The 72089-nt window shown below is 45.9% G+C and overlaps 1 protein-coding gene across 1 annotated transcript; it reads right to left on the bottom strand.

Moving 5' to 3' along the window:
* Positions 1 to 55095: 55095 nt before the first annotated feature.
* On the bottom strand, positions 55096 to 55741 carry LOC142574380 (uncharacterized). Its single transcript, XM_075683477.1, has one exon. It carries the CDS (start codon positions 55711 to 55713, stop codon positions 55309 to 55311), a length of 405 nt encoding a protein of 134 aa, XP_075539592.1. The 5' UTR covers positions 55714 to 55741; the 3' UTR covers positions 55096 to 55308.
* Positions 55742 to 72089: the final 16348 nt, after the last annotated feature.

Here is a 72089-nt window from a genome sequence, read left to right as displayed (position 1 = left end):
CACGACTCCTCCTGCGAGTGCACATTATCCTCTCTGGACGTTGACACTATCGCTGCTGCACAGCGTAATGATCCCTGGACTGCATGTCTGCTCGACCTTCTCTCGGATGCGTCCAAGGTTCCGGCGTCACGTACGCTTCGGCGCCAAGTTCCTCATTTTGCGATTCGAGACCAGCCACTATATCGACGCAACTATACCCCAGAGGGACACATCTGGTTACTGCTCATTCCGAGAATCTTGCGATCAGAGCTCTGCTCCTCGTTCGACGTGGACCCTCAGTGTAGCCACGCAGGAGTTCTCAAGACCTACGAAAGACTTCCACACCGCTATTACTGGCGGGGAATGTACAATTTTGTACGAAAGTTCGTCCGATCTTGTCATGAGTGCCAATGCCGCAAAGCGCCACCGCAGAACTCCGCCGGTGAACTCCCGACTTTACAATGCCGATCCCGACCCTTTGATCGCGTGGGCACAGATCTCTACGGGCCACTTCCGTTGACTCCTACCGGCAACAGGTTGATAATAGTCGCGGTAGACCACTTAACCCGTTATGCGGAGACTGCTGCTCTACCAAATGCTACAGCGCAGGAGGTCGCAAGTTTCATACTTCGCCGTTTTCTCCTTCGTCATGGAGGTCCACGTGAACGTTTAAGCAACAGAGGCCGCGGCTTCTTGTCTGAAGTCATACAACAACTGCTTGCTGAATGCGCTATTGTTCATCGTAAATGCACTGCTTATCACCCACAGACTAAAGGTACCACGGAATGCTTTAATCGGACTCTTGGCGACATGCTCGCCATGTATGTCTCACCTGATCACTCTAATTGGGACCTAGTTCTTCCGTTTGTCATTTACGCCCACAACACCGCGACTCAGGCCACTACCGGATTCTCACTCTTTTACCTTCTTTACGGCCGGCATCCTTCTCACACAATTCACCCCGTTCTGACCTACCGGCCGGACCCACCCGAATGCCTGCCGATCTCGGAAGCTGCCAGACACGCCGAGGAATATCGCCAGCTGGCCCGCCGATTCACCTCGGATGACCAGAACCGTCGAAAAGCCGTTCACGATGCCCAGAACTCGACTCCCACTTTTCTCCCGGGCGCTCTCGTCTGGTTGTTGGTGGGGCAACGCACGCCTGGGCTCGCTTCAAAACTCCCTTCGAAGTACGACGGGCCATACCGCGTTCTCCAGCGAACATCACCCGTTAATTACCTGGTTTAGCCGCTAACTCCGCCATTCGACTTGCGACGTCGTAACCGCGAAGTCGTTCACGTTCAGCGTCTCAAGCCGTACCACCTTTCTACCGTCCTTCAAGAAATCTAAGTCGCCAGGATGGCTCCTTTATTTCCGCGGCGCCATTGTAAGGAAGATAACGAACCTGCGCACAATCAGCAGCATAGGCAGCATCAAGCGCGCAGCAGAGGCTCGAGCGCGGGAACTGCTCGGTGCATCTTAAAACCGGCGGTCGCTACGAACCCCAATAAATCCCCTTTATAATATATCAAAAGGTCACCAACCCAAGGATTGAGTAAGCCCAGTCGTCATTAATCTTAGAAGACAAGAGGTTGCAGGCACGTATGGACCCAAGAATAAATTCACCGACGATTATGATACTCTGGTTAGAGCTCATATTCCTCTAACGAAGTGTAAAACATGTTAAACGTTTAGAGAAACAGCGTGTTCATGATTACGCTCGTCCAAAGAATTTACACCAGCAGCAAAGCGGAACACACTTTGTTACTGCTATATTAGTTCTTCATTTCGTTGTGCTCTACCACCAAGTGGCTGCACGGTGCAAAGCGGTCACGTTTGCGACTCCGCGCATCCCGTAAAACGCCCAACCCCAGTCCGCTTCCGCTTGCGTTTGCTCGAATACCGGACGAGCGAAACACTGTAATAATAGTAACCCACCCACAGAAAATGGCGGCGGCAAACGCGCGAATCCTGGTGCCGATCGGATACCGAGAGTCCAGTGTAATGCAGGCACTCCGCTTGTCTGCGGCCTTGCAGAGCGATCCAATGTCTCAGCTGGACTAATTACTAGTCGCTACGTTTGCAGCCCACAATTGCACTACTCACTAAAAGTAAGATGAAGATCAACACTCTCCGCGGAGCTCTCGTTAACACAGAGCACGTTGTGACACAAGCAGACGACAGTTGCTGTATGCCGAAAACCTTAAGTGTAGCGATAAATTGTCCTTGTGCATTGTCTTTCTGTTACTTTCTTCTTATTGCGATGTCAATTATATGGACACTGAAGACGCATTTCCACCGTCACCGTTAGGTTCCGTATGAGTGAAAGCGTGTGAGGGCGAGCCGGCGAACTCTATTGAATCTCGTGTACGCGAAAGAAACGCGGCCTGGATGCGTGCCCTCTCTTGTGGCGCCCGAGGCAGAAGGGTGAGGCGAGGGAGGTGCGTTCTTATCTGGTGGCTGCGGCGGTGCCTCGATTTTCTCCTCGCCCGCCGCTCCGTACAGAGTGTATTCAAGCGCGGCGTCTTCTACGACGTTGGCCAGGAGATCACGGGCGCTGTAGTAGACGCCTTTGGCGGATGCCATAGGGAGGTACCGCTGGTGCTCGTGTGCCTTTAAAGCGGTCTGCGACGTGGCTAAAGTGCGCGGCAGCGCGGGCCTCATCTTGAAAGCGATTTGCAATGCTTTCAGAACACGCGTAGTGCCGGTAGCTTCGTATCCGCTGTGCTTTCGACGTTTCGTACTCGTTGAAGAGACAGATGCACGGAGATCAATTGGCTCGCGACTGCAGCTGCGATTCCTAGTTTCATCGTTGTCACACAGTTTCCCCTGTGGTCGAGTGACGTGTGTTCATGTTTACCTGTGCCCGCATTACAACGTGCTCGCTCATCATCATCATCATCATCATCATCATCATCATCATCATCATCATCATCATCATTATCATCATCCTGGTTACGCCCACTGCGGGGCAAAGGCCCCTCCAATACTTCTCCAACTACCACGATCATGTAATAATTGTGGCCATCTTGTCCCTGCCAACTTCCCAATCTCATCCGCCCACCAAACTTTCTGCCTTCCCCTGCTACGTTTTCCTTCCCTTGGAATACAGTCTGTAACCTTTAATGACCAACGGTAATCTTCCCTCCTGAATACACGTCCTGCGCATGCCCCACTTATTTTTATTGATTTCTACTAAGATATCAATAACTCGCGTTTGTTCCCTCACCCAATCTGCTCTTTCCTTATCCCTTAACGTTACACCTGTCATTCTTCTTTCCATAGCTCGTTGCGTCGTCCTCAATTTACGTAGAACCCTTTTACTAAGCCTCCAGGTTTCTGGCCCGTACGTGAGTACTGGTAAGACACAGCTGTTATAACACTTTTATCTTGAGGGATAATGTTAACTTACTGTTCATGGTCTGAGAATGCCGGCCAAACGCACCCCAGCCAATTGTTATTCTTCTGATTATTTCAGTCTCATGATTCGGATCCGCGGTGACTACCTGTCCTAAGTAGATGTATTCGCTTACCACTTCCAGTGCCTCGCTACCTATTGTAAACTGCTGTTCTCTTCCGAAACACGTTGAACACGTCGACTGGCTATTTGGTTTGAATCCATGATAGAATGTGTAAGCGCGACTGAAGAAGGGCGTAGAAAGAAGTAGACACACAAAGACAGCGCTGTCTCTGAATGTCTGTTTCCCTCTACGTTCTTGTTGAGTCACGCTTGCATATTCTATCATTGTTAATCTAATTAATAAGCGAACGTTTAAAAGTTTATACGACCGATAAAACTAGTATCCTTACTTCGTACAGCTATTTACTAGTTTGTTATTGCTATCGGGGCTTCACATTTCAGCCGGGACTGCGAATTTTTTATAGAAATAATTTAACTTCTCAAGTATAGCGAAGAACATTTGTTCGCGATAACTTTCAAAAAAGTTGTCGATGACGCGCTCTGGATTTCTTTTTTTAATAGCAGGTAATACAAAGACGTGCGAATTGTTGTGGTATTGAAATACCGCAAAAGCCGGTTCGCTACCGAACTGTCTGTGGTAAATAGTACACTCTTAAGAGGAACGAAGGTTCTGGTGAGAAGTCGCATGCACGTGTATAAAATAAAGTGGATTCACGCGGACAACTTCGACCTGTTGAAATACAAAACTACAGGAAGACAGTGTTTTGGCCAAACCTAAACTCTGGCATTGAAACGGTAGTCTAGAAGTGTGCAGCATGTCACGCACATGCGTACAAGCAAAACAACAGTCGAAATCCCTAATGTTGTGTCGAACACCAACACCAGCTTAGTGTAGTATTGGTGTCACTTGTTTCATGCGGCGGTAAACATTACCCGTCTGCGTATGAATCAATGCCGGGCTTCCCGGAAGTGGCACTGTTGACCGATACAACAGCCAGATGTGTTATGAAAACAACTGGGAGCCATAATCACCCGGTACGGCTTCTCTAAGGAAGTGTGCATCTCTGTCTGGTTTTCTGATGTTTCTGTTTGTTTTCTGTATACTTTCTTCTCAGTTGTCTGATTACACATTTGCAGCGTCTACTTGAGAAAAAAAACAACAGATATGTGAAAATGAGTGCTGGTAGTACCGTTGTTTGGGTCTGTGTTTTTTTTTCCCGCGCTGTAATGCGTTGTCATCGCATTATATTTAGGATAGTAACATGAGACATTGTTTTACGTAATTATTCTGCGGAAATCCGCATAGTCGAGAGAAGTAATTAATTAAGAAAAGATGAGATGTGCACCCAATCGTAGCAACCGCTATAAAGGAAAACCATACGGGTTCCTTGAAAGAAAAGCCTCGCAGTTGAAGAAAAATTCATCGTGGTCCAGGAATGGAACCCGGGACCTGCGCCTTCCCGGGGCAGCCGCTCTACCATCTGAGCAAACCAGGCGGCTAGCAGATAGGAGGGTGAAGTCGAGTTCATCAACAAATCGAAGCAAGGACAAGAGTTTGACGTAATAGTTCTGCTTAAGCCCACAAGATGGAGACCAGTAACTAATTCAAGGAAGATGAGACAGCTGCAGCACTCGAGGGAGTTGCTACTACTTGGTGCACGTATCATCTTCCATTTTCTGTTAAACAAACTAAGACGTAATAGCGAACAAAAAATTAAAAATAACGGAACCAGTACGCAAAGTCCATAAAAACACAAATAAAGCAACAACTGAATAAAAACACGTGAATTGATTCCTGCTTTTGTATATTAGTTTAGATAGTCGTTTTGCTCGTCTCACTCCAAAGCAAACGCACAGTGGTTGCTACTGTCCAACCTAATTTTCTACGTGCTCCGTACTGGAAATGCACGCACACGGCGGACACAAAGAGACAGGTGATCACACCGACAGCGCACACACAAGCTGAAACGAGCTCGCCGACAACGACGCCAGATCAGATAGCCCGATATGTACGGAGACTATTCGCCGAGTTTCCCACGCCCCGGCGACATGTAGAACTCCATTGCCTCAGTTCGCGCGGGAGTCCGCCAGCGCACGAGCCTAAGCCCAGCCGGCACGACAAGGGAACCAAAGGCTATGGAAGCAACCGACAGCGATGGTACCAACCATGGCTAAACGAGAAACATGTGTCCCGAAAGGTCTAGAGGTGTGGTAATGGAACTGCTTCACGCTTCGTACTATACACGCTAACTTCATACAATATGTACAGTCGGTGCCGATTCCTTCGTATATAATTTGTCTGCAGGAAATACGAAAGCACGCGAGAAAACTTGGACGGTACGACTTGTGCACCCATCCCGTTTACCCACAGGCTGCGACTTTTGCCAAAAAGGTTGTCGCGCTAAGTGTTGTATACATCCAAGGAGAGATTACTCAACATCAAATAATCACGATATGGCCACATAAGCGCGGCATGCCGGAAACAGTTATTGTAAACACATAGAGTCCTCCCAGAGAGAGAGCGGCGGACTTTGAGGGTGCGGTTTCCTCAGCGATGCGTTTAGGGTCTAGGCGGGACAGAATCTTGATTTTGCGGGACTTCAATGCGCATCATTCCGAATGGGGATACGCGGCCGACTCTCGGACAGGAAACTATTGCTCTATTTAACGGAGAGATATGATTTAACTCTGTTAACTCGTCTTGACGAACCCACTAGAGTCCGTAATAGCGTGTGGAAAGATATTTCGCCGGACTTGACCTTCGCGAACCAAGAGGATGAGTTAACTTTGACGAATCTCGGCCATACTCACGGACTCACAAACAGCCTGTCGCCTGGATCTCTCCGGGACAGTGACGCGCTTAGTAATAAAATTTATGGGGAATAAAATTGCCAGATTCCGCGACCTCAGTTGGTGTCCGCACACGAGGGCACGGAGTGTAAAACAAGGGCGGACCGGCTAGCTCGCCTACTAAGCATCCGAGCAGCGGACCAACCGGGTGACGTGCCCCCTCTACACCGCGCGACAGCCTCGAACGCCAAAGAGAGAAGCGGAGGCAATATGGACGCCCGCACCCGATGTCAAACCACCAAAAGGCGAGGATTTGCCGCCGACTTCAAACACGCACGTCCCCAAACCTGCAAACACTTTGCCGTATTCACCGCACGATACAATGACGAATGCCGTGGTGCGGTGACACCCCCGACGTTACCGCACATCACTTGTATGTGCCCAAACAGACCGACAAATGTAAACTCCACACTAAGCAAAACACAACACTTTAATAGGCCGTGGGAAGCGCGGCTTGCGGACGAGGATCAGCATAGCCAACTGGCTCTCCATGGACCATGCCCAGCGGGCCGCTCACGCCAGTGGAGCCGTGGACTAGGGGCCCCAAGCACAGGACCGCAAAGTTAGTTCACTCTATATAGCTTCTCTCTCACTCTCTCTCCGTACTGGAGATTTATACATTTTGTTGTGCCTCAATAAGTCAACCTGCAGCTTCGTTTTGACTTTTTTGAGCCATGATCAAGACGCGACGGCTGGAACCTAGCTCTTTCCTGCCGACGTTTTTCTCCCCCTTAACACAACAGAACTATGGCTGGAGTCCAACGCAGCACACATCAAGTATTATTAAATTAGTATTTCTCATTGCACGCTAGCACACGTTTTTTCAATCTTCGCGTCGTTTAGTGCCAGCTGATTGCCCTCTATTACGTTTCAGCAGCGATGACCTCTAACATTGGAGCCCTAACAAGAATACGATAATACGCTCGAGGCACTTTGTCAACGGAGATAAAGCACTTACCTCTCAATTCACCGAAACCTCTGCAATTGTGAGGTTCAAGGTACTCTCCAAGTGATCAGCTACAAATCACAGCTGAAAAATTTTTACTGCAATATTTGCGCACCCAAGTAGATTAAAATAATGATTTTTATTTAAAATTTACCTTGAGTTTAAATTTACCTTGCTCTGACAAACACTTCGCGACTTGCTGGGGTTGCTTAGTGACTAGGATGTTGGGCTGCTATGATGTTGGACTCTGTAAATTATTCATAAGTCCCCTACTACGGCGTGCCTCATAGTCACGTCTCGCTTTTGGCACGCAAAACCCCATAATTTAATTGATTTTAATGTAAGCACTTCTCTACGATGTCCATGCTGTTTACTTCTTTGACACGATATAAATGGTTGCAGTCGTAAAGCAGGCGTCCTTTCTCAAGCGTTGGTGGTCGAAATTGGCCTCGATGTTTTCGAGTACCTTAAAACCACAATTTAGAAAGACCGACATATTTCAAAAGAGCGCCACAAAAGCATGCGTTCGTAGAAGCGGCCGCTCTGGTGTTTCGCGGACCTGACACAGTGACGCTGACGGCTGAGCCGATCCCTGCGCCACCTGACCATTGAAGGTAACCTATACTAACACTCTATCGAATGGCGTCCTGCAAAGCTTTCCCGTGCGGAGCAAGCTAAGGCTAACGCAAGCATTTTACGCCACACTAAAGCGGTCTTATGGCTCTTTACTATTGTTCCGTAACGTAGATAAGTTTTCATCTAAATTTATCTACCTCTGCGGGCGTTTCGTTGTGCTGCAGATGATAATTCAGTACAAAAATGTCGATGTCTGTAAATATATTGGATCCATAAACGAAGTTTGTATTGTTCTAAATTAAAGAAGTTAAGCTCTCCTTTATTACTGGGAAATATTTGTTGCTTGAGCCAGACAGGTCCACCATTGCATTCTCTTTTTGTTTAAGGAGGTCGAACTACCATTTTCGTCACTGCGTACTTACCTCTGACAAAGAAGCGTCGTCCAGCGCTGTTAGCAGACCTAGAAAGAGAGAGCCACACTGCAGGATACTTATTTTGCAACAGGAGGCATGGGGTACTCATTCAGCAGGTGCAGCGGTGCCCTACGTAGTTTTACGCATCTGCTATTGATCATTCTGCATAGGTTGCACCACGCAGTACTGTGCATATGACGATGCTGATTTTCTGATCAGAGTTCAATGCTCCCTCGCAGGTGGCAGGGCTATTTTGGCTGCATGCCATGTGTGCGTATACCACGCAGAAAAAAAACAAGAACAAAGAACTGAATGCTCTAGTCTCGTAGGCGCTGTAGTTACAATCCGTAATTTTCACTGCACGATGGTGCATGTCTTTTGCCCGAGCAGATTAGTTGCGAAACGCTTTTCGGAAGGGACACGCGCTCGGCCGCGCGGCCTGATATAGGGGGAAAATATGCCTTGCCTCCCCTCCCCTTTCCTCAAAAAAAAAGGTAAAGAAGACGTGCGTGGACGCATACTGCAGCAAACACTCATGCCATGTATCGCGCTGGATATCCACTGATATGTTGCTCTATGTCGATGCGTTGCTGAACGCGACAACTCCATTTTAAAACAAAAACCTGCCAGAGCTTCGACGCACTATATACCAGGAGCCACGCAGTTGCCGCCTTGCTTTGATGGCGAGCAAATTTATCAATAAAACCCTGCCTTGCACTTCTGCGACTCTTCCAAACCATCACGTTGCTGATGAAGTCTTCTTCCAGCCTCGGCCCGCTGTTGGTGGTGGCAACGCGTGCCTGACCTCCCGTACTCGTATGAGGCTCTGCAGCACCAGGTCGATAGGAGACCAACACAACATAGACGCCAATAATTGGGCGTCTACTCAGCACAGTGTGTCGATGAGACTATTTTATCACAATATGCCGACAGCGACTCAATCAACGGGTACGAGTTGTCTTAGCGCGACGGGCTTTCCTGCCGGTGGCATCGACAAAATCACTGCGGCGGCCATGATCGCTCGACCGAATTCTGCGCGAACGGTCATCGAACCGGCAAGGCGATATCCGCAGCGCCTTCACTTCTGTGTATAATTATTCGCGCTTAAAATGCGTCGACATGCCTTTGAGGTTGAAATTAACAAGCTTCAGTTCTCTCAAACCGTGCACTTGAAGTTTGAGCTAATCGTGATCCTGTTTAGCGCAGCTTCGGTTAGGCCTGACCCCGTCGAGTTCGTGCACGTGCTAGGGGTGGCGTTGAACCTAATGATAAGCAGTTAGGACGAAGGAAACCGTTCTTGAAGTTTATTTGTGACCCTATGGCGATTTGATATCAAGTAATATTCACTTCGCCCGGAGCGAACACACTAAGCGGCAAACGGTGAGACAGTGGTGTGCCAGCGTCTATCGTCACCGTTCCCGAAGACCCACCCATTCGCCACGAGATTGGTGGGTCTGTGCGTGTTGTTATCTGAATGTATTCTTAATTCCAGAGCACACCTGTTTATCTTCGCGTCAAACAAGAAACAAGAGAGAGAAACGAGCTTCTAATGATATGCTGGAGACCTCATCCTGGCCATTAGCCTGACATGCTACTCCAGGAGCTGGGTGATGATTATGATATATACAGTGATAAACAATTTACAGCACCCACAGTCACACACACACACAAACAGATACAATGTAGAGATATTTACACAGTTTTGTTAAGGCTCCTAGCCCGTAACAACGTCAGCCGCACCTTTGTGGAGCTTAACGCACAGGTGGTACTTCCCGTGGACCTAGAATGCGTAGTTGTGCCAAGCTCGAGTTCCGATGAACGTGCAGTGATACCTTCAGAGACTCTCTGACGCGTAGCAGTAGCCCTGGCACTGAACATGTTGCGGGTCTTCAGGGACGTTGCATTCAGAGCACATTGGCGAATCCGTGAGTTGAATTTTACGCTTGAAGTACGCTCTAAGAAAAAAAAGAGTGACCCTCGCTCTATTAAGGGAGAAACGGCGATGTCCCCTATGTTCGTCTTTAAATGGAGGGAATTTCCTCCCTCATGCATGGGAGCAACGGTTTCTCCCTCTTCAAAATCAATGTGGCCGTCTGCAGGCAAACAAAGCGACGGATGCGACTAGGCCTACGAACTGTGCTAGTTCACAGCTGGAAAACAACGTACACGTCATAAGAATACTGTACGTTATGATATTTGCGAAAAAGAAAAAAAGAAACAATCTCGCTAAGCTTTCTTTGGAGCATACAAGGAACTCGGTCCAAGTATGACACGATTTTTTAACGATGCTTTCTGCTCGACTGCCACGCTTATCACCCACTGTTGACGGCCGCCTGATCACGTTAATAACGCTGGCGGAGCGACGCTCTAACCACTGTGGAAGCGCGAAGAGGAATGGCATCGCTAAACATCGTGGCTTTGAACTTACGAAAACGTAGTGATAATCATACATCAATGGGTCGGACACAAACACACACACACACACACACACACACACACACACACACGCACACACACACACACACACGCACGCACACGCACACGCACACGCACGCGCACACACACACACACACCTACACACGCACACCTACACACGCACACCTACACACACACACCTACACACGCACACCTACACACACACACACACACCTACACACACACCTACACAAACACACACACACACACACACACACACACACGCACGCAGGCACGCGCACACACACACACACACACACACCTACACACACACACCTACACACACACACACACCTACACACACACACCTACACACACACACACACCTACACACACACACACACACACACACACACACACACACACACACACACACACACACACACACACACACACACGCACGCACGCAGGCACGCGCTTACGTATTGATGGATAGATGGATGAATGTTATGAGCGTCCCGTTTAGAACGGGTTGGTGGGTTGCGCAGGCAAACTCTTGCTTTTATACTGCCTAATGTCCCACCTAGGTTAGAAAAGAAAAAGAACGCACGATGAATGTGCATAAACAAATTTTCTGACTCCATATTGCGAAGTTTTTTTAGTACGGCTCCGTTTTTAGCCGTTTCCCTATTTTCTTCCACCAATCTTCCGATTGCCTCTGACTAATCTCCATTGCGTTTACTTTCTCCCTGCTCTCGCTGAACCCAAGGGCCTCGAGGAGTCCAGTGGTGCCTATATAGACCGCTGGCAGATATCTTCACATTCTAATAAAACATGCTCCATCGTTTCCCTGGCTTTAAAGCAGAAAGCAATGTAAACGCGCTTAATGCAAACAATTTAAACAGTGCGCTTAGTGCTTCCTGGAGAGGCTTCAAATTACTAAGCCATTAGTTACAGCGCGGGCCGATAGATGGCGATAAGAGCTCACGAAAGGAAGATCAGTGAAAAAAAAGTAGAGAAACGACAAAAAACGGACACGTAGAAAAGTTCACAATAGGGGGTCAGAAATTTTGGTTATGGGAATGCCTTGGTTTTCTTTTTCTTTTTCCTTGTCTTCTTTAACCAAGGTAGGACATTAGGCAGTATAGTAGCAAGAGCTTGGTGGCGCAACCCACCGCCCCTTTCCAAAGGGGACGCTCGTAATAGCCATCCATCAAAAAAAAAAAAAAAGCAGTCGTTCCACTTTCCGCTCAGCAAAGTCACGCAGAGCATCACACAAAGCCAAAGTTAGATATTTCAATAAATCATGGCCTGACTTCTTCATCAAAAGCCCTGATAAATTCTGGCGATATGTAGAAGAGACAAATGGTGTACCCCGTGAAATATTCGTTGGCGGTTGCCTCGTGAATGATGCCCCCAAAATTGCTGAGCGGTTTAACCATTACTTCTGCTCTGTATTTACCACTTCCGACCACAAGGCAACGCACGATAACTCTCTTTCATTAATGTCTCCAGATTTTAAAACATATGAAGGTTAAGAAGGTATACTGTGTTTGCTACATAACAACGACATCCTAAGCTGGTCCAGAAAATATTCCGAACACATTTTTGCGTACGCATGCCAAACCGGTTGCACATATTTTACACATGTTTTCCGTCTTCGAAAATTCCTTAATTCCAGATGATTGGCGTACGGTACGTCTAGTGTCAGTGTTTAAAATAGGCGATCGTCTGAAGGTTGGCAACTACCGGCCTATATTTTTTTTTAACTTGCACGACATGTAAGCTATTATAATACGTAGTCGCACATTACATCTCCTCCTTTGTTGAAGAAAATATTTATATGTTGCCTTTCCAGCACGGCTTTCAAAAACAATTATCAATACGAACACAACTGGTCTCAACAATTCACGAGTTTTCCGCATCGCTTGATACGGGAAATCAAATTGATGCCATATTCTTGGATATTAGTAAGGCGTTCGACCTCGTCGCGCATAGCAAACTCATTTCGAAATTACAAGGCATAGGCCTACCCGTTTACCTGGTTAACTGGATTCGTTCCTACCTTTCGGATCGAAAATATGTACAAGTGAGGGACTGCGCGTCTGGCATTCTGTCTTTAAAATCTGGTGTCCCTCAAGGTAACGTTTTGAGACCAGTTGTTTTTTGGGTGTACATAAATCACATTGTTACCTCCGTAGATACCTCAAAAATAAGTATAAAGCTTTTTGCAGATGACTGCATATTTTTAAAACCGTTATCACTCCTAGTGATTAACAATGCCTACAATCTAACCTCTGTGCCGTTTCAAAGCGGTGTAAGGATTGGTCCACGAAACTATTAAAGTGGTATCCATATCTCAAGAAAGATATTAGGAAACTCGAAATAGTTCAACGGAAAGCCAGCCGTTTTGTATTCAATGCTTACCAGAGCAATGACTCACCGTCAACGCTCATGGCTAGTAATAACATCCCTGTTTTACGACACCGAAGATAAATTGCTAGGTTGAAATTTCTGCCCTCACTATATTTTCATAGATTTAACATTAAACCTGAAACTTTCTTACACAGCGAATTTCTAGGCAAACCAGACACACATGTTCATACTCTTTAACCTTACTCAGCGCGCACAAATTTTTGCATGTTTTCTTTTTTCCTCGGTTCATAAAAGAATGGAATGCGTTACCGATGGAAGAATTTTATGATGGGGATAATCCTCACTTTGAGAGGTGTGTACCTTTTTGTTTGTAACCAAACGGTACGAACTGTCTCTTTTTATATTGTGTATTTGTTTGTTTGTGCTTTGCACTTTTGCTCTGTGCTGCTGACTTTTGATTATATTAATGTATTATACTGTCTTCTACCGTTTCACAATATTTTTGTGTTTTTTGAAAATGTTTTGTCCACTACTTTTGTTACGCTGCCCTGCTTGGGCTTTCGACCCCAGTATGTTGTCAAAACAAGGAAAATAAAATAAAAGAAACTTTCGCGGACATAATATGCACAGCGAAGCAACACAGAGCACTTTCACACATACTGCGCGGAACAGATCAACCGCAACACATAACACACGGCACTTAAGAAACACTGGTCGACCTGCCTACATCTATACTGTTACAAACGGCATGCAAGGGTAGCGACCTACAAAATTTTCCCTGCCAGCCTCAGCTGCGAGGGTGGCTAGCTTCCCAGAAGCGACCTTGAAACCCTTCACCACTTGCTGCGGCGACTCGTTTTGTAGGGACGACGATGTGCCGCATCAACACCCCCTCAGCGCCGCTATGACTAAACGCGGTTGGGGGACCAAGTATCGTTAGTGGATTTGCGGTGGGCGCCACGGTTTGCTTGGAGCGGTAAAGAGATATTTTGCAGCTCCGGTGTCACGGGCGCCAGAAGTCGTCGGATAGCGGGCAGACGCGGCGGCCACTGAAGGCGGGATTAGTTCTTGGATTAAGAGGAGCCTGCTCGGGTCAGGACCCCTGTCTGCAAGAAACCCTCTCACCACGGTGTGTTCAGTGAAACCTATGTGGAAGTGAGTGTGTAAACCCTCCCCCTGAAAGGCAAGTCGACGACGATGACTGAACGCTCGGTTTGTTCGGACGGCCGTTTTCCCTCACCTAGGGATCTAGGGAGGACAGAGTGTTTATAAGCAGCCGTTGTCGACTCTCCAGGGTGCATTCCTCTTTCAGTCATGTTATTCTGATAAAATGTAACGTTCTCATGTAAATACTGTAAATAAATCCCATATCCCTCGTTCTCTATGAAAACAAGTCTCTCGCTTCAACAACGTCCTCAGCGTGGATAAGTTGGACGACGGCATGGGCCAGCTACCATCTATTTCTTGCCCGACCCCAAACATGATAATGCGCTTTGGAACCTTCTCATATTTCCATGATGTTCCGAGCTTCATTGTAGTGCCAGTGAGTGACTCTCTGCTATCGAGAAGAAAGGGGGTCAACCGAGGGACCCAATTTTTATTTATTATATCATGAGAAGCCAGGAAACAAAGATGCCAAGGACGACATAGGGCAAAAAACTTGTACTTACTAATTGAATCAGGGAAAGGATAAATTAATGGCAATGAAAGTGGATGAAAAGCGAGTTCCCGCAGGTGGGGAACAATGCCACGTTTGGGAAAGTCCCCTGATAGGCACTACAAATCTACAAAACCTGTTATTATAAAACCCCACTATAATGAATGCTTTTGACTAGCGTCTTTAATTTATCTAAGCCTTTCACTTCGAACCCCTAATGGATGGCGTTTCAAGAACCGCTGACGTTTACAAGATACATACTGGTGAAAGTGCTTCAACGTTTTCTCGCCTAATTTCATACAGAAATGGCAAACAATTTGCTATCCGCGGCCTCCGTACGCCCCTGCAAAGCAAGTATGTGTGAGCCGGCGCGTGGTGTGCCGCCGGCGGCCGGGCTTCCGGCCGGGTGTATAGTGTAGAGATGAATCTGACCAGCGCGCTGAAGCCACTGCTTTTGAGCAAGCCTTCTAAATCATGTATTTCCTTCTTGTCCACAGACTAATTGTATTCTTCTACGTCGAGGACTGCGATCGCTTCTACACATTCAGCAGCTGCGTTTAATTTGTAAGGATATTGGAGGAGAGCGGACGTGAATACTAGCATAGCATCCAAAGAGGCTATGATAGAAGTTACTCGTCGTGATGTCAGGATACTACTGCATACGAGAACCCAACATTACTCATCACGGTTGGCATTGCTGGCCCCACTCACCATTGACGATGCCAGAAGGCTAACTGCTGGTGTCTGTTGTGTTATATCCATCTCCAGGAGAGTCGTGGTAACGAAGATTGTTGCGATACAGTCTTCTAGACTACAATTGCTGTAACCATAGCGTAAATTCAGTGGCTGAAGCGTAATCGTCGCGAGAAGTGACCGGGAAGGATAGCTCCGACTTTGGAGTATGCTGTCTCGCTCCGAGCGCCTCTACCGCAAACTGTGTATGCGCCGTGCTAGCCGTGCTTTCTGTTAGAGAGAGGGTGGTTTCACTTTGTACCGACGTTCGAGTTCGACAGTGCCCTACCGCTTTCTAGAATCCCGGCACTCGAAACAGTGCACAACGCTGCGGTACCAATGAGTGTCCCATTAGGTTGGTCTTTCGTTCACGTCCGGGTATATCCGTTTGCCCCGTACCCTAGTGCCTTTCATTAGACTTTTAGTACTTTGTCGCTTCAATTGCCACTCTACATTTAATTTTCGAGAGTGTCTCCTTATCTTCCGAGACGCTGACAGCCGTATGCGCCAAACTGCAACGCGGAAATCAGCAATTTGTAAAAGCTTTTTCAAATTTCTTTGGATTCTTTTTGTTTGTACGTTTAACTACCACGCCTTTTAGAAAATAAGTGATCTGTAGTGTCGCGCGCGCTACACCAAGTATCACGGAGAAGCCACCGCTGGCGGGTGAAGACACAGACGAAGCGGCACGCAAACACCGCTGGATATACAGCTGTATAACTGGTTGCAAGGTGTGCCCGACCGCCTCCTTGGTCTGGTTGCAGGGTTTGGGGTCCAGCTGTGGATTTGACGGCGTCGCTTGCGGCGGTAATGCGCTCACACCGCCCAACTACGTGCCGACGGCGCAAGCAAACGTATTTTGCTTTCGCTTCGAAGCCCTCGTGGATGGCGCTTCAAAACGGCCGCAAATGCATACATTTGAGATAGCTTAACTTCACTAAATAAAAATTTCGCGCATGAAAGCGAGAAATGCTCGCTGATATCTGCGGTGTCTAGGCCGAGATGCCTCAATACGGGCTTGTCTCGCTGTGCGTCAGCAGCCGGCCGCTGCTTTGAGTTGAACTATTCTCGTATCGCAGCTCGCGCTCGAGTTAGAGGTTTGACACTGCTGGTCGCTTTTCGTGAAAGGCTGAGATCTCAGGTTATGCTACATAGCATTACTTTCCGTGGAAAAGAAGTTATTGTAGCCGATCTTCGGATAACCGGCGCCGGCGACGCAAGATACGTGCGCAAGAGAGAAACGTTCCTCCCCTTTTGACTGCCACATGAGGGGGCGACATGTCAAGTGCGTGTGAAGGAGGAACTCACCGGTCTGAACGAGGAAAACGGCTAGTTCATCCTTTCTCACTCTCTATATTTTTAGAGTGTAGTCCTTGTAGGCCACGCTGAGTCTTATGCGGTGAAGGCATGTTTGGTCTTTTCTGTTGATGCTTCGCGCCATGTATGAGTGGCATCATTTAGATCAATTTTGTATAGGGGTCCGTACTGGTAGCTGGCATCTCTCCACAGGGATCGCTGAAGACGCCAAGCGTGTGCAAGTACCAGTGTGGCTGCGTATTTTCTCGAGAAAGCGATCTGGAGCATTTCTCTGGAAGCGTCGTGTCAAGCTTAGGCCTCATGGTCAGCCTAGACGAAACATAGGGGGCACATTCGGCACAGCATCATAAACAACCGCCTCGCTTAGTTATAGAAGGTGCAGGTGATGCCATCCAACTTTGCACGAGAGAACTACTTGGCCTCTAATTTAGGTCTTATGCCAAGCAAAGCTTTCTCTAATAATACTTTGTGGCAGGCGGTAACTGTAAGTATGGTGAAGTTAAATAATAGTTAGAATCAGTGAGAAGACCCCGTAACAAATGTTTCTATATCACACGTTACCGTTCAGTTTCTCGGCCGCTGATATTGACTCGCGGTAGCTTAGTGGCGATGGTTATGCGCTGCTAAGCACGATCGCGGGATCAAATCCCGACCGCGGTGGCCGCATTCCGAAGTGGGCGAAATGCAAGAAGGCCGTGTCCTATGCACTGTGGGCTCGGTAAAAAGCCGCTGGTGGTCTAAATTAATCCAGAGTATCCCACTATGGCGTACCTAATAATCGAATCGTGGTTCTGACACGTAAAACTACAGAATTCAATTGAATTGAAGGTAAACAAATCAACTGGTGAAAGCGCCGGCACACTTTCAAAACATTTCCAGCAGCTTCTGACAATGGGTAGCACAGGAACATAAAAAAGGCGGATTCTAAAATCTGTGAGAACCCTTTCTATGGTTGAACAAAACTACAATATTCATAGTTTTGTGCAGCCTATAAGCAAGTAAAAATTTGATGGCGCATGGGATGTCACTTTTCTCATTTCGAGCGTGGTACTGGGATTTCTCCCGTTCCATCATTCTTTAGAGCTACTCATTCAAATCACGCTGCCGATTCAAGCACGCGGGCTGGGGGGAGCTTGACTGCAGAGACCAACTTTCATATTTGGGAAAGCCTACTATAAGTCATTTATTTATGATATAGTCTGAATGTCTAATTTCCAATTATGTATCATGGTTTTCAATATTTCTTGAGTGTCTTTTGCTCTGGCGCCATAAAGGCACAAGAATTATGTTCTCTTCTGCAAAGCTGGAGATTTATGTAGGCCTATGAGGGTATTATGAAATGGCACATACTCCTCTTTCAAAAAAATATATATTGCAACTGAACTCGAAAATAATTTTTGCCGCATTGATTAAAGAGAAAAATATTTCCTGGTCTGTAGATATTAAAAACACTGATGACCGGCTTCCTAAGTTTCGCATGGTCAAATTTGTTGAATATGAAAATTCTGCCAATATTCCTGCGTTTTACGAATTGGTGTCCTTGCGCATGCTCAATTTGGGAGTGATTAAATCACATTAAGTGCAAGAATGTTTGTGCTCAATTTGTAAAATAAGCCGAAGCAAGAAAAATTAAGGCAAAAAAATGTTGAATGTTTCGACGTATTCCTATTACAATTACAGATAATCGATGAGCACTTAATTTGCCCAAAATGTGGACGACTCAATCCAAAAAAGAAAAGATGTAAACTTCGAAATTCTATTTCGGCCTCGCTGATACCCTCAGAACTTTAGGAGCATCATGTAGAACTTCTTCGAAATCTTAGTGGCCTCTCTTGAAACAAAGGAAGGCTGTAAAGTGGGTGTATCTCGGCAGCAGTGCTCGAAGAAAATCTTCATTTTGCCCAGAGCAAGCAGATCTTGCTGTGGAGAGTCTGAGATTAATTTTGCGTTTTGCGCTAAACACACTAAGACAACCGCTTTTCATCCTTTGGCCCCTTATAAGTTGAAAGCACGGCCTGAGCCTGAGCACTGCTGAACATGGAAAACGAGCTGGTGCCTTCTCCGCCAGGGCTAGTGCCTGCTCGTATTTACACCAGGAAGGATCGCCATATAGGGAAAATCTTCAGGGCGCGATCAGCGGTCGAGCATGCACGGAAAGATGAAGCGCCTTTAGCTAACATACCACAATGAAATATTTCTCGCCCACTTTTGGTTGGACGAACGCCTTGATTCTCATAAAAATAGAATGTGGAAACGTAATATTGAAAACAACGTTTAATCAAACTGAAGAATGACAATAATGCAGACCCCACGCACTGCAGAAATCACTCTGCAGAGAAGTGCCTGTCCAGCGTTGTTTGGGTATCCTCATGAGTTGCCAGACACACCAACGTGTCTCTGCAGCGTAAAGCAAACAATATTTGTATGCGCGTATGTACGCCTGCGTGTGTGCGCATGTGTCTCTGCGTGGGTGTTTTTGTGTGCGTGTGTGTTTGTAACTGGGGTCTATGTGTGACCATAGAAGCCAAATGAATAGGAGAGCATGAGGTTGACGCCATGCCGATAATTGTGCTTTCAGTCCCGCAAGCAAACGTTAGAACTTATTCCATTATGCCCTGAGCTTCCATTTTGTAGCGACGCTTTCTTTGATGTTATTCCTTTTCGTCGTTTTCGTGCGTCGTCAGTGGTGAAAGCGGCGCTCCTCATGCGTTATTAATGTAAATCAGCTGGTCGTGATTGGGAGATAAGTGTGGCCGAGAGTATAGTCGAAGCAATCGCTACAATTTCTCGACTATGGGCCGATCACAAAAGAGGTACAATGCAGCAGAGCCTCTTGATGACGTGATGTGCTACGCAGATACGACTGGGGAATTAGTGCCCAGTGCAGTTTGCAGTTTGCACACTCCCACTAGTGACGCACGAGAAAGATATGAACTGCCGCGCGCATGAATGCCATCGATCTTGCTACATGACGCGGTAGTCGCCTGAAATAGCAACAGTCGTCGTTGCAATGAGGGCAAGACGCGGCCCATGTCATTAAATTTCTCCCAAGCGAAAGTGGGGAGCGAGTACCCTCTCTTATCGCTATGTCACTAGGCCGGCACAATATGGCGGCCTATGAATGGCGATGCGCAACGCTGATACTCGGTTCGAGAGTACCCTGTCCAGACTATATCTTCATTTGTACAAGCACATATATTCCAGCAAAATGTGCCTGAGTAGGCCCAACGTGTCGGCAACCTGCTAAAGGTGAACAAATTTCATAAAATCTGCAACACTTTGAGGTGGCTTAGAGTTTGTCTTTTTTTGCGTAAATACGTTCGTGTCCCCGTAAAACTGTTGTTTATCCACTAAAGAAGACGAAAGAGAAAAAGAAAAATCTCGGCCAATGGTTAGAGCGTTGGACTGCTGTGCTTCGAACCAGACGCTTGGTCCCCGCCATCTGACCCTGCAATTCTGTTTTTATTGAAGAGGTTCGAAACGAGGCTAGACCATAACCTGCCTGCGTACCACAACGTGGGAAAGCACAGTGCGAAAGATGAAGTGTAGCATTGCTGACACCAAGCGATGCCCGTGTACGAGCGTAGCATTGACTGAAGAACATTGGCGTCCGAGACAAGTTTGGCAGAGTAGCCACGTTGCCTATATGAAGACAGCTCCACTCACCTTCCTATACTCTTCCGAGCTACACGCGCACACACACACACACGAATATATATATATATATATATATATATACACGCTTGTGTCTGCACTCAAGTTTCCTAGCTAGGATATTTGTGCTCATCTCGTATGCGACAGACGTAGACTCGATTCTTGGATTAAGTGCATTTCTTTGTATGTGGCAACACAATCACGGCGCACGTCCAATCCCTTGGCATGGTTCATATTTCAAAGAAAGGTAGTTACATGTAAACAAAGCAACTGTTCGATTGAAATCTGCATAACAGCACGAAGAATCATCAATGGGCGCGCAATTATTTGTCTTTTCACTCATTCAGAAAGTGATTCAACAATTTCATTAATCACATGGCAACGTTTTGAAAATTATATTACATAAAATATTCATGTTATGTTTAAGCCCTATTATTTCCGACGTCCAGAAATAAAAATAGAGGCAATAGAAATAGTTCATTGCATATCTCGAATACAGGCCTTTGTCCTGCAGTGGACATGCAATAGGCTGATGATGATGATGATGATGATGATGATAGCTCTAATGATGACAAATTCCTGAATCACTGATTTATTTACTACAATATGTAACGAATACAGTAGGCGCTCTTATGGAAAGAAAGAACAATTTTAAATTTATCGATGTTTTGTTTTTCTTTGTATGGAGCACGCTGGGTGGGCAGTGGTAAGGTAAAGTAGGTGCACAAGTGTCAGAAGAATATATGAACAATGAGAGCGAACGGTGCGACCGGCATATTTTCAAAAATGACTACAAAATGTGGTTTTGGTTTGTTCGTAATTTAAGTGTGGAATGTGCAACTGGTCATGTATATATATATATATATATATATATATATATATATATATATATATATATATATATATATTATGGAGTTTTACGTGCCAAAACCACTTTCTGATTATGAGGCACGCCGTAGTGGAGGACTCCGGAAATTTCGACCACGTGGGGTTCTTTAACGTGCACCTAAATATAAGCACACGGGTGTTTTCGCATTTCGCCCCCACGGGAATGCGGCCGCCGTGGCCCAGATTCAATCCCGCGACCTCGTGCTCAGCAGCCCAACACCACTATACACACACACACACACACACACACACACACACACACACACACACATATATATATATATATATATATATATATATATATATATATATATATATATATATATATATATATACACAGTAGTTAAAGAGGAATTCTTCAGGCTACCTTTCAAACGTACTTAAGCGGTGCTACAATGTAAACAGAACAGGTATTTGATTTCAACATTATTGACCGGTGGACCGATCGTCATCATGGTTTACTAGAAAGTGGCATTTCGGCGATGATAGTGAAGACACCAGACCGGTGCCCGTTCGTTCTCAGATACATTAAACCGAAAGGGATAGTTGCGTCAGTGATTAACTTTCCCTCAGCGCTTTCGCAGATTTGCAGCTGCCTCATTGGCAATGATCCGAACTTGGACCTGACTTACACTACCGGTCAATGCCATTCTCAACCGCCATTTAAACATCAAACACAGGATCCGACTCGCTACCATCTTCATGCGGCCGCCTCGGGTTGTATATAGAAGAAACAAAAATTTAAGGCATTTGTTAGTCAGGGCGAGGACACAGAAGCCAAACGTGCTCAAGGGTTGTCGGCAGTGTGGGAAACCTCGTTGCAAGGTATGTCGTCACATGACAACAACAGACATGGCTGAGGCATCGAACTAGTCCTTTGTGTATAAAATTAACGAAAATCGCGACTGTGGTTCCAGTAACGTCGTGCACATAATTCAGTGCGAGGTGTGTAAGCAGGAATATATCGGACAAACAGGGACCCCTTTTCGCCTGTGGTTCAACAATCACCCCGCGCATGTAAAAAGCCTCCAGAATTTACCCTTCTCCAGGCACGTTCAACTGTCAGATCACTCCTTTGAACGCGTGAGCGTTGCGCTCTTGGAGTCTGGTTTCCAACACACCCGTGCACGCGAGCAGAGAGAACCTTTTTTCATCCATCAATTTCGAACTCACGCTAAAGGAATAAATGAGAGTCCGGCCCGGCTTACGTGCCTCCGGGATATGCTGTGTGAGTGCATGGGAAGCGCCAAAACGTGTCCTCTACTGCAAAATTGACACACTATTCACTAGAGATTTAGTTTAGGGGACACAAGGCGTTGGGGCCCGTAGCGCTTGGGTGCGTTTGCGTACGCAAGCAGAAACACGCTATAGATCCTCCTCCTGTGTTGTTTTTCCTTTCTTCCCCTTTTTTCTGACTTACCTTCTTGCCCTACATACATGGTACTCCGCCTTCCTCTTGCCCTGCATTGTTGCAAATGAGTCGGCTGTAAATCTGCCAAAACACCGAGCGAAAGTCAATCACGCTCACAACGGTCACTTTCGGTTTGATGTATCTGAGAACAACCGGGAACCTGGTCGGGTGTCTTCACTATCAGCGCCTAACTTCCACCGAATATATATATATATATATATATATATATATATATATATATATATATATATATATATATATATATATATATATATATATATATATTACAAACGAGAAGAAAGGGGGTAACCGAAGGTCCCGATTTTTATTAGTCATATCATAAGAGGCCAACACAACATTGACACCAAGGACAACATAGGGGAAATTACTTGTGCTTGATGAATGAAATAGAGAAACGATAAATTAATGTAAATTAAAGTGGATGAAAAAAAAACTTGCCGCAGGTGGGAACCGAAACCACAACCTTCGCATTTCTCGTGCGACGCTCTACCAATTGAGCTATCGCGGCGCTGTTTCCTCATCCTCTTTCTTGGGCATTTATGTGTCCTAGTAGAACCCTGGGAGTGTTAGCCAGCGCCACCACTCACATACTTTGGCGGCGGACGTGGAACGTCCTATTTGCCGCAGGCGTCACGAGAACGTGATCTTTTTGGGTGAAGGCAACTGGTCAATAAACCCACACATGCTACCTGAAGGCATCAATGTTGCCGGATTCGAGACCCTCGTTATGTAATAAACGAGAAGAAATGAAGACAGGGGGTTAAGCGAGGGTCCCGATTTTTATTAGTCATATCATAAGAAGCCAACAAGCACTGACACCAAGGACAACATACAGGAAATTACTTGTGATTTATAAAGGAAATACAGAGACGATAAATTAATGGAAATTAAAGTGGATGAAAAAACAACTTACTGCAGGTGGGAACCGAACCCACAACCTTCGAATTTCGCGTGCGATGCTCTACCAAGTGAGGTACCTCGGCGCTGTTTCCTACTTCTCATCCACTTTTATTTCCATTAATTTATCGTTTCTCTGTTTCATTTATTAAGCACCAGTAATTTCCCCTATGTTGTCCTTGGTCTCAGTGTTTGTTGGCTTCTCATAATATGACTATATATATATATATATATATATATATATATATATATATATATATATATATATATATATATATATATATATATATATATATATATATATATATATATATGTATATATAGTAGGCAAAGAGGGGTTCTTCAGGCTACCTTTCAAACGTAAAGAACTTGAGTGGTGCTACAAGGTAAACAGAACAAGTATTTAATTTCAACAGTTTCGATCGGTAACCCGATCTTCATCAGGGTTTACAAAAAAATGCCAGTTCGGCCCTGGTAGTGAAGACACCAGACCGGGTGCCCGGTCGTTCTCAGATACATCAAACCGAGAGGAACAGTTGTGACAGTGATTGATTTTAGCGCTTTGGAAGATTTACAGCTGCCTTTGGCAGCTATGCAGGGCAAGAGGAAGGCGGAGTCACATGTATGTAGAGCAAGGAGGTCAGTGAGGAAAAAAAAGAGAACAGAAAGAAAGAAAAAAGAAAGAAAAAGAAAAACGCACACAGGAGGAGGGAGACGTAAGTCGGAGAGTGAGGGGGGCGGGAAGTAGCGGCAGCTAGGTTCCGTGCAACCGAGGCAAGAGGGGGAAAACGGTCGCTCCGCAGCACCAGTGCGTGTGCTGCCGTTGTAGCGGCAGAGAGGGCAAGTTGAATCGGGTAACGGGGGGCACAATAGAGAAGGGGCCCAGAAGGAAGACAGAAGAGCGGCAACTTGTGCAAAGAAACACAGCGTCACAGTAAACATATACAAGGCACGGCCCGTTCCGGCAACTCTGTGGTCCAGCTACGGTGCGAAAAAAATATATGCGTGGGATTCGCAAAGCAAGTGCGTCCCTGGGCTTAGATTTAGGGGGCCGAGTTAAATAGCCGCCTTGTGGTCCAGTTTTTGAACGTTTAACAGACAACTGACATCAAGTCAGCTCGTGCGTATTTCGAGTAGGGCAATAGGTCACTCAGGATGACCACTTCAGTGGCAGGGTATATATATATATATATATACGAGACGAAATGGGGTTAACCGACGGGCCAGATTCTTATTAGTCATGTGACAAGAAGCCAACAAACACTGACACCAAGGAGAACATGGGGGAAATCACTTTTACTTACTAAATAAAAGAAAGACACAATAAATTAATGCAAATTAAAGTAAATGACAAAACAACTTGCCGCAGGTGTCGAACGCTCCCAGAACCTTCGCTTTTCACAATATATATATATATATATATATATATATATATATATATATATATATATATATATATATATATATATATATATATATATATATAGATATAGACGAGAAGAAAGGGGGTTAACCAAGGGGCCCGATTTTTATTAGTGATATCACAAGAAGCCAACAAACACTGACACCATGGACAACATAGGGGAAATTACTTGTGCTTAATGAAATGGAATAACGAAACGATGAATTAATGGGAATTAAAGTGGATGAAAAAACAAGTTGCCGCAGGTGGGAACCGAACCCAAGAAGCAAGAAGGACGTTCCACGTCCGCCGCCAAGGTCTGTGAGTGGTGGCGCTGGGTAACACTCCCAAGGTTCTACTAGGACACATAAATACCCAAGAAAGTGGATGGGGAAACAGCGCCGCGGTAGCTCAATTGGTAGAGCATCGCACGCGAAATGCGAAGGCTGTGGGTCCGTTTCCCACCTGCGGCAAGTTGTTTTTTCATCCACTTTAATTCCCATTAATTCATCGTTTCGTTATTCCATTTTATTAAGCACAAGTTATTTCCCCTATGTTGTCCTTGGTGTCAGTGCTTGTTGGCTTCTTGCGATATGACTATATATATATATATATATATATATATATATATATATATATATATATATATATATATATATATATATATATATTCTTACTTACTTACTCTTTAGGTAACGTTACCATCGCAAGAACTCACAAAGTTAAATATTTAGGCATCACACTTACCAGTAATTTCAATTGGGAGCCGCATGTTGAAAATGTCTGTAGGGGTGCTCTACAGAAATTGTCGTTTTTGAAAAGGAAACTGCGAAATACGCCTCCTTCAGTAAAACTAAATGCATACAAAGCGCTAATACGACCAAAATCGAGTATGCATCGGTTATTTGGAGCCCTTGCCAACAATATTTGATTAACAAAATCGAAAGAGTACAGAATTTAGCTTTACGTTTTATTTATTCTGTTTACTCCCGTCACTCTAGTGTCAGCAACTTACGTGATAGGGCCAACCTAGAAAAACTTGAGCAGCGCAGGATGATATCTAGATTAACATTTATTTACCAACTTTATCACGAGAACTTTAAGCTATCACGGGAACGATATCTTCAGGATCCTTTCAAACGATCAGAGCGAACGCACCACAGTAAAACTATTAGACAGCCAGTCAGCCATATCAATGTTCACAAGTTCTCTTTATTTCCTCGCGCAATTTATTATTGGAATACGTTATCTGAGGAGGCAGTGAACTCCGTTTCGCTGGAATCATTTGTTGAGTGTATTAGTAATGTGAGCTTTTGTTGAAAATCGAGTCCAAGTGGTGTACACTCTGAGTTGATAATATTGCCCTGTTCGCGTATTCATTTGTCATCTATGTCCAGTGTATTGCCATGTTTTTTTTGTGTATCTCACTTTTGTATGTATTATTATCCTTGCAATTATGTCAAGTAATTAGTTTAAGTTTACTTCTCTTGTTTGTATTCTTAGTATCCACTCCTGCATGGGCCCGACAAGGGCCTGCAGTATCTGTAAATAATATATATATATATATATATATATATATATATATATATATATATATATATATATATATATATATATATATAGCCGGAAATGTAGCCATGTTGGTGTGCTACCTACCTTTGCGCTTCCAATCAGCTTGCCAGAGCAGACAGCGGGAGCTCTGAACTTCAATTGCCACGAGCCGTCGGAAGTGTGTGCTGCCGAGGCTCGTCAGAACAAGGCTTACGAAATTTCTTTAAGAGGTTGAGAGAAGCAGACGCGCTCCTGCGCCCTTACGTGGCACGTTGAAGGAGACGACGAAGACCCGCGCTGTAATTATTCGAGTGTCTGTTTTGCTGGCTGACACTCACTACTCATAGACCCTAAACACAACTTCAAGCTTACACACCACGCTCCAAAGTCAGCCTGTTTTGCGAACAGAATGTTCTGCGAGAAATACACGGGCAGAAAAGTTTTCCGGCTTTTCAGAGGCCTAGAGGAGCAGCGAGGGCCTTAGGGGTGCATTTGTTATGGCAACATTGACATTTGGGGTACCATCCCCAGTGTCCTTTTGCGAAAAACAGCACGCGACTTCCGGCACACTTTCTCGAACACGTCCGCGCAGGCTTAGGCCTCACCTACGCCTTCCTTCCTGTATGCGTTTAGACAATACCATGTTGTCTTCACAATATCTCCCCTCCAACTCCGCCACGCCACCTGTCTATACTGTTACATTGGAGAGCTCCAGTGCCATCCGACCAATATTGGGAAACTCCTCGATATCGCAAAGATTAAGCCCGCCATGACAAGCAAGCAGCCGGCGCGCATTACAGAGCACATTAGAGTCTGCTGTGCCCTACGTTGGGAGGCGGGACCGGTAATTCCAGTCACTTTTACAGAAACAGGACTTAGTTACGGAATTCGCCTTTAATCCTAGAGATCACTTTACACATTTGCTTCCCGTAATAGCCCACACACGGTTCTCTAATAAGCACGTGTAGATGCGATGCGTAGAGTTCCCTGCTAAAACTAACAGGGAGAACCCAGGCGCTGCAACCACTCAGGCAGCATGGGAACGACGGTTAGTACTTGGATCTATCGAACGTTCGTGCTTCTAGTTACTCTTGTAACTATATTTACCATGCTTCATCTGCTTTGCTTGCCTAAATGTTCAAGCAATTCATTTATCCAAGCGCCGAATGCCATAGACCGTCGTGCATATGTATAATAATTGGGACTTGCTACACTAGTAATGCAACAGTTTCTTTAATATTATCTAAATCAGAAATTATAAGGCTGCGTGTACAAGGATAAACAGTAGGAATATCCATGTACGAAACATCATTCAAGAACTGTGTGAACCCACATGCTTGTAAATCCCACAGGTACTAGCACCTGAATTCGCCTAACTTTTGCAGGAAACTCGATGATGTGAACGTCAGTGTAAGTCATTGCATGGGCAAGGCTAAGCGCGTCATATGAGCTCGGGAAATGTGAAAAGCGCTTTTTTCAGCATGTTCGGGTTAGCATAAAAAGAATGTGGCAGAACCGACATCACGATATGGCTTCCACAAAGGAATTGGACCACATGCCCAGTGGCCCAGGTAAGCGGGAAAGCGGTTAGATACGAGCACACAAACATAACCCCTCGAGAATCGTCTGATCTAACTTAAGAATGCTAATGCAATAAAAAGACAAATAAACATTTCGCAGCGCGCTTCACATTATCTGCGAAGGTAGGAAGGAAACCGTGGCTGTATTCATGACAACGAAAATTTTACAACCCCCCCCCCCCCCTGTTCTACGAGTACCCGCTCATATAGCTTAAGCATGAAGGACCCGTCGTGGACGCTCACTGGCGTTTATACTTGTACGCGTTGCAGAAAAAAGTCAACGGCAACAATTACAGTTCTTTCAAAAATGTTATTGACTTCTGCTGCCAATTACTGCCCCATGAAAGTAGTCGACCAATTATTGATGAGTAAACTACTTCATTAACGATACTTTCTTCCCTTCGTTTATTACCATTGCTCCCATAAAGATCGAACGAAATGGCACGACTCGTTCACTGCATCCTTTGTAGCCCTTGGCACGTTGTTGATCTCCTGAAAGAATTGCTCTGGAAAAGCTTCAACGGTGGTTTCCCCCCGTTTTCCTTCGAGGATAACTGTAGCCATGACGTAGTAGTTCTGCTTAAACCCGCAAGGTGGAGAGAAGCAATGAATAAAGGGAAAATGAGACATCCACCTGTTCGTAGCAATTGCTACAAAGGAAACCCATACGGGTTCCTCGAAAGAAAAGCAGCATAGTTGAAGAAAAATTCGTCCTGGTCCGGGACTCGAACCCGGGGCCACCGCCTTTCCGGGGCAGCCGCTCTACCATCTGAGCTAACCAGATGGCTAGCAGATGGCAGGGCGAAGTCGAATTTGTCGACAGCGCGAAGCAAAGGCAAGGGTTTGACGTAGTAGTTCTGCGGAAACCCGCAAGGTGGAGAGAAGCAATGAATAAAGGGAAAATGAGACATCCACCCGTTCGTAGCAATTGCTACAAAGGAAACCCATACGGGAACCCGTATGGGTTTCCTTTGTAGCAATTGCTACGAACGGGTGGACGTCTCATTTTCCCTTTATTCATAACTGCAGCCATGCTTGAAGCTCGCACAATATGCGCGCTAATAAAAAGGGTTGTGCTTCAATATCTTTCACATGAATTCCTTGACATAAACGTTCGAAGTAACCAGCCCTTTCGAGCCTCGAAAGCGCCGGTTCAACTTGTCCGCCAGGTATCTGGTGGATATCCTTTCGACGCTCTTCACAGGTTAGCCATTTACACTTGATCTACTAAGTGTAACAAAATGTTGAAAATATTCAAGTTTCTAGAAAACTCGACAAAATCCGTAATGTAATTTTTCAGCATTGAATATACCATTCATCTGTTACAATAACAGAAACAAGCGTATATGAGTTACGTGTTTGTCTGAAAGATACAAGCATATGTGCTCAAAGGTCAATGTCTTGTCTACCTGAAAGAGCCATGCATAAACGGTACTAAGCAATAAGGCGGTAAGAGCAGCAGTTCTTACCGCCTCTGAAGGCCTCATCAAAGTGCTTCGAGGGCGAGAGATATAGAGAGAAAAACTTAATATGAGAGAGAAGCTCAGGGTTAGCACTTCCGAGAGGGGTGTGGAAATCTGCAAGTCCACCATTTTTATGTGGACGAGGTGCACCTGCAGGTATTGTGGAAAGGAAGTAACCCTTGAACCCTGATACATTGTAGTTTCCGCCAAACATAAGTGTTCAAAGCTGCAGCGGCTCTGATAGCTTGTTTGTGATGTCACTGGTTATATGCTTTGGTTACTGAAAAAAACATATTTGAATTACAGTGAGCTTTACCAGGTCAAAAATACCACTTAAATTACAAGATCGCAAAAACGCATGATTAATTAGCCGTAATTATTAAATTATTTGTTAACATACAAGCCTGCTGTCGAGTGCAACGTCGGCGTTTCATTCCCGGCAGCGGTAGGTGCATTGTACGGGGGGCGAAATACCAAAGAGCTCCTGTAGGGAGATTGAGGTGCATGTTCAACAAACTGATGTGTTCAAACTTATGTCACATTACCCCTCCGTGGCACCTCGTATAGCCTACTATGCCGTTTTGGAAGGTTATACGCCTCAATTTATATTTACGGGTAAATTCAGTTTGCAATGTGCGCAAGCGCCTGGCTGCACCCCATGATGAGCGGAATCTGCCGTTGTCTTCATTCGCTGTAATGTATTTCTACAGCACACATGCAGTTATACTGCGGCAATGAGTACAGTATACATTTCGTTTTTTTTTATGCGCCCGCTTTGCATGTGCGACTCGTGGCAGACGCGATGATGCGGAACGAGCGGGTTCAATGGCACAGGCAGCTGCTATGGCGCCGGCCGACTAAACACTAAGGTGTATTTTTTTGCTTCCTTCACTTTTTTTAATGTAATTTGTTATTATATAATGCGTGCGAATACATTATACGAGAAAACCAAGGGACACATTCATTGGAACTTCACCTGCACTCGACTCTTACAGTGGAAGCCATCGGTGAAGAGTTGCGATGATGGAAAAGCCTGAAGACGAACAAAAATACACGTATATGCATATAAAGTGCAAGTTACTTCTGAAATGTTTCACTAATTGTAGCCAGACATTGCGAGCAATCGTAGTCGCTTGCAATTATCACAGTGCAATATGCAGTGGCGGATGTAGGCAGCGCAACAATAAAGCAAAAGTGAGAACCGTGAAAACTGTGAGCCCTGTGTATCGTTATGCGAACCGAACAAATCGGTATGCACCAACTATTCCGAAGAAATACTACGTCAACACTGAATAACACTATCAAGCTAGCGCTCAGTGAAATAAAGGGTCTCCAGTGGGTATGTTCAGCACGCAACCGTAAGTTTCGGTACTTCTTTTCCGTGTAACATTTACAAGAGGATAAAGGATAAGCTGCATTGCCGGGCCAGTCAGCGCACCACTGGCGCCAGCATTAAACCTCTCAATCTTCCAAAAGTAGCGCCATTTTTAGATCTTTTCGCCACCCCGACCTCACCGGCGTTTCTTCCTAGCCGCTTCCTGTCGCCCCAGCCTCCTCCACTCTCCCACTTGCCAATCCGTGTCACGTGGGAGCATGCATTGTGCTTTGGTACTTTTTTCTTATTTCGAGCACGCTCCGACAGCCATTGACGACCCATTGCGACGAAAGTAAGCGGAAATGGATTGAATGAGTGCGCTAGCGGACCAAGTCGAGTGCTTTAGGAAAGCGAACTTCATTCTGGCGCAGCGCTGCTGCACCTTCGGTGGCCGCAACGACAAGGCGAATGCAGAATGCGTTTTTGTTGACCATCCGGCGAGCGCTACGCACAAAGAAAAGCGTGGATGCACAGTGTCGGGCGGGCTTACTTTACGGAGGTTGCAAAACGCGCGCAACTTTTTGAAGTGCCACGGTTCTTCATTACCCCATCTTTTGAACCTAGTGTTCAGCTGTCTCTTGAAGAAAGTGCCTGCGTATTTGTCCTTGCTGTGCGCGCTTTTTAGCGCGTTTAGGTTGACTTCATTCGAATATGTTTGCTTTATTTCGTAAAAGTTTTGTTTCGCCACGAAAGTGCTCGCACCTTCCGCAGGCATGTTACTTAAAGACGACTTTACATTGGCAGCTTTTCTTTCAGCTACGCGAGAGGTTATTACATCCTCGATGCTTTTGCAAGGCTTACTACGGCTTACGAATGCAGTCGTTCAGCTTCAATGTACGCGCGCATGTATTGATTTGGTTGGTGGTGCTTAACCTTTTTAACGTCTTGAAGCGACTAAGAATATGAGGGAGGTCATTTTTGGATGGCACCGGATAAACTTAATTAGGTCGCCTTGAAATGTTTAATGTGCCGTTTGATTGTACAATACATGGGCCGGTTAATTCCTCGTTCACGGCCCGTAATTCTCCTCGCTCAGGGGCGGTAACGCGGCGTCAAGAATAGGTGCCAGGGCATGGTTGTATTTCTCCAAGATATTTTATTTACCACACTCTTAAGCAAAATTACACCCTTTTGCCACACAACAATAATCGTCATCTGTCTTGTCTGTATTTCCTTTCTTTAATGCGGCGAGCCCGGTACATTGAAGCCACGAACGGCATGCCCCTTATCAGCATGACAGAGCATTCTCGACAGGAAAGTAGTGAGCGCAGCGTTTTCAAGGAAGGAAACGCAAGCAAGACAGATGACGATTATTGCTATGTGGCAAATGCACACCCCCAACGGTGTACATTTGTTTAAGAGTGTAGTTATTACAACATGTCATTATTTCGTATTATAGACGGCCCTTCAGGGACACCAAAGCGGCAATGGGTACGCTAAAGGTAGTACCAGGGTTGGTCCTCGGGTTGGGGCTCGCCAAGGCCTGTGCGTGCCAGGGGGATATAAGATCGGCTGTCCGGTACCGCGAATAGCTAATTTTTCATACGAACACTCGCTGCGCCGCTTGCATTATTATAATCTCTGGTGCTCTCCTGAGGTATCCATTAGCCTTCCTATAGCTCTATTGGAGAAAAAATAAACGAATCTGTCGTCGCGACGACAAAAGTGCCTTGCAACAAAAAAAGTGCCCTGCCAGTTCTGCAACAGACCGAGTCAGAGCGAGAATGGCGAAGCGCCAATGAGGAATGTGCCCGCGGGCCTCGTGCATTTCACTTCTATACCGGCGGCTTCCCGACGCGTCCTGAGTATTGGAGGGATGAGGAGCCGCTACTCGCACGTTTTGTGTGCAGGATTATCATAGCAGAGAAAAGGGCCGCGAAGGACCACATGCCCCCTCATAAGGATTAACATTTTTGCTGCTTAATTTTAACATTTATTATGCGCCGATAAAGTGAATGGGTATCGCGTGCGTCATATGCACTCTGCGTTGCCTTCCATCTCTTGGGAGAAATAATTTCGCGGTTTTTGGTTATGGAGTACGGATGGAGTTGCCGCGGATGCTGGGCGTAGAGGTTATCTAAGGGCCCCATAACGTAAAACTATTCTAATATGTTTCTATTCCAATCTCCTGACGTCAAATTTGCGTAACCAACAACGTAAGCACCGGGCGGTCAGCCGCAGGGTTGTTTGAACAGACCAATCAAGCGCTCTCCTCGTTCATAGGAGGTCACTTTTGTTTGCTTGAAAAACGAATAACATTGCCTACACTGAGCAGCTTGTCGTATCTAATTGGCTGACAAGAAGCGAGGAGAACGCTCAAGTGGAGAGGGATTCGATGGGGCCGAGCCACTGCACTGAAAGTGCAGTGGCTCGGCCACTGCACTTTGCCGGTGTCTACGATTGCCGGTGTCTACGAAGTGCCGGTGTCTACGATTGGTCGGCTTTCCCTTACTTAGCTTGTGTGGCTGGTCGAAAATCGCGGCGGCATGCAACGGAAGCTCAAGAATGACGCTAATACGGACCCTCAGCAAAGAAGAGTTGGCAGAATGAGGGGGTAAACGTGCCGAAAGTGCTCGAAAACGTTACACGGCCACGCAAGAAGCTTTATTATACGCAAATACACCCATACTCTCCGGCAGGTGCGTGTAGCCAGCGTGTGAGCGATCGGCGGCAGCCACCTTTTATTCCTTTCGGAACGGGGCAGCCTGCGGCTATACCGAAGAAAATTCAGTTTTGTTCGGCATATTAATGCATCTTTATCGCGTACACATCACTTTGACGCGGTGAGTTCTTGCGGTTTTGTGACGTCGCGTGACAGGCAGGTGAGGTGGGTGCAGCTCGAAAACTTTTTACGAATAGCCGAGGGCTAATGGCGAAAAGGAGTCAAATCAGAAATAACTGTTTTTCTTTTTTCTGTCAAATCATGCATAATCAGTGCGTACACATCACATCAGATTGGGAGCTATCGCGGTTTTCGTGTCGTTGCGTGACAGACAAGTGAAGTGGGGGTGATCGAAAAAAGTTTTTCACCAATTGTGGAGGGCTCATAGCAGAAGTGGAATAGAAAAGTTTGGAATAGTTTTACGTTATAGCGCCCTAAGTTATCGTGGCAGTAGCACCACAAGAATTCATTTATTTCTTTTTCCTTCGGGTTTAATTATACGAGCCTGACAGCTCGGCGCACTCTGTGTATTTGTGCTATATGCTTTTCTTGTCTGCAAGTCTCATAAGCACATTTATTAAATCTATTTGAGGACTGTTTCGTCCTACCATATTAAGCCTCTTATTCTCGCTGTCTCTATACCCGCCACGAAAGTGGCGTATCTGTATCTGTTTCTTTCTACGTCCTCGTTGCGTCGCGCTTATACACTTTACCATGGATAAAACAGAACACTGCATAGTTTGGCTAATCTGTGATGTGTATCATGTGTTAGTCTTCTTCATCTCCAGTATATCAATAAAGCTTGTTTCTCTCTGTTTGGCCCCAACAGAGTCTGCACTAAGCACATCTTCGTCCTCATAACAGGAGCTCCCACGTAGGCGAATTCGGAATGCCTTTACAATCAAACAGTGGATCCAGAAGTAGTTGAGATATCAAGTCTATCGAGCACTGCGTCAAGACTGAAACGACCCTCGGCCATCATTCTACAAGCACGGATGTTGGCCGAGTCATTCAGGTCCCTCGACAAAGGGATTCTTCGCATTCAGATGCAACCTCTGAACAAGCATTGACGACGCTAGCCTAAAGAGCACCGTCAGTAAGCCCTTCCTTAATCAGGTTCCAGGCGGCGTCAGATTCCATTGGTGCCAAGTATAAATGTTGTTCTACGAATGCAAGCTTTTCCATTCCCGATTCTTGTTAGGGATCATGCTTCTTCAGCATCAAGACTTAAAGATCAACTGAATCTTTTCTCGTACTTTATTTATTCACTTGTTATTACCCTGAGGGCCAACGTCATTAAAAAGGGGAGTGGATTACAGCAAATGAGAAACAGAAACAAACTTAAGCAGTTAAAACGCTTAGGTACAAATGCTTTAGATAATACAGTTTTAGTTATAGTTTACAACGTCATGATAAATTGGTAGCACACTTAGTGAAGCGGTAAAAACAAGTGCGCTTAATTTACTATCATGCACTAAACAACAACAAAAAAGAATGTTTCGATTACACAATGCGAGGTTAAGTTGCTCGAAATCTTTCGTTATCGTAAATGGGAAGATGGTTCCGTTCCGTGGATTACCGACGATGACTAGAAGAAAGTTTGAGTGTGGCATGATTTAAGACCAACTTTATAACGGTGGTCGAATCGAGGCGATACGTATGGTGGCTTTAAAATTTCGTCATTACGAAGTGTTGAATAATGGTATAGTTTATGAAAAAGATCTAAACGTGCGATTTTGCGACAAAACGAAAGTGGGGTAAGTGCAAGGTTGGTTTTCATAGCAGACACAGTTCTGTTGTAAATACGTCAGATGAAACAGCCTGAATTATTTTGCACGATTTCTAATTAATTATTTACCTTGCCAATGACAGGATCCCAAAAAGATTGCATGCAATATAACTGAGTGTCTAGTGGCATATCTATACCAAGCAGTATCTTCTAGTGCACATTGAGATGCGCTATTCCTGCCCTGAAATAACTGAAGTGGCATCGGCATGTGTCCTTGCAGTAAGTGCTTTGTGGCATTTGAATTTTCATATTGTTTTCGGCCTTCAATGCTTGCACAGCAGAGTGGTTTGTTGAATGGCAGTTTTCACGTTCGCATATTTATTTCCAAGTCACGTTGAGGATTGCTCTTCTTGATTTTTGTACAAGCTGCACTGAAGTGGTTGATTGCAGAATCTGGTTTCGGTGCTATCTCACTTGGTCGTGGTCGCTGTGTTACGTTTCTCGGATGTGGGGGCCTAGTCAGTTGCATTGGAAGCAGTCTCTCGACGTAAGCACCTGCTTCTGCAGTCCGCACAGCGAATAGACTCCTAATATACATGGACCGTAACTGGTGCTCCCGGTTCTGTCCTTTCCTGCTGCAGCCGTGGGAAAATTGTGCTTATTGCCTTCCTCGGATGCGATTTGGTGTTAACGGAGACCAGCGTATGTGTTTACATGGTCGGAAGTGTATGAAGTTGATAACCATGTGGGAGGAAAGGCCCGCAAAAGCTGCTGCCCAAAGTGATGCCCATAAAACCGATTTGTACATATTGAGACAAAGTGTGGCACCAAGTGTGAGCCACGCGTTAGCGGGCCCCCGAAAGAAAGTGAACCTGCAGGTTTGAAAGGAGTTAATGCTAAAATTCCGCTTAGTCCATGTTGCTGTGTTGGCTGCGGCAGCAGACGCCTGCGTCTGCAAGTAGCTTATATTCAACCGTGACTGTCAGTGCAAGCAGGTGGGGCATTCCGCCCAATCTCCTTGCTCTGGTGGTTGTAGCTAGTTACTAGGCCGCCACGTGCGATGACGAAGGTCATCCGTTTGTGAGCTCGCGGTAATGATTATAGCGTATCTCGACAGGTACATTTTATTTCTGCTCTTGCACGAGACGCTGCACTGCTTGTCCACTGCCATTATAACCGCACGTTCTATTCACTAAATTGTAGCTTGTTTGTATGGGTGTCAGTGGAGGCTGTCTCCTGGCAATTAGAACGCATCAGCTACGCGGCAGCCAAGGCAATGAGGCATGCCGGAAACCCAACAGGGCAGGCACGGCGCGTAGCTTGCGTTACCGCTCAAAAACGGCCATATTCCGTTTTGCTCTAAAATAAACTTCATTTCCGCTTTCTCTTTCAGCAGCGCCATCTGTCGTACACCTACGTAAGTTCCATGCGCTTCTGCTGCTTCATTTTGTATCGCTGTGGAAGCTTCAGTTGCCCTTCTCTAAAGCTGGTTATTTATTTTGTGGTAGGCAGCTCGATCAGTGCTTGCGAATTGCGTGCACTTCTTTCTCAGGTGGGATTGTTTTATTTTCCATAGGTTATCTGCGTGGTTGTGTGAAAGTGTTTCTGCCTTGTATGAGTCTGTTTTGATTTTCAGCGTGTCGTAGTGTAAAAAAATCATGCATTTCTTTTTTTTTCATGGTTTTCAGTGACATCTTTTGGGTGATGAGGTAACTACCGTGGTTAGTAGTTTTATACCTCTCCTGGTGGCGGGTAATACGGTTGGTCTGAGGAGAGCAATGGTTGGCCTTCTAGGGACTACTGCTGCGGACTAACAGTTCAAGGTCTTGCTTGTAGTTAGTCCTCAACGGACTAACTGCATCCCCGATGTAAGAATTCCCGAACAGGTGTTACCTAAGGAGTTCATTAATACAGAAGAAGGTAAAATTGCAACAATGATTCGATGTGAAGAAACACTTGTTGCGTTTGGCATAAATAGTGATGCGAATGCGCAATTTGGGCACTGTGCCTCATAAGTTAGTTTCGTATGTTGTGATTGTCCATGCAGGTCTCGGCGCTCCCGCATGTAAGTGTTGCTCAAACAACTGTCATTGGTCATGCTTATACCTGATCATTTTGTAGAAACTTGGGGGGGGGGAACATTAAACGTCGTTTGAATGCGGAAAAAAATGGTGGCCGAAAATGCAAAGCACAATTAGGCTAATGAAGTTGTTCTCGTTAACACATATGTAAGCACCGTGGTTTGCGTCTGGCATATTCCTGAAGCTGGATGTTGCGGAAGCTCTTATTGCTCGCATGCGAAGCACACACATGGCGCTGGTTCCCGCGTACTTGTTCACATTCTCTTAGAAACATAGACGCAAGGTCCAGCAGGCGTTCATCTTAATGATCCCGCCGCGAAGACCGTGTACCGCGTTGGACAGTAAAGCGCCCTCCAATTTCAACGTCGTCCTCTCCCAAACAGTCCACTCAAATGCCAACGCAAACATCACACGCAACAAAAGAAGAGCACGCAACCGCAATATAAACAGAACGTTGACGCAACACCGACGCGACTGGTCTGTTCACGAGGACGACGCTCTTAGCTACGCGTGCTAACGCCGTTTGGCCCGGGGCTGTCTACCCTCTTTCGTGGATACTTCTGCAGGAAAACGAACCTGCCTCACGCGATCACACGTTAAAAATCAAGCACTACCCACACGGTTCTTTCCTTGTACTCGGCTTGCGGTATATCCTCTATAGCATACCTTTCGCGCTGTAGTAAAACGTACTCCGCTATTCTCTGTCGCAAGCCATATCGCATTTGCCTACACGCTCTCGGCAACCCGTATCTATCCTCCTTGTTGTTTTTTTGTTTTCCCTTGTGTCCATTATTGAGAATGTGGAAAGAGCGAAGGAAGAACACGTAGGTCCCCTATCAGTGCGATCTCAGAAGCCACGGAAGTGACAGCATCTTCGAATGTGAAGAAACTAAAGCGGGTAGTCAGACAAGGGAAGAAGGGTAAGGAGGGAAGGGGAGGTGCACAAAAAATGCTTTTAAATTGCGGCGCACGTATCCAGTGAAAATAGCCTGTGTAAGACTTGGCCAAGCCTGCGGGTAGTCGACGCTTCCGAAACAGTGATGCGAAGCGGTTTGCTCTTCGCATGCGGCGCACGTACACGCAGGGAGCAGGCGATGTAATGAAGACGCGCAGTGCTCGGGAAGGTTCCGCAAAAGCTCCAACAATCTTTCCTTGCAGTCTAGCCCAAGGCACCGGCTATGTAAAGAACTCTTTCAGTCGTATTCATGCATCCACAGAAAAACTTCTTCCTGCATTGGGCAGTCATCGCGAATACGGCGAAATTCCGAGCGTACTGTTTCATTGTCGTTCTTTCTCGAATTCCTAGTTTTACCGCAGCGTTTCTTCAGTGATCGGTATTTTCTGGCGTTAAACAGATAATTGCTAGAGCACATTTTGTTGCGTAACTGGCGTGTGTAAAGTTTAACGATGTAATTGAGCGGTCACGTTGCAACGCCACACGCCAGTACTTTAAGAGTGTGTGCAATGAATCTGTCATCCGCTCGCCCAACTAATTTCCAACAGAATATTTTTTGTAGGCGATGCACCTTCGATCGGAGGCCAACGGCAGCGCTGGTGTTGGTTTATTAGCATGATTGTGTTCACACAAGTGTATTGAAATTAAATGAAAAGTCGGTAGACTTATACTAAACTTAAAATGGAAACGACGACTAGCAGAGTCCACTTATATTGGATCCATTATTGTCAATGACGGTCAGCTTCTTCCTAATGACGCAAAGTTTCGCGCCATTGCAGAATATCCTTGGCCGTGCGATGTCAAGCAGCGTTTTCTGGGAATGATAACGTTCTACATTTATTATACCCCACTGTGCAGAGCTCACGCTTCCGCTTAACCAACTAGTGCGCAAAGGCGTATCACGGAGTTGGGGTGAATCCAAGCACAACGCATTTAAAACACTGACTAGCGCAATTGCTGAGACCGCCGCTCTAAAGGTCCCTGACTTAAACAAGCCGCTTTTTCTACAAACAGACGCTAGTGACTACGGTCTAGGCGCTGTTTTACTACAGGAATTCGAAGATGAGTTGCGGCCAGTTGCGTTCGCAAGTCACACTCTAGCTCCCGCAGAAAAAAAAATACAGTCACTGAGCGCAAATTCCATACCATTGTATTTGCACTTAAATAAAGTTGACAAGGACGGTGCCCCTTTTCATGTCCAAACAGACCGTATGACGCTTACTTGGCTGCAGCGTTTACGGAATCCAGCAGGTCGCCTTGCTCGCTGGATCTTTACGTTGCAGAAATATGATTTTAGCATCGAACATCGCAATGGTGCACGAAACAACGTTGAAGGCCCGCTCTCACGTGGTGCCTTTGCCCGAGCCTTCTACCCAGGAGCCACCTTCTCTAGTTGCTGCTGACACAGACCAGCGATAGTGTAACTGGGGCAGCAGGAAGCGCCTCCTTGAGGCACAACGGAAAGACGGCCTGTGCTGGCGTGTCCTCGAACAGCTAGGCAATTCTAGTGTGCAGGCGTCTACTATAGATGAGTTCGAGTCTTATGTGCTCGCTACCGATGGGCTTCTTTTTCTCTGCATTCCACAAACTGATGACGATGGCGGTAACTCGGTCTTTCACGTAGTGATCCCGAAAAGTCTCAGAACTGCCTTCATTAGTTACTTACACAACTCCCCTATGGCTGGTGACAGTTCTGGCAGCAAGATTTAGGATAAGTTGTCAGACTGCTACTTGGCAGGAAGGACGCTTTACAATATGCACGAACCTGTTTAATCTGTCATCGAGTAAAGCCACGTGGTGTTCTGCCACCGGGCTTGATGCGGCCAGTTCTTAGTCAAAGCACCTCGCAGATCGTGGCGTGTAACGTGATTGGCCCTTTCCCCGCACATCGTGGGGCAACCGCTACTTTTTGGTGGTTAATGACCACTCACTGAAGTTAGTTGACTTATACCCGTTGCGTTCACTTACTTCACGAAAGATTTGGCGCTGTCTCCACGAAGTATTTTCGCGTTTTGGTTTCCCACCACAATTGATAGCCGACAACACTACTTTATGAACCGCACATTTGCTAAGGCGTGTTCTGCCTTCGACATCAAACACAAAAAGGTAACGCCATACTATCCACAGGCCAACATAACCTCACGCATAAAGAGAAACCTGAGGTCAATACTCACGGCACATACGACCAATCACACCCAATGGGTTACTAAGCTCTCGAAAAGGACATTTGCGACGCGTACCACGCTCAACAGATCCACTGGTTTCACACCTTCATATCTGAACCTTGGCAGATAAATTTCATTTCCACTCACCCATACCTTGGTGCCGTCGAATTCTGCCCATTCCGATGCCCGCGTTTCGTGAATGCACGACATAAGCCGCTAACAACTGCTATCACTGCTGCTCGTGAGGAATTGCATAATGCTCGGCTCGAGCAAATACGTCAATATAACGCACGCGGCCGTGAAGTCCAGTACAAATCAGGTGACTTATTATTACGCAGTACACATCATTTGAGAAGCTCGGTTAACAGTTTTTCGGCGTCTTTAGCACCTCGATATGTACATAGCACATCCATATGCTATGTCACGCAAGCTTGGTAAATTGTCTTATCGCTAGAAAGGTGCCACAGCTGCTACCAGAAACATAGCTGAAACGCTATGTTTCGCCCCCCTGTTAACGGTAACGGTACTCTCGTGACCCCATTTTGCTCGTTTATTCAACGCTAGAGCTGCAGGATATCAAGCCCGACATATGAAATTTCAGAACAACATTGACGTGCCAGCAATCTTATGCAATGCGCTGCACATATTAAAGATTTTCCACTCTCCGCGCTCGCTCCGCCAGCATCACCGGTTTCAGGACCGGTGGGTGCCCTGCTACCGCCATCCTGCTCGCCGGTCACTGCCCGTTGGCCATTGCACCTTCGCCACCTGAACGGCCCTTGATTGCTTGAACGCTTCCATTGACTGGGTCTCGCGGCTGCCATGGGAGCTGCAGCCACGGCCACATATCGGGGACTCGCCGGAGGTACTTCCCGAGCCGTTCTGGGGCCTTCTCCTCTGCGAGAGCTATCCATATGAGCAACCTCATGTCTATATGCCAGATGAAACCCGCATCCTTCTTCCCTTGAGTCGCGTGCCGGATATCTCCCGACACGCTCATCACGCAGTATCTATCCACCGGGGCCGGCTTGCCTCATTTGCTTTTTACAATCCTGGCCTTCAGCCGCCGGTTCACGGCACACTGGAGGCTACCATTGCTTTACTCCGGTCCCTGCGTCCCCACCTTCTTGGTGACGAGGTGCTAGATGCGAACCACGAGAATACACCGGGTGCAGAGGGCACTGGCTCCACCGGACCCCCAAACGCCCTTGGAGGACCCATCTCCCTCGATATGGATCAGTGATCCGCAGGGGAGGGGTAGCATGGGGACACCCGCCGCATGGCAACACAGCGGTGCCGCCATCATCATCGTCATCGGAGCAGGGCTCATGCGCCCGGGCCACGCAGAGCCTCTCACGGGGAGCGGCGATCAGGAAGCTGGAATTTGGCTCAGTTGGTCTGTGCTCCGGAGAGTAAACGTTTTCCTATGTATGTCTCCCGCACTTTGTGTCGTCTCTGAGATCCTCAGCTGGTCACTCGCTCTGAAGCTACGACTCTGAGCCGACAATAGGTAACCCGTCTTTGTCTTTTACTAGTCATATTATTGTTGTCCTGGAGAGAGTAAAAACGGAGAGACGAAAAAGCAAAGATGTCAACAAGACGACCTTGCTACCCTACACTGAGGGTAAGAGAAAGGAGGAATAGAAAATTGAAAAGAATGAGCACATCGTGCAGGCGTGAAGAAGCACAGACGGACCATCAATCATTTATGTCGGTCGCATAAAAAGAACTGAACGAGTTCGCGCATAGCTATTTGGCCAGACACAGCTATGGCTACAAATCCATGTAGGGCTGATGAGTACCTGCCCTTGGCACGAATTCCAGCGCCTTTCTCTCCATGCAGTGACTTTAACAGGAAAAGACGACGAAGTGCAGCGACTGGTTGGATGGGCTGTACATCTGCTACGCACAGAAGCCCCATTTCCGGCGAAACCACCTCTGCCACCAGGTACTACGTAATCATCGTGTGTATGAAGTCAGCCAGAGTCCTCCGACTCCGAAATTGGGGGTATGGCTAACGCGCTGCTCAATGACGCCGCGGAGAAAACCCACCAATCCTCCAATGGTGCCTTGCGAAAATTGCAAGGACTTCTTCCAGCTTCTGCGGAGAACGAATAAGACCGTGAGCCTTGGATCAATGTCAGCAACCATGCCTTCTGTTGTAGGCTGCAGCCACGCTCCACCACGCCTCCACTATCCCGAATGCCACCGAAGCCGGTTCTCTGCCAGAGCCGACCGCCGATGTGCAAGTCCCGACAATCCCCTTTCATGCCGATGATTACAAGTTGGCGGTACAGGGTGAGCCCAGGGAAGTTAGTGGACGGCATCACCAATGAAACAATGCTGCAAATGGGTTCCGCCGTATTTAAACTACGCATAGGCAAAGACCAAAATATCTTTGTTCAGAGCACTTACTCAGAAGTTACGGCCTCAGAAAATTACATTTGATGCAATAACATATGATATTGCATCATACGGCACATCCCTCGATAACTCGTGTAAAGGGTTGATAGATATACAATGTAGAACACGACAGTACGCCCGAAATGGCATTTGAACGTCCTGAATATCAGGAATACGAGGCGCTAACATGTACATGACTGGAAAAAATGATAACCATGGTGATCACATTTCTAGGAAAACAGTGCCATACTACATCGAATTTTCCGGCCTTCTGCGGTGCCACGTCTACACGAGGACAATGCCCCATTCCGGAACCTTTAACGAGACAGGTCACAGAGAGGACGCCTGTCCGCTGCCCCTGCCGCACCCTAGTGCAGAGAGTTCGGCACTACGCTAACAACGGAGCAGCACTAGTAAAACGCTCGGTGCTCTCTGCGTGGTGGGAATCAGCCGACGGCCACCAGACCCTGCCCCAACAGATTCCTGTCACCCGTAAACCGCCGGAAACCGCAGCAGGTCCTGAGAGCAAGCTCCTCACCTCCGAGACCACGTGGCGAGCGCACAGCATCCCACAAGCCGCGATCCTCGAAACAATGCGGAGCTTTCTTGGGGAGTTCCAGTCCGTGTTCTGGTACCACATACAGGACTTCATGGCGACGATGGCCGCCATCCTACCTCGAGCAGTGGTCGTTCCGCCAGTGGCAACAGGAGAAGCAAGGGTCCACAGCTGGTGAGTGGACCACAGGTTGTCTCTCCCAAAGCTCGTTCCCTCCGTGTTGACACAGAGCTGGCACAAGCGGACGTACCCACTAAGCGTCCAACTGAAGAGAACTCAACACTAAAAGCAGAAATAACTAACGTACACGCAGAGTTCGTAAAATTTAAAGATGAATTGCTAGGAAGACATAGTGCTACCCCTATACAAAACACTTAACCGCAGCCCCGGAGAAGCGGAAACGGGAAGCGAAGCCATCGCACACAGCCACATTGAATCCGACACCACAACAAGCAACCGCGCAGTCCACTACACCACAGGGATTCACACCCGTCCAGTATGCCGCTCAACCAAACGCAGATCAGTTAGTAGCAAATGCCATTCAGAGCCTTCAAACAGTCAGCTGCACAACAAATGCCCGCTCAAAAACACCGTTCAAATTGTGAAACGCTTCACAAGGCTAGATGAACGTACACTAGCAGTGGAAACACCGCAGAACGTGCGCCCCAAGAAAACAACTCACTAGACCTTACCAGATTTACCAGACTATCTAACTCACCGGGAGCCAACCTGGTGCACGCATCGCCTCCATTTAACACCCAAGGTGGTTCCTCCTCAACATATATCGAGTAAGCGCGGGGCTGTACAGGGAAAACCATGGTGTGTGACGGGGCCGGAAGAACAAGGGTGGATCACTGATGCATTCCATCTCTGCATCAACATCGCCTCCTGAAATAATCGCACTGCAAGAGACAAGCACTGACGGCCGCCTACCCACATACGTTACTTATGGCACCGATTCAGGCGACAGCCTTCACACCCTGGTCAGTAAGAAGCTGGTGGCTGCTCAACACCATCTCAAGCAATCCGAACCGCTTGCCATTCTACTTGAACTTGTTCCACAGGAATAAAAAAAGAAGGGTCCGATGTTCTTTCTAAACATCTACTGCCAGCCGGAAAGACCGCAAACAGTCCTTAAACAGGTTTTGTAGCAACCCACGTACGCAGTAGGCAACCATACGTTTATAATAGTGGGCGACTTCAATGCAGCCCTCCCCCCCTCTAGGGTTATACGTACATCATTTCCAGGGGAAAAGCTACTCCACGAAGTTATTCAGGACATGGGCCTCAGACGGGTCACTGACCCAAGGAATAGCACTAGGCACGGCAGGGGTGTTACAGGAGACACGAACCCACACTTAACTTTCGCTGTAAACATCCTCCAAGCTTGCTGGACCAATCTAGAGGAATATCTAGGCAACGACCGCCCGCTTCTACCTACCACTCTCCATGGGCTCGAATACAAAGCCAGGATAGGTGCTGCTTGCCTCACGGATGGGCCAAGCTATGAAAGATAAGAGCAGAAAGAGCTACAAGTTAGCACAGCCAACAGCATCAGTCAATTGAGGACTGGATCGCTCAGCTTCATCAGTGTGTGAAGGCGCACGGCAAGCATTTTAGTGCTCGAAACATCCACCACCACTCCGGGCATCGACGCTCTGTTGCTCCACATGTGGCAAGCCTAGAGTGGCCTGCTGAAGCGTTGGAAAAGGCAGAATAAATTGCAAGCTCTGGAGCCGAATCGACCTACTCTCATAAGAGGATGCGGAATACGCCCCCATGCTATGCCGATAATATTGGCTATCCCTCTGCATCAGCTTGAGAGGAAGACTGAGTAGTACCAATATCTCGAAGTTATTGAAGTACCTGATCAACCAGGCTAGCAGTAAAATGGAATTTTAACACAAAATGCCCCGAGTAATCCTCCAATTCCCACAAAGCGAGGCGGGCCTTCTTTTCACACTCGAAGCCCGGTACTTACCCACACAGCCTTCAGAGCCTTTGCCACACTACAACGGTAGCCTAGACGAGCTCCTAGATCAGGATATTCATTTACATGAACCAATAGCGGCAATATGGGCTTGACATACTACAGCGCCCCGGGAATGAACCAAATCACCAACAAGGTGCTTTTAAATCTTGATAACCCCTTGCTACTAGAAATTGTAGGTCATCTGAACAAAGTATGCGTGATGGAAGCCCTCCAGAGGGCTGAAAAATGGCGCAGGTTCGGCTTATGCCGAAGCTACGCGAGCCATCAGCCAACGAGAACGTGCGACCAACCTCCTTCTCTCCGTGTGTAGGGAAGCTCATAGAGCACATCGTTCTAACAGGCTACAACCATTCCTGATGGGCTCAGAGAAAGTTCCAACAAGAATGATAGAATTCCGTCCTCACCTCTCAACACAACACATCCTACTTGAACTAAAAGGGGTGATTCTACCAGTGACACTCAACTCTCTCAACGTTTTCCTCGCCTTAGATCTTAAAGGAGCGCTCGATAAAGTCAAACATACAGTGACCTTACAAACGCTAAAAATGGTGGGCTGTGGGGCCAGAAAGCATTACTATATAAGAAGTTTCCTGTCAGATAAAAAAGCTATCCTAAAGGTCGGGTACCAAGCCACAAACCCCTTCCAACTCGGTGGCAGCGGCACACCAAAGGGCGCAGTATTTTCCCATATCTTCTTCAATATCGTCCTAATCGGCCTTCCATCGCGCCTTGATAGCATCCTGGGAATCCGGCATGGCCTATACGCCAACGAAATTAGCATCTGGACGTCCACACGCTCAATCGGGGCATTGGAGAGCCGCTTGCAAGTCGCAGCAGACCTGGTGAGTGACTATGCTAAATCATGCGGCCTCAGCTGCGCACCCGAACAGTTGGAGCTACTCCTGGTCTCACTGCAAAAGAAGCAGGCTTCCGACTCGCTCCCTATCAACATATAAAGGTACGGACACACCATCGTTCCATCTCAGGGCCTATAGGTACTGGGAACGGTTTGCAGACGGATCGCAGGAACACAGTACTAACTAAGAACCTTAAGAATACAACTGCCCATGTTAAGCTCATGATCCAGCGAATAACAACAAAGACAAGAGGCCTGGCTGAAGCGGATATGCTTCGGCTTGTCCAAACCTTCGTCGTGTCTCGAATAACTTACGTCGTTCCGTACGCACTATTCAACGCGACTGAATTCAAGAAAATGAACACAGTGATCAGAAAAACATAAGCAGGCGATGGGTCTGCCGAAAAGTACGCTCACAGAACGCCTGCTACGACTAGGAGTGCACAACACGGCTGAGGAGCTGATCGAGGCATGTTTATCGAGCCAGCGAACAAGGTTGGCGATTACGGAAGCGGACCGGTCCATCCTCTTGCGCCTCGGACTGCCTGAGTCGCTTACCCATCCGCCACCTCAGGCGGTGAGCGTGCCTTATGCCGTTGGGAGGAAACTAACCGTACCTCCCCTACCTCGCAACGTGCACCCAGTGCACTACGCACAGCGCAGGGCGGCCAGGGCCCGGCCTGTAAATAAACAATACGGGAGTCAACGCTTACAGCGTACACAAATGCGATGTCTTACCCCAGACGTGCAGCCCCCGTAATTATCAACAAAGAACATCGAAGGAGCATTTCACTCCTCTGAAATAATCCCCTCTAAGCCGGGGATGCAGCCATAGCCTTCGCGCTCTCCCAAAACAGAGGCTGAAGTCATAATGACCGACTCTCAACAGGCATGTCGCAGCTTCGCTAATGGCAGAATTCATGCCATTACGCATAGAATCACTAACCAAAGCCACCAACGAGATCAGTCATGATTATCAGGGCGCCAGCACATTACGGTATTCTTGGCCACCAGGTCGCCAACCGCGTGATTCGGGATTTTACCCACCGAGCTGATGCCGGGGAATCCAAACCCGAGCACATGCAACCTCTAGTCTCGTACCAACACATCACGCAACACTAAGCTAGCTAGCTCGCAGAACATACCCAACGCCACACAAGTCACTACGTAGAGAGCAGTAGCGGCTTCTCATCACTTCACAACTCCTACCCAATTATATCCGTAATGCCGCTTCTGTGCGGAACCCAGGTCCTTCAGTCACATAAACGGGTTGCAGACAGGTGCGATTATATCCTTCCGGACCTTTATCAAACCAACGAGCTTTTGGGAGAGAGCCGTGGCGAGCTCCGCCCTCGAGGATCAGCAACGGATGATTGCGAGGGCCCAGGAGGCAGCCCAATCTCAAGGCATTCTGGAATGAGGACGCCTGTCCGAAGCTTCATTTATGTAATAAACATGTTTATTGTTTCTCTCTTCGTGCAATTTTAAACTGGCAGGTGTGGTCACATATTCCATAATAAAGCTATAAAAAAGCAGTCGTATCTGTCATTCAATGCTTGGCAAACCATCATAAATATTACTTGTAGAACAGTCGACTGCAGTGTTGTGCACGTTTTCTCGGAGATGAATACACGAGTTCTAATTATTTCATCTTCGATAAAGAAAGAGACTTGGTTCCGCATCTTGACCATTTCGTTGAACCAATATATTTAATAATACTTGCGGATTCATCATGTCTCGTAATTTGTTGTACAAAATACGAGTGAGGAAATCCAGAATTCAAGTTAGAAAATGTATGTCATATGTGGGCTGCATCACACACAACGGCTGATCAGTTAACATATATAAAAAGTTAAATTATGAGGTTCTACGTGCCAAAACCACCACCTGACTGCAAGGCGCGCCGTAATGGGGCACTATGGGAATTTGGACCACCTGGGGTTCTTTACGGTGCACCGAAACCTAAGTACATGGGTGTTTTCGCATTTAGCCCCCATCGAAATGCCGCCGCCATAGCCGGGATTCGATCCCGTCACCTCGTGCTTAGCAGCCCAACATCACAGCCATTAAGCAACCGCGGCGGGTTAACATATATAAAGTCATTCCCCTGGCTTGAGACGTTCCGGAAACCATTCAACAGAGAAGTTCACACTCATTGCCTCACTCAGCACACTCATTGCCACACGACGACTATGCTATTGAAAATTATTTTCAAGAACTAGAGAAAGCAACCAACATAGCCAACAACGTTGTTGGCAACAACAATATAGCCAACTTGTTGGCTTGATGGCCAACAACGAAGCTCAGAGAAATCATTGTACAGCTCAATATTTCTGCGCTGACTTTAGCGGCAACCTAACCGAAACCCACTTTCGGTGTATTATAGACGTGATGTCTTCCAGCGTGGGATCGCGGGATTTACGTTATGCAATGACTGCGCTGGGAGAATGTGATGCCAGCCAAAGTGTGTATGGTGTAAACGCGTCAATGAAAAAAAAAGTACCGTAACGGGATTCTGTATTTCTGCGATGATATGAGCTTGGTCATCGCGCGCAGAGAAATGAATGCGTTAGCTCTTGATGACGGCTCACTAAACACATGCCGGCAAGACATTTTTCTATCTGTCGCTTTACCGGCTTTCTCAGTTGGGCAAATAGACAATAGTGCCAGATGCTATAGCTATTAGGCTTCTTTGGCTTTCGCCCGTTTTCGTGATGGTACGTGGTCAGAGGCCTATCACCGCCCAAAGAGGCCGGTGCAAAGGCCAGCTCACGCAACCGAGTTTCAAGAGGCCATTGCCGCCGTACGCCGACTTTAAGCTCTTCGAAACGTGCTCTCTCGCGATAGCTCTGAAGGATTAGATGCTGCGTTGGAGCGCCCGTTCTTTGCTACTGCCGGGTATGGTCTCCTTAAAATATCGGATCCTCGCGGAATTACGCAGTGAAGCACTAAATGCTACCTGAATGTGCTCAGTTCAAAAAATACGCGCCTTTAAAAGGAAGCTTTAGCAAGGGGTTCTTATCTGAATATGTAGGAAAGGAGAAATCGTTTTTCTTGGCAACGACTGCACCGAATTCGCAAGGGTCGTTGAAATTTGAAGAAAATCAAAATTATCTTGAGTGCTGAAAGCGGATATTTGATTGAGGCTACTAATGTTTTAGAAATATTGTTGAAAATCTAACATCCTCAAGAAACGACACTATCAATTTTACAACTGTAACCCAGCAATGAGAATATATATTAGAATACTGCATATAATATCTAATATTACTTCTGTAGCGATCAGCATCAATGTGTTATACATGCATTTTAAATGCACCACTAATACGGGAGCAGGACTTCTGGGAAACCCATGTAAACCATGCAACAATGCACGCAAGGTTTCAATAACTATATCAAATTTTCCCGCTTTGATGTTACAACAGCTGCAGTTTACAGAACTGCGATGAATGGTCTTAGTGCAATTTTAGGAGTTTTCAACTTCCTTATTACATTTTTTTCATTCCAATTTGAGGCAATCTTGCAACAAAATTTAGGTCCGAAATGACAATTTTGCTCCAACCAGTCACTAAAGTACAGCTTTTTCTCTCAAATGCAACAGATTTATTTAAATCGGTCCCAGCGTTACCTCATACCATCATTTTTGTGTTTTAGATGCATTTGAATATGTGGCAACAGAATTTAGCCCGAGCTACAGCTTCGTTTCAAAGTAGTCAGCGTTCCAGAAGCCTTCCACTATTCTCCTACATTGGTTGCATCACTCCTTACATTAAAGGGAGCTTTCTGACGTTCTTTTTTTTTTTTCGTATAATGCTTCACAATTGTTACAATCACGTTGAAGTACTTGAACAGTGTGGCGAAAACCCCGCCATGACTCTTGTTTGTTGTGTGCAACTTGGTCCTGAATAGTAGTATGATGGCGGTTATTTCGTGTCTAAAGATGGCGGCGTAGGTCTTGATAGGAGTGTTACTGTAACCAGTGCCTTGCAATATCTGTTTGCTTCTATTCTAACATTGTTGCATTTCCCACACAGTGGTGACAGGATGGGATGAACTAAACTGTAACGTTCACCACAGATACAACAGCTGGAAGATTCTTTGGAATTGGCATATAATATACCATTATTCATCAAATATAAGCTGCTTCATAACCCTTAGCATGAGTTGAGAAGTATCACAGAAGTTGGAGAATTGCTGCACGCTCGCCTCCACTTGCATTATTGCATAGCCAGACCGTGTTTCTCAGTTTCTTTTTTTGTAGTTTTCTTGTTTTCGCATTCGAGGCATTCAGAGCCTCATAATACGCGCTTAGTGCTGGGTAGCTACGTAGCATCCTGTTCCTCACGTTTCAGGCAACTTCAACAAAAATAAAAGCATGGGTACGATGGGTAGGCTGCTGCACCTAGGTACCCGATCAACAAGGGCTCGATGATCTACCAATTAGAGCGCAGATGCATTGCACATGGCTTTGGTACCAACGCTTACTAGCAATTTGAGACGACTGTCGCGTCTCTCACGCACTGCAGCCGAAATTCGCTCATAAAAGCGAAGGCATGTTTGCGCATTCAATGTTAGCAGAGTCGGACAATCAAGTTTGTGGTTTCATCCTGGATGATTTGAGTCGGTGTACACACGCAATTTCAGTTAAATGCCTATTAGTTTGTTTACCTTTATGATCGCATAATAGAGTTTGGCTCAGCATGACACCAAAGCCCGCTCGACGTCTTGATTTTTCTATAGAAATAAAGTTTGAACTTGATTTTACATCTCTGACTTCTCTATCTTACACATCGTACATGCACATTTTAGCTCATTCTGCATAGTAAAACGTTAGCACTTCTGTCAAAACTATTATTTAGAAACAGTACAGAAGCAATCACACACGCTGTCAGATAGTCGGCTAAGCAGGGCTATTGATAAACAGGGTGTGAGAGCGGGCTAGTTGGTATTCCATGCTGAAGTGACCTGAGCAAGAGTGAACACGGGACACTAAAAAGGTGACGAGGACCAGCGCAAGGTTCCAACTGGTGTTTATTACAAAGAGGTATGTATATATACTCTCGCGCACTTAATCACAATCAGTTGCAATCGTGCAAGACAACATGGTCACCACAAATAAACAAGAGCGCACCATGTCCGGGCCAAGGCTGAAGGAGGCCTCCCACATACAGATCGCAGAAATGCAAAATCTGCGCTAGCCGCTGCGTCAATGATGAGTCTAGTGCTAGTTTGAAGGCTGTTGGCTATCCCAGCTTCCTTATTGTTTCCGTTTCAGATACGCTGCGTGGGAAGTTGCAATATTGTGATGCCACTCCCGCCCACGGGATACTCTTCGCAGGAATCTCGCAGTCATCCCATACATCTACGCTATGTCGCATAAACTAAAGAAAATAGGCCAAAGGGCGGGAGTTTAGGCCACCTTTTCCCCGCCCCACAAGTTATCTCAGCTATGCGCAAAAACCAGTCCTGTCAGCAGGCAATCAAAACCATGCAACATTGCGCGCAGAAAGGTTTGGTCGAATGCTCAAGAGGAGTAGTGCATGGCATACATTTCTCCTGCGGGCAGCTTTGGGAGGGACAAACGGGAAAGTGCCTAAACGTGAGACTACAGGAACATAGTAAGAAAGTTCAAAAAGGGAGAGCGCATTTCCTCGGGATTCATTGCTCCCAACGCACATGGCATGCATTCTTTGAAAAAAAAAAACGGAAATAATAGCAAGCAACGGGCAGGAAAACACTAGACTCAACCTTGAGGCAGCGGCTATCGCAGAAGGAACCCGCCGTGGTTGCTCAGTGGCTATGGTGTTAGGCTGCTGAGAACGAGGTCGCGGTATCGAATTCCGCCCACGGCGGCCGCATTTCGATGGGGGCGAAATGCGAAAACACCCGTGTATCTAGATTTAGGTGCACGTTAAAGAACCCCAGGTGGTCAAAATTTCCGGAGTTACCCACTACGGCATGCCTCATAATCAGAAAGTGGTTTTGGCACGTGAAACACCACAATTTTTTTATCGCAGAAGGCAACTGCGTTAGGAAACCATCCCTAAAGCTGACTGCCAAAGAATTTTCATTCCTGGGGTCTGTATGGGGGATGCCGCCTTCAGGCTTGGCCCGGTCATGGTGTGCTCTTGTTTATTTGTGATGACCATGTCGTCTTGCACGATTGCAACTGATTATGATCAAGTGTGCGAGAGAGTGTATAAATACCTTTTGGTAATAAACACCAGTTGGAAGTTTGCGCTTGTCCTTGTCGCCGTTTTAGTGTCCCGTGTCCACTATTGCGCTAGTCACTTCAGCACTATTGAGAAATCCGGGCAAAATGAGAATCAGAGTTCACTAGCGCCCGCCGAGACCATTGCATTCCACCTGAATTGAAATGCGGCTGCCGTGGTCCACAAACCAGACCAGGCCCTTCTCTTCAACGGCCGAAGGCCACAGCCGCTAAGCCACACTGGTGAGTTGTGTGAGCAAATGGAGCACCAAAGTCGCCTACTCTGCCGTGTACGTTCCTCACGAGTGGACTAATACCAGAGCCTAAGGACCACTTCTGAAATTGTATGGGCTGTACAAGGCAGATAGAGCTGCACCAATTCAGCGCTACAGCCATATACTAATGGTTGACAAAGCATTTTCGCTTATGGAAGCCTACCCTTCCGCATTGAAAATCGAGCTAGACTGACGGAGTCCCTGAACTACAAGAAGAAAAAAATTCTTGCGCGCCGATGAGGCTTGTGTAGACACCGATGACGTTTAGATTTGAGCTCATGTAATGCAAGGAAGCAGTTGCTCCAGTGCACTTGTTGTACAGCCTCGCCCAGTATGAAAGGACGCACCAAATATCTCTTCAATCAAGCGTGCAAGTCGGACCGTCGCCCACTGCTATGTTGTTTTCGCGATGAATAATCCTCCTCATGGAATGCTTTCTCATTACAAGTACACAAAACAGAAATTACCTTTTTGAACACAAATACGGTATTCCTTTTCATATTGGTTGAACGTATAAGTTTCACTCAGGAACCGATCGAAGAATGCATGTCGAGGCTCCATCACAATATTGATTTACAGCTTTTACGAAGGTGTCGAGAATTCACTTCCTGTGTTTTGTTTCCTGCACACCTTCATTACTGCAAGGCGTCAAGCCTCGAGTTTGGAGGCAGCCGACGCACTGTGGACTTCGATGTTTGGAAGTCGTTTCAATGGTGAGTTATCTAACAATAGTTGCTATTTGGCAATTTACAATTGTTAGTTATGAGCAATAAAGACAACCTTCTTTCCAAATACAACATTGTTAGAGCAAATATAAATAATTTACAAGCTAAACAAGACATCAAAGCTGCTCACTCCAGCGGCTTCTGCACAACGGTGCCCGTGTTACTGCCCCTCATGAAGATTTCGCGTGCGAGGTGCTTTACAAAATTTTATACCTGTATGTTCAAGTGCATCGCCAGCCAAGGAAACGCGATGCTAAGGTTCATATCGTTAAATATTCCTTCCTTTGGGCCGCTTCGACACATTCTGCGAGGAGCTCTTCTTGCCTCCGTGCCGCAAATTATCGATAAGAGAAGGATTCGTATTCTGAAAGCAACCTACTTCTTCCTCCGTGCTTTATCCGTTCGCATAAAACAAGTGCTTTCGTATGATATACAGCGGATCCCACGCGTCTGATCTCGCGGGAACCCGTCACTTATGTCTTACGTAAGCCCCTGCAGTCAGTAAAATAAAGGAAGTCCGTCAAATATATTCGTCGCATTGAATGCTTATAAACCAGCGTGTGCCTTTAATTTTGCTAAGTGAAAAATTGCTATTTACGAAAGCAAAAGAAGTCGTCACCTGACAACACTAGAACATTTACATCGTAGCAAATGTATTTTTTTTAAACACCCTTCCTTTCTTCACACCGGTACGGAGCAGTTATACGCACGCTTATGTCCTAGAGCACTTGAACCTGTGCGTATGTGTGCGTGAGCGTGTGTACCTCTGTGTCCGTGCGTAAAATTCATACGCGCCCCATTCGCATATCGACACCTGCCAGCGGCATGGGACATTACGGACGTGTACGCGAGCATCACGTCGACAAGTAAGTTTGCGAAGGGCTCGCCGTGGGCGAGGAATGGTGACAGGAAGATAATGGTGGGTGCAGCTTCAGGACTGCCTTACGGCCAGGGATTACCAAGATAGAGGGCACTAAGACTGCCTCACAATGAAGTTTTTCATAATTGACGTAAAGTGTCGTAAACACGGGAAAAGATTTCGTGCTGAAGTCAAGAAGGCTTCAAAGTTTGGAACTAATAGCAACTGCGTTGGCGCGCAGTAACAATGAACAACATGCTGTTCCTGGTCATCCATCTAGAGAAAGCTCTAATTAAGAAATTTGTGAATGGAAGGTAAGAGAGGGTTTGCGCATAAAACAATGCTTTCTTGATAATTTTATGCGCTCTTTTGCTGATTTTATAAATAACTGAAGCCCAACGCAAATGTCCGTGAAGGCAAAGTAGGCATTTTATTGACATTTATCATCGAAATGCACATGTGCTCAAAACGGCGTTTCTTCATTTGATGGTTTCAAGATTGTGTTTTCTAGCGGCACATCCTTTCTGCAACACAGCTCACGACCAATTAAATAGTGAGGGAATGCACTAAAAACACTGCCGCTGGATGAATTTTTTTACGTGGTGGTTTATGATAATTAGCAGAAGACGCGTTCTGGTTGAATCGGAACTTAATAATTCAGGACTTATTAACTCGAAGCCATCAATATGTTTTGTCTCTGTAGTGACGCTTCAGATTTTTATGAAGAATGCGAAGCACCTTCGCGTAGTTGTAGCAGTAGCGCACTTTCAGCCGACTTTGTTCGAAGTACGCCTGCTGTTGACGCATTCCAGTCAAATAAAACTCAGAGATGGCGTAGCCATTTTGATGTCGCTCACCACTTTGCAATAACTTATACAACGAACTAGAAGCTAGAGTACTTGCAAGCAGCGCAATCAGCCCTTGTAACCGTAGCCACCATATCCATAGCCGCCGCCGTATCCCAAACCACCTCCATATCCCAAACCGCCGCCATATCCCAGGCCACCTCCGTAGCCTCCGCCGAGTCCGGCGCCTCCAACGTACGATCCTGCTCCGAGGCCGGAGTGTGCGACCAGTGCTCCACCACTGGACAGCTTGTTAACTTGGTGGATCGTCCTGACCAGGAAGGCTGGACCGGGCACTGCCTTGTAAAGTCCGGGTCCACCACGCAAGAGGGCCACGCTGCTGCCGACACCTACACCGCCGGCTCCCAGGCCTCCACCATAACCAAGGCCTCCATAACCAAGTCCTCCGTAACCGAGGCCTCCATAACCAAGTCCTCCGTAACCAAGTCCACCGTATCCGACCCCACCGGCCATGGTGGAAGCAAGGACAGCGGACAGGATGGTGACAATTGTCTGCATGGGTTGATCAAACATATTTTCGCTATTTAGCTAAATGGTGACATTTCCTTCGAGAAAGCGGCATTTCTAGCTTACACACCCGTTCGCAGCTATCGTAAGCAGATATTAATTTCACTGTACTTGTTATAAGTTTTACGTTCAAGTTTTTGGCTTTCAGGCTATTGTCCTAGGTATGAAAACAGAGACCGTATGTTTTCTCAATTAATAGTAGCCGTTGTTTAAGAACTAAATGAGTCAATATAATAAAATGGCGTAATATACGAATATATAAGTTAAGAAGGATGTATGGGAAAGGTTAAAAGCAACCGAAGTAGTAGTAGTAAGAGGAGACTGCAGGAGCGCTTAACTCGCAACTATTTTTATTCCAAGAAGCATCCATTAAATAGGCACACAATGTACATGCTTGCATAGAGATACGTGCACACAGAGAATACATGCGGAGAACAAATAGTTGTCTGCATGTTCTTTCTCTGCCTTTATATTGGACGATTCCTGGAATAAAACTAGTTGCGGGTTTATGCTCTTGCGGTCTCCTGTTACTTCTGCTGTTGATATGAACGTGAACCTTGTCCCAAACAGTCTTTTTATTAAGCTCTGAACCACCTATCCCAACAAAGTACTCTGATATGAATACACACATTTCGCACGAAAAATTTATATCTCTTGTCCTTTTCGTCCGCATATGCAATTCAGGGGAAAGGGCTTCACCTTAACAACTACTGAACTTGAAACAAATAATAAATGATAATATTGACTTTCATGGCTTCACATTGAGCCAAGGGCTCTGCAAGAAATTTCCAATTTGCACACCCTTGCGAATATAAAAAATGAGCCTACACTCCCAAACTTTCTTATGTCACTACTTCTAAATGTAAAAATTTTCATTAAAAGAAGACTTTTTCTTTGCACTAAGCTCTAAAAAGGCATCTAGTCGTTTTCAACTCCTAGTTGTACAATGAGCCGTTGATTATTGGAGCTCGCAGAGGTATGCATACTATTATGTCCAATGACCGAAGACATCATGAAAAACATGTATATACGTTGGTCATTAGCTGTAAATTGCTGGTGGTACTTTAGAACGCGCTATGGTTGCCCTGTTTTGAATGATTCAGTAATTTCAATGAATGGTTGCAAATTAGCATTGTTTCAACGGTTATAGAAAAAATAACGCTCGCTCATCTAACCAAAAACGATCTGAGCGATAAAGCCTCACAATTAACACTGCATTGTTTACTATACTATTTACACTCCTCTATTGCCGTATTTACACAGAGTGTTCGCATTCGTTCCGGCGTACCGAGCATTGAGTAGACACTCACCAGAGCGTTCATGGCGACGGCTTGTTGCTCCTGCTCTTCAGCGAGTGATGTCTGGGCGGTTCAATGCAGCTGCTTATATAGTCGGCGTTCGATGACAATCGCACGTGCCAGGCGGCCGGCGGGTTACGTGTGGACGACGATATCGATGCTGCCTTGCAGTGCACCGGCGACGTGTCAGGAAAAGCACAGGGTGCACGTACTGATCGGAAGTAAGGAAAGCGATTTGCTCGCCCTACATCGCGCTATACGCATAAGAGAGCGGAAAGGATATCAGCCGAAAAAACAATGCGCCGCGAATTGTGGCGTGAACCGAACCACTTCGGAATGTCGCTGCTCTTACGCGGCTTTCCAGCTGAAGAGCCGCGTAGGTGGCAGAATGAATTAATGATGTTTATTATTTCTTTTTGGTAACCATGGATGAGGACGATCTCTGAGAATGGAGTAAGCAGACATCGACGCTCATGGCTGTGCAAAATCACGCGCTGACAGATTTCTATTTCCATGTCATGAAGGGCGAATGACACTGACCGTTATATACCGCGTATATGAAGCACTACTCTAAAGTGAAGAACAGAATAATTATTATAAATAATCTTCAATCTGCGCAGCGATGTCGCTGTTTAGAACCTTCTTATAGCGTTCATAATAAGGCCACGGGGGACTGGAATAATGACTCTATTCCGTTTTCTTTCGTTATTTCAGAATTAGAAATATAAAGCACCGGCTCATTTCACAAATTCAACTTACGAACAAAAGAAAGGTTTCGTAAGATTAGCACACTTACAATTGCGGCCGCTGGAAAAACAAGCGCTATAGTCGACAATACTGCAACATGTGGCAAATGAACATCAATTGTAGTAAAACAGTCTGACATCATTTGCCGATAGACAGAGCCCCCTTTTGTTCGATTATTCTCTGGATAGCATTCAACTTAAAACAGTGTTTCATTAAAAATACTTACATTTCATTCTACTAGAACATGTTTCATAGTCTAAACATATTGAATATGTAAACGGGAAAGCCCTAAAAAATTTTGTTATTTGCGCCGCACTTAAGCTAAGACCCCCCGATATACTAAACTGCTATTATATAAAACGTAAATCGCCGTGTTCTAGAACATGCATCTGTCGTTTTGGTGCTCCTACAAACAATGCGAAATAGGTTCGCTCAATAACGTTCAACGAAAATCTATCCGTTTCATTTGCCAAAATTACAGCCGCAGTGTCTCACTCACATTGGCTCAATAATCTGAACATTGCGCCATTACTTTCGCGTTATCACATTGAAACTTTAAAACCTTTATGTGCAATAACTCCACCTCTGGGCTTCCTGATCGTAACTATATCACATTTACTAACCCAAGCTGTACCCGTAGCCCTCACGCCTGGAACATAACATCTATTTGTGCCCATACTAACACGCTCATGTACAGATTTTTTTCTAAGCACAATGGAGCTTTAGAATTCTCTACCGGGTAACATTCGTACACTATCAGTAAAATATTTTATAGCTATCACTGGTAAGCACGTCGCTAACATGTAAAGCGCTCATTTTTTATCATTCATCTTTTTGCGTATATCTGCATTTCTAAAATGTAATATATTGTCATGTATAATGTTACCACTCCTGCTACAGCCCTATATAGGGCTGTAGTATAAATAAATAAATAAATAAATAAATAAATAAATAAATAAATACGCATTATCACAATTTTATCACAGATGTGATCTTCTGTACATACGCGAAAAGTAAGCGTGAGTCGACTGGCTAAATTTAACGGCCGTCGCAGATGCCAAGACAAGAAGCAGTATCTACAACAGGGGGAGAGGGGCAGCAGTGTCCTATGTACATAATTATGTCGATCTGCGCCTCTCCTACTGTTGCTGGTAGCCGGTGGAACGTGCTCATGCATCTGAATGCCCAGAAGCCACAACTACAAACCGAGGATGGCGGGTGCATTCATTTTAATGGCCCGCTATTATTCCTAGTGTGAAATGTATTGAGCAGTTGTGTGGATAAATGTCTTCTGAGTGTACTGCTGTGGCAGGCAGAAGATTCCTGCTGTGCTGAACTGTTCTTATTGTCGGACAAGCTGTGCCACTCTACTCACGCAGGAACTGACTTTTCAAACTCGTCAGGTCACTGTAACAGCTAGGTTTTAACATGTAAACGTGTGGGCGTCTTTCCACGACAACCGTCGTGTTTGTCAATGATGTGTTTATCGTACTTTTATTATTACATTTTAGCTTTAGCTTCACCACGCTGATAGGGTTGCTGATGAATATTTTTCCACATACTTTTGATGCTAAAATTATCTATAAGAATGAGAAAACTACACGACACCAAAGCTTTTTTAATTATCAAAACTGGTTGCTTTTGCACAATTCGTTGTCGTCTTGCGTGCTGTTAGCCCCAGGCTTCTATTTTGTGGCTGATTGTTTAATTCAGCATTGTACGAAGGCTGTAGTGTCTGTACCAACTATTTTCTTCCTCCTGCAGCTCACTAAGGAAGGAAACGCATGCATACGATGCGCTGTGATCCTGTCAGTGATGCGAAAAGGGGCGTCAAGGAGATGACACATGGAAAAAGAAGTAGCAAGAAAACTGACGAGCCACCATTATTTCGAAACTAACACGGACTATTGAGCAGGCATAATGCTGTGAAATAGAAGCCAAAATAAGAACAGAGGAATTACTGTCACATGACTCCCCTTATCGCCAATCGTAAAAAAAAAAAGCGTGGCCTTGTCTGTGCACGGTTCAGGGTTTTTGTGTGAATAATAACATTTGAGTGGAGAACACCTGTCGGCTCGGTTATGACACTCAAATAGATTACAAAGGCCGATGTCGCCACGAAGTAGTGGCAATATATAGCAACAGAGTCAAGTCAAAATGGCCTGTGATTAAACAGATATAATGCCAGTCTTTCATTTGTACAAATTGTTCACGTGTCGTTGATTGGAAATAACTACTCCGATAGCATACCACCTCATATTATACGCCACTTATGTGCATTTACCAGAAGCATATATATTCCTCTATTTATATGACTATTCATCTAGCTATGTACTGAAAATGCACACTTGCGCTACATAGGAATGTACCGATAAGCCATATCCATTTAGTGATGCCTCGTTTACGCCGAGTCAATAGTCGATGGTCCCGTTATTGCAGGAAAATGGACCAGTAGCAGGCCTTTGTTAGTTTGTGGTTTGCTGAAAGTGAATTTTGCCTTAAGTAATATGTGGGATTGTTCCAAGGGCTTTAGTATTAAGACAAGGAGCACAGTCCCGCAAACACTGTCCTCGGAGTGTGCTGCATCTACATGGTAAAATCCATCCAGTAAAATCCATCCGGTATCCTCACATAAATCAACAGTCGGGCCGAAGTTCGCTTCATGCTGCGATGCCGCATTCGGATGTTTAGTCAAAGGCGTCTGTTACCGCTGGGATACTGCCACATTAGCCTCATACTATATGTGCAGTGCCGGAGAAGCGATGTGCGTCGGTGGAACTAGCTTGACTCCTTGGAGGAGTTCCAGTGTTGAATCATTGCATGCTTTGGGCCCACTGTAAGGCGGTATTCTATCACGCGCTTGAACGTATGTTTTGATGATGCTCGTAAATTTACGGAAGTGTTTCTTCCATTTTTGTGGGGATGTTGGCTGACTGGCCTTGACCTGCGCAATCTCTGACTGGGGCTACGAGGCTCACCGCAGTTAAAGGCTCCAGGCAACTACTGAGGAATCAACCATTTATTACCCTAGCTCCGAAATTTCAGTGTACGCGCTTTGTGGCGTTTTGCCTCTGTGAAAATGCGGCCGCCTTGGCTTGCAATTCAAACCTTTCACTTCGTGCGAAGCATCAAAGTGGCGTTGTTTCTTCAGCCGCGGAGAAGTCAAGGAAAAGCGATAAACGCTGATAGGGCGTGAAAGAGCTATAGACCGCGAAGCGTGCATGCACTGATGCTATGTAGGCAATTTTCGAGTCATAAATCTGGCAGTGTCGGTGCCCACCGCTGCTGCTTGCGTTTAATGGCGGATTTCATAGCTATCCGTGCCCTCGAGAGAGATGCCATGCGAAGAGAGTGCGCGCTTTATTGGCTGCTGGTGCTCGACGACATCGTTGACAGGAGAGGAGATAATAGACAGTGTTAGTTTAGCGTTTGCATCCGAACGTAAAAGCATTACGTACGTAAAGAAATAGCGTCGGCCTCACTGCGCTTGCTCTGAACGTTACTGGGCTTCTGAGGTTTACGTGCGCTATGATTACGTATGTTATTTGGAGAGTTTAACATCCGTAATATTTACAAACGCTAAGAAACAGCATTGTCGAACATGGTGGGGGGGGGGGGGGGGGGCGGGGGCCCCATGGCTCCCGCTTCAGCGTGAATTCTCGTGATGGCTACGCTCTCCCTCGCGTTGATCGCCAGTAACTATAGTAATGAGCCTCCGCTTTCTCTAAACTCGCCTGAAAGGTTAGTTATGAGCGCATAGCGCGTCCATTTTCTCAGATTGTTCGTCGATTCTGGCGCCGTACACTTGACGAGACGCGTCCACATCGCAACAACAGCATGGTTTCTAATGGATCGTATTGGCGTGGATACGTATCGCACGATGCGCCACACGGCGTCCTGTTTTATAACGTTTTCTCTACGTTTATGTTTCCGTAATGTTAACTAAAAGGCTTGAAAGGAGACGCGCCATAACGTACCGCAAAGGTGCTTGCGTTTAACGTACGTAAGGCGACAAACGCTATTCTAAAACTGTCTAATAGGCTCCGCATTAGAACCGCATATTGCTAGCACGTACATCGTGGTCACATGCCATCATGGTGGATGTGTAGCTGTTGCTGGCCTTGCCTTTAGGTCGTGTGAACTACTTAATATGCAGCTTTGTTCGTTTTCCGCCAGTTATAGCGGTGAAATAAAGAAATTTGGTCCCCCTGTAATATGGACACCCTCCGTTTTTCGACGGTGTGGTCAACGGACGAGCGCATCTCGCTTGTGAGAGCTCTAGCAGACCGCGGGAAAAGGCTCCTATCAAATAGAGTTCGGCAGGGATTTTCTGTGAAAAGTATCAAGTGCAGACGCGCGATGTGCAATCATGCCATCAGATCGCCACGCTTCTTTCTTTCCTTGTCGTTGATTCCGAGCTGTATTTCGCTTTCGCTCTCATACGACGCCGTAGGTTAGTGCACTGTAGCTTAGCAGCACTCTTGGCGCATAGAACATTTTGCCTAAGAAATAGCGTGCGAAGACCCTAGAATATTCAATTCCACCCAAGAATGTTTAAGATTTCCTGCAGGACACAGCGCCAATCTCCATGGCCGGGATAGCTTGAAGAGCCCTGCTCCTAATTCGCTAAAAATTATGTACGCGTAATTGACAAACTATGTTCTCAGATTTTTGCTGCTAAAGCCGGTGATGAGGCCCGCCGTAATGGCACACCGTGGATTTGTCCACGTCTGGTTCTGTACTGCACATCTTAACATAAGCACACGAGGGTTTTTCTATTTAGCCCCCAACGAAATGAGGTCGTAGGGGCCGGGATTGGAACTGCGACCCCGTGCAAGCGTCGCAACTCCATAGCAGGTTCGCTTCCGCGGTGGGTAATACACGAAATAAGGGAACTTTACGCACTATATCTTTATCTGGTATGAAGGCCCAAAAACTGAGGAGAAAATAAAAGGAAGTTGTACGAAAAACAAGACGCACGTAGGGACGGCTTCTTGCCTCTTTTGTGCACCGGAGCGATGAGGCCACTTGCTGGCACTGAGCTCAGCCAGAGAAGCACATTGCTAATATCGCAGTAATCAAATGTGTTCTTTTTCTCTACAGGGATAAATTTCTGCAGTGGCATAGTTGAGTCAGACTTCCCTGCCGCCGCAAACTTACACTAGCAGCGAAGTAGAGTACACTTGGTTGATGCGATATTGGACCTGTGCTTGTCTGGTTCAGATATGCGCCACGAGGTGGGGCCACCTGTCAAGCCACTCGGGTTTACTGTTCCCGCCCATCGTGTTAAACACCCAGTCCGCCGGCGTTGACCGCAATGCCAGACGAGCTAAAGCTCACTAGTGTACTAATGGCAACGCTCGTAAGAGGTAATGTTTCTACCGCGTAAACACTACAAATCTACTTTTACTCTTATATAAATACAGACTTAATACTATATCAAGGGTAGCTATGCAATTATACAGGTGTTGGTATTGCACCAAAGCTTTCTTGGGCATCTCATGTCGCAACCATATGATTCTAAATGCCAGCGTTACATTTGTCGCAACTGCCCGTCTACCATCCGTAAATTGGCTTTCCTAACATTTGTTCGTCCGCAGCTCGACGTTGCCTCCGCTATATGATGTCCCTATCATGAGCACTTAATCTGCATGTTGAAAGCCATGAAAAATTGAGCGGCTCGATAAACTTTCCGCAACTACAATTCTCTGTCAAGCATAACCCGAATCGAACTTGACCTTTTACTTCATACAGTAAGTAGTCGTGACTTAAGTAATCACACTTGTTGCCGGAACGTGTGTGGTGAACTTCGCCTCCACTGAACAATAAATTAGGCTTTACCTGAAATCATGCAAACATGAATGCATTTAATTTCTCGGCCATTGTCACTAGTCATTGGCTTGTAGAATCGGATTCCACCTAACACTATCGTGCTAGCGGATAAATATATATTTACAGAGTGCCTGACTTGGCACTTTTTTTTCTTGAAGTTGTGTTACTGTTGAAACTGAAATTGTGTTAATTGTGTTTGCCATTTTTTTTGTATCACCACGGAGCGTCATGCTGGCATTGTCTTTTTTTTCGTGCTTTTTGAGCTATGCTTTTTCTCAATAATGTTTGCTTATAGGCAGAAGCAATGTACGTGATAATATTATCCATTGTATTATAGGTTACCCTGAAGTGCCATTTTTTATGAGTATCCGTAGCACTTTCTTGTTCTTCCTTTATAATCTTGTTTTGACAATCACGTTTTCTACTCCTTTTTGTGGTTCTCATGTCTTGGTCTGCTTCTATATGCACATGAATACTCAGTCATTTTCTCTCAGCTGTGTTCTTATTCTCTTAGATGCCCGCCTAATTAAAGCTCGCCATGGGGCCTGTAAGGTTTTGCGAAAGAGACATATAACTAAATATATAGGTACATATAAATAGCGATTATATGCAATACATGCATGAAATATATTGAATATTACATATGTGCATTCTTATTCAATATTATTCATTATAATTACTTGTTCAGGAAACTATCTGGCAGAACACCGCTATTGAAAAATTATCGTTTGCGAACAAATGAATCTTTCTAATACATTTTCTTAGAGTTAACAAAAATATTTAAAACTTTGTATCAGAGGACGCCTTTTGTAAAATAATGAAATATTAGACTATATACACGCTGTTGCGATGTGGTATTGTTAGTGACTGTCGAATGCTCTGACTTTGCAGGGCGATAGGCCCCGTTAAGCATTAATCATAATTTGTACCGCTTTACGTGCTCTTTGAATATGCTTAGCGTCACTTCAAATTTACCTAAAATGACGCCCGTAAACGTTTTTTTAGTGTCCATAAATAACACCCTAGCACCCTTGAAAAAGCTGGATTTTATAGGGAATTGCACCCCTCTAACGATTGTTCTACTACGCCATAACACCCTATCCCTCGAGCGTGTTTTGAAAAATATATTACCCTTGGATCTAGGGGGTGTAAAGGTGTGTACAGGAATATATTACCCCTTCACCTATTGGGTGTAAAGGGGACAGCAGCAATCTAATAGCCAAGGAGATGAGGTAGTTGAAGTATGGCGTCCTGGAGCAAGCACATATGCATTTCACTGTATGTTTGCTAAGTCTAGTGTTAGGCTAGCACACATCAATGTTATGTATGGTGTTCATACTATAGGCAATATGTTTCCAAATGTAGGGGAAAACAAGTTTTGGATAAAGCACGTAATGGCATGTGAGTGTTCTGCCGGATAATCTCATTTACCACAGATACAGAAAGATTGACTGCATGAAGAGTATTTCATTCTAGGCTCCTGTACAATTTTTAGGTCTTGAACTAAGCCTTTTTTTTGTAGCGACGAGTCTTCTGGCCGTGCCAAGTCGGAGAACAGCCGCATCTACAACCATGTTTCGGGCAAAGATGATGTTGGTTATTCGTGTGTTTATATTGATTCCAAAGGCCAAGGACAATCCATCAGATATGAATCAATTTTTTCTTTGTTCGCTCCAGCTGTCGGCTTCCTTTCTACCTGCAAAACGGTTCGTAGAAGATTGATATCAAGAAAAGTACATGAAACATGACCAGAAGGGCTTCCCTGCATCATATACATTATATTTCAAGTTCCACGAAGTTAAATGTTGTGATTCATTGTGTTTAAGGGAAATGTGTGTTTTCTCTATCCTTAAGAATAGAGAAAACACAATCGCAAATAGTGCTTACTTTCAAGAAATTGTTATTCGGAAAACATTAGGCATTTAACACTGCAACATCATAAATATAGAAGAGACAGGCTACTTGACCGAAAAGTACCCCCCCCCCCTCAATTTAGCATTTACACAAATAAAAATGTTCGCTTTCAGCGCAATCAATTGCTTACAAATGTATACATCCGTTCGTACGCGATAAGGTAACAATGAGAAGCCACGGCATATCATTGCAACAGTGAAAGTTACAACTACAACATTTAATACAATTCAAGCGACAACATCGACGGCAACAGAGCTCGCAGCGCTCTTCACCACCCTGCATTACATCGGTGATGAACCACCACACGATAGGACGATCATCTCCGATGCAAAGGCGGCACTGCAGTCTCTAGTGCGACGTTTACGACGCGGACCGCACGAACATCTAGCATTTTAGATAGGAGAGCCGATGCAGCTTATTATTACCGCATGCATTCAAATATCTTTCCAATGGCTTACAAGTCGGGATTATCGCAATGATCATACTGCCCGTTCAGCCCTTACTGAGGACCGCCAGGTACCAATACGGCTTTCTGGAACTGACGCAGCAAGGGAGCTCCGCCTGCTTGCTCCCCAGATCACCACGTCGCCATGGAATGAGCCACATTTCAGGAATTTCCGACTATACTCCCTTGATCCCATATTAAGCCTTTGAGTCCCATCAAAGCTTCGCCGTGGGGACACCACGCTTTTGTATCGACTGTGGGTGGGCGTTGCTTTTACCAAAGTCTATACGTTTCGCATAGGGATGGCCGACACCGCAACCTGTGACCACTGCGGCCATGAAGAATCGATTGGCCATAATTTGCACGACTACCCGCAGTATAGTCCACAGAGGGAGTCCTTTCGCCATGAACTCAACCAGCTGAACGACCGGCCACTATCAGAAGCAGGAATTCTACACCATCGACATGACCAAACGTCACAGAACGTCGTGCAAGCGCTACTGCGCTTTTTGGGATCTACCAGCCTATGTGAACGTCTCTAACTGGAACACCCTTGATGTGTGTACATTTTTTTAATCCTTTCCTCTCTGTCCTCTCTCTAATCCCTATCTCGCAACCAAGTGTAGGGTAGCAAACCGGAGACTAATATCTTGTTAACCTCCCTGCCTTTCGTCATCTCTCTTTCTCGCTATCTTAAGATGCAACTGTATTCTTTTTTTAACAAACTGCATGTATAATTTGTTGAAGCTTATATCTTTGCTTGTCACAACTATGGGAAAATTACAGATCCAAATAATGTGTTGTTGCAGTTTGACCTATTAAGAACAGCATAACAAGTCTCACTACTCCTTTGTCTGAACAAAAACCACATTCGGTTCCATGTGTCATGTCCACTACCGCTCAAATGGCAACAGAAACAGGAAGACAGCGGGGTGGTTTTGAAAGCAGACGGGAAATCTCATATCCTTGTTAATGTAAAGAGTAAAAAAAAGGGAGTTGGTCAGGCCGCGCAACATGTAGGGCAGATAAGCGGCGGCATATTCGAGTTCCAGAATGGATGTCTAGGGAAGAGAAGGGTAGTCGATGACATCAGAGGGTTAGACTGTATGATGAAATTAGGAAATTTGCAGGCCTCCTCTGGAATCAGCTAGCGCAAAACAAAGGTAGTTGGAGATCTCTGGGAAAGTTTTTCGTCTTCGAGTGGAAAAGCAATGTGGCCCCATCATGATGAAAAAAAGCATGCCTGTCGGCTCAGACGTTTTCACAATCTTTTCAGCAATGTGCAGATCCAAGGTAGTCAGTCGGTTCCCATGTTCCTTCACGCTGACTCTAACTGCTTGGGCATAGGAAAACAATTATCCTTTATTACAAACCGAGGATTGCGATGGAATAAAAGAACCTTTCGAAGTACAAATAGAATTAAGGATTTACCACTTTAATACAAATATATAAAGACCAAGAATAGTTACAATAACCATAAGCTTTATCACTAGAAATAAGAATAAGGTCGTGAAACACACAGTAGCCTTAGCACGTTTAATAAAACGCATTGTATTGTGGCTACCGACCTCTGACACGATGCCTTAAGCAAGAGTGGGTCCTACAAAAAGAAAATACGAGTAGTAGTAGTAATGAGGAATACTTGCATGAAACCAAGAAACTGATTCAAAGACGAGAAAAAGAATTTGATCCGGCTCTGAGTACTCATACCATAGAGACAAATTTATAACCATATCGCGTAATCTCACGTTCATTCGCAACAGCACCAGAACTAGTACAGCAAACGAGTAGAATTGAAAGCGAAGGATAAGTACACACTCGGGATGGTCGTGGTTATTTTGTTCTGTATTAGCTCCAGCGATGAAAACACAAGCGCTGCTAGCTACCTGCGCCGTTACTTGCTACCTGACTTCCGACAAAAAAAGAAGAAAGATAACGGGCGGCAAGCTCGCACTCTGTCGCGCGAGGTTTGAAACTGGTAGATTAGGGCCACCTTGTTCAAACGCGGTGGTCCCGCTGGCTTGGGTGGATACTTGAAGCCGATTGTCAATGCTGAACTGCGGCACCTTCCCGCGTAAGACCGTTTCTCGACAGGTCCTACACCGTCGCATCTCGTCGTGGTCGCTTGCCTTCGGGGAGAGGCCCCGCAGTACACACATACCTTGTGCACGTTGCTCGACAGACCGAACAGTGTTGAACTTCCATAGGTTCGAGTCAAACCACAGTCGATCGCACACTCGGCAGGAATGTCCAGACTCCAACGAGAGGAACTCATGTTGAAACCGAGCTTTGGCATGCCCGGTTGAAGCGCGAGATCGGCGTCGCCCGTACTCAGCCTCCCGCATTGCAGGGACTTGGCGTAACCGCCGATGCCTCGCAGCAATCCTGGCTCTCTCTCAACTGGCGTATTCTGGGTTTTCGCGGAGTCGCCACCTCTCGGCTTCGGCTTCTCTGACCAAGCAGGTCGGATCGCCCCGTCGTTGCCGTTGTTTCCCCAATTCTAGCTTCGCGATACGTAGCCTCTTCTTCGGCAGTACGAACGTACTTAGGCCACCCCATGCCGTTAACTGACCGAGCGCCGCCGCGCACACGCTTTCATATCCTTTTAAAAGTCAAGCGCATGCGCATTCCTAACGGCTATCACCGCGCATGCGCAGATCTTGGGGCGGCAGCGGAAACCGGCTGCGCGCAGTGACTCCATCGACGGGCCTCGGTCGAGTTTTCTGATACGCTGTTCATATTACGCTGAGGAAGAACAGCTTCGCTATTAAAAAAAAGCAAAAAAAAAACAAGAAGTGCGAATGCAAAACGGGCAATTATTATGGGTATCATACCGAACACTTCTTTCGCAATAGACCCCGATCGGGAATGACTTTCTGGTCGCGATTGGCTTCATTTCTCAATCTGCGGAAGGGAACCGATTGCGCTAGAAAAGTCTGGTCCAGAGCGAGCTCGATCGCCATCAAAAGTGGCCGTATGACACTGTTATAAGTCAGTGCTCATCTTTAGTTACAGAATGAACCAACTAGCCGAACCAAAGTATTTTTTTACCTACCTGCGCTGAATACTGGCGCGTAGCAGAACTTATTGTTCTACAACTGCAAGTTCTGTCAAAGATTAGTTGAGGACAAGGGAAAGCCATGGTTCATGCTGGTGTTGTAGAAACCTCGGGGCACTTTTTCGCTAGCCGCGTGTACGTCAGCCAGACTTTGTCACGCCTGCCGAGCTCGTGCTGAGTTAATTGTGCCGGAATGTACCTTTCTCGTTACTTTACAGTGCTTAACCTTACAAAACACCATCAGAGATTTTCCCGCGAGAGCAGTAGGGTCTCTATAGTATTGACAGGCCAGGTTTCCTGGAGCAAAGTCTTCGCTCGCGCAAGGCTTTTCGTAGGCTGCTCTCTGTGACCTTTCAAAAGAATTTTTAGCGGTCTACTTCAGTTAAATAAACGTCATTTGGCGAAAACAAGCACAGAAATTGATAGGCAGGATCCGCGGAGCTAGCGAAACTGAATCAAAGTAGGTACGTCCGACGTACCTTTACACGCAGCGTAGTTATAATCTCAGGTGCTTTCCCGACGCCTCCCTTTGCCGGTTACAAGTGCCCTCCTGGAGCAGTACCTGTAAAAAATCCTATGTATTGTTGCGACGCTAAAAGCGCCCAGAAAGGGAAAAAAAACGCCCCGCGACTTTTACAGCACCAGTCAGAACCTTGTCAACAGCCGCTGGCCTGGGGAAAATAACTTCCGTGGTCAAAAGGGTGGCTCAGCAATATTCGTTGTTCTACCACTGTGGATCACTCAGATATAGTCGTTTTCAGAATTCACGTGGCGAGCCCAGCAATAAATGTTAGCGAGATCCAATTTCAGCGTAACAGAGCCAGCAGCAATTACGAATTTGTTGTAAATCACATACTCAAATGCGAATAGGGTGATTGTGCCCTTGTAATGAGGTAAATCATCAATGTAGATAAGAAATACACTGTGTTTCTGAACTAAATCCTGTGGAACACCGCAGGTTACAAGGTCAAAGGTAAATGTCATTCATTACGGGTAGCATGACAAGCCGCCATGTAGTTACACGAGAAACCACGATTCATTTTACTGTGTAATCATTAGGCTGGGTGCACGGATGCCAAAGTGTGTAAGAGCTACAAAGAGGGCTAATGTTGCTAAGAAAGGGTGTGTTATGTTTTGATAGGTAGGTCGATTTTTTAGTAACTTGTGATATGGTCCAACGGCTATACATATGCAGTCCATGAAGAACAATAATTCAAAAGCTGCCCTCAGTGACTCGCCAATGTCAGGAGCTGTGTTTCAAAAGAGTATTGTTATCAGAAATCACAATAAATAAAAAGTTTTTATTTGCTATAACAAATCTCCCTCTAGAAATAACCACATGTTGTGGAAACCATGTATTGTTCCGAAACTCACTGTTGGTACGAACTTCTAGCCCTGCCCGATTAGCACTTTTATTACCTTTAAGGATGCAACGAATCATATTGCAGAAATTGATCAGCTGATGCCTTTCTTAAGTGGCATGTTTTGCTTTATGAGCACTAATAATACGTATCGAATATATGCACATATTTCCCGAAATATTCTCGTAAACACCGATACTCCTTTACCACAGAGTTTACGCGTGGGTGCTAGCATTAGTTCTCAATCATGCGCGTTCCATAGTACCTAAAAGTTACACATAGAGAGGTGCAGATTTTTGGACTAGTTTGTTCCTCGTATCAACTGAAGTCGTAGCGCTGGATTGACACGGACAACAAAGACTCACGTCCAGTTGCCTCTCTTGCCCATGTCAATCCGGCGCTGTGACGTCTACACATAGATATTAGACACATTCGGCGGAGTTCTGGGTTACATGTCCGATGACCTGCATGTAATTGATCCAGTGTTGAATGTCGCTTTCCCAAGCCAGCTTTTCTAAAGGTACATGCAATACAAGTGCTCCTTTGATTCTAATAAAAGTAAGCTTAGTGAATGTTTCGCACACTAGCAAATACAACGTGACCGGTTATTAACTTTCAGCACTTCGACATCACCTTTCTGAATTTCCAAAATTATTGTGACATTCCCCAAGTCTCCGCTGCACTTGAAGTATGAGGCGTTGTGTATGAAGGCTGACAATTTTTGAAACTATATTCCCGCCTTCTTACTTCGAACTTCAACTCCTACCTCTCACATTGATTTCTGAGGTTTAGTTCATTTTCTCTTGTCTACCGTCATCCTCTTTTCAAGGGCTCACATGTGTGCCCCCAGCAATTGTTTCTCTCATCAAATTTATGGCCATCACGAACGGCCATCTCGAACGAATTGTAGTCGCTGTCATTACAATGCGAACATCCTTATGTCAAGCGCAACAATAGTGGTGATGCTGCAGGTTGGGAAGACGTTTTATTTTTGGCCATCTTCTGGTTTTCTATTTAGGCTTATCGGCACGGCCTTTCCGCAAGAAAGGCCTTCCTTATGTGGTATCGATTCCATTTGACGACCTCTACTGAAAAAGAAATTGCGAAAGAATTCATTTCAGGAACACTGTCGACAGTAACGCGACTAGGATTCGAACTTTCTGGCGACACTTCGTATTTCGAAATTCACGTTTATTTTACATCTCGAGTGGTCATTGTGAGACTGGTTCCTTCGGCCGTATGCGAGATACTGCCTCATCGCCCCACTTTGCCCTGTGGCACTCACTTGCCAAGGTGGTCCACGTACATCTACGACGCCGACGCACTGGCGGCGATGCGATGACGTAGAAGGAATCACTTCGATAGAGCGACGACGCTGTGATGACGACTTCTCAGTCACAATGCGGTGACAATTCTTAAATCATGACAGTGGTATGACGACGACGAAATGAATACGGAATGACGACGATTGTATGACGACGATGGCGTAACGTAACCGGTTGACAGTGAACGGATGACGAAACTGAAATGATCATGATGGCCCGACCACTATGGCATAACGACAATGGTATGTCAACGGTAGCATGATAGGGACGGTATGACAGAGACGCAAGGACACAATAACAATGGTATGGCAACGGTAGTATAATTGCCACTCAGAAAGGCCA

The sequence above is a fragment of the Dermacentor variabilis genome, chromosome 3 (assembly GCF_050947875.1).
Source record: "Dermacentor variabilis isolate Ectoservices chromosome 3, ASM5094787v1, whole genome shotgun sequence".
Taxonomy (NCBI): domain Eukaryota; kingdom Metazoa; phylum Arthropoda; class Arachnida; order Ixodida; family Ixodidae; genus Dermacentor; species Dermacentor variabilis.
The sequence above is the reverse complement of the archived record's forward strand: the minus strand, read 5'-3'. Positions and strand labels throughout refer to the sequence as shown.

Excerpts from the sequence above, each read along its gene's own strand:
- LOC142574380 (XM_075683477.1), bottom strand. The coding sequence starts at position 55,713 with ATGGCCGGTGGGGTCGGATACGGTGGACTTGGTTACGGAGGACTTGGT.